The sequence below is a fragment of the Salvelinus namaycush genome, chromosome 33 (assembly GCF_016432855.1).
Source record: "Salvelinus namaycush isolate Seneca chromosome 33, SaNama_1.0, whole genome shotgun sequence".
Lineage (NCBI taxonomy): Eukaryota > Metazoa > Chordata > Actinopteri > Salmoniformes > Salmonidae > Salvelinus > Salvelinus namaycush.
In genome coordinates, this window is record NC_052339.1 from 30,831,004 (window position 1) to 30,903,092 (window position 72,089).

At 45.9% G+C, this 72,089-nt stretch overlaps 2 protein-coding genes across 2 annotated transcripts; both read left to right on the forward strand.

The window, feature by feature from the left end:
- Positions 1-17,234: 17,234 nt before the first annotated feature.
- On the forward strand, positions 17,235-18,419 carry LOC120027909 (keratin, type I cytoskeletal 9-like). Its single transcript, XM_038973003.1, has one exon. The coding sequence runs from the start codon at positions 17,235-17,237 to the stop codon at positions 18,417-18,419; it is 1,185 nt and encodes a 394-aa protein (XP_038828931.1).
- Positions 18,420-18,432: 13 nt separating this feature from the next.
- LOC120027910 (basic salivary proline-rich protein 3-like) lies at positions 18,433-45,001 on the forward strand. Its single transcript, XM_038973004.1, has 5 exons — positions 18,433-18,519; positions 43,896-44,018; positions 44,130-44,207; positions 44,300-44,418; positions 44,554-45,001. Exons 1-5 carry the CDS (start codon positions 18,433-18,435, stop codon positions 44,999-45,001), a joined length of 855 nt encoding a protein of 284 aa, XP_038828932.1.
- Positions 45,002-72,089: the final 27,088 nt, after the last annotated feature.

Below are 72,089 nucleotides of genomic sequence, written 5' to 3' on the forward strand. Positions count from 1 at the left end.
TCCCTGTCTTAGGTCAGTTAGGATCACCACTTTATTTTAAGAATGTGAAATGTCAGAATAATAGTAGAGAGAATGATTTATTTCATCACATTCCCAGTGGGTCAGAAGTTTACATACACTCAATTAGTATTTGGTAGCATTGCCTTTAAATTGTTTAACTTGGGTCAAACGTTTCGGGTAGCCTTCCACAAGCTTCCCACAATAAGTTTGGTGAATTTTGTCCCATTCCTCCTGACAGAGCAGGGTTAACGGAGTCAGGTTTGAACACCTCCTTGCTCACACACGCTTTTTCAGTTCTGCCCACACATTTTCTATAGGATTGAGGTCAGGGCTTTGTGATGGCCACTCCAATACCTTGACTTTGTTGTCCTTAAGCCATTTTGCCACAACTTTGGAAGCATGCTTGGGGTCAATGTCCATTTGGAAGACCCATTTGCGACCAAGCTTTAACTTCCTGACCGATGTCTTGAGATGTTGCATCAATATTTTGACATAATTTTCCTCCCTCGTGATGCCATCTATTTTGTGAAGTGCACCAGTCCCTCCTGCAGCTAAGCACCCCCACAACATGATGCTGCCACCCCCGTGCTTCACGGTTGGGATGGTGTTCTTCGGCTTGCAAGCTTCCCCCTTTTTCCTCCAAACATAACGATGGTCATTATGGCCAAACAGTTCTATTTTTGTTTCATCAGAACAGAGGACATTTCTTCAAAAAGTACGATCTTTGTCCCCACGTGCAGTTGAAAATCGTAGTCTGGCTTTTTTTATGGCGGTTTTGGAGCAGTGGTTTCTTCCTTGCTGAGCGGCATTTCAGGTTATGTCGATATTGAACTTGTTTTACTGTGGATATAGATACTTTGTACCTGTTTCCTCCAGCATCTTCACAAGGTCCTTTGCTGTTGTTCTGGGATTGATTTGCACTTTTTGCACCAAAGTACGTTCATCTCTACGAGACAGAACATGTCTCCTTCCTGAGCGTTATGACGGCTGCGTGGTCCCATGGTGTTTATACTTGCGTACTATTGTTTGTACAGATGAACATGGTACCTTCAGGCATTTGGAAATTGTTCCCAAGGATGAACCAGACTTGTCGTGGTCTTGGCAGATTTCTTTTTATTTTCCCATGATGTCAAGCAAAGAGGCACTGAGTTTGAAGGTAGGCCTTGAAATACATCCACAGGTACACCTCCAATTGACTGAAATTATGTCAGAAGCTTCTAAAGCCATGACATCATTTTTCTGGAATTTTCCAAGCTATTTAAAGGCACAGTCAACTTACTGTATGTAAACTTCTGACCCACTGGAATTGTGATACAGTGAATTATAAGTGAAATAATCTGTCTGTAAACAATTGTTGGAAAAATTACTTGTGTCATGCACAAAGTCGATGTCCTAACCGACTTGCCAAAACAACAAGAAATGTGTGGAGTGGTTGAAAAACAAGTTTTAAAGACTCCAACCTAGGTGTATGTAAACTTCCGACTTCAACTGTATATTGCTGCTTTTTCAGTTTCCAAAGCATCAATAAACAGTAGTTTGAAGTAGTTTAACAAAAAGTGTTCAACAGATGGTAACTAGTCTTTAAAATATATCTAGCAATTATATACCTAGTCGTTATTTTCAGGAAACTAAGCTACTACATTCCACTTAACTAGCTAGCTAAGGTGAACTAAACTCAGACTGATAAGGGGAAATAAAGTTAGTTAGCTTACCTGCCAGAAATTTCTATCAAACGAACGAGTTAATGGCATTTTCTCAATTTCATCAATGAGATGGATAGCTAACAAATATATTTGTTTTCCCATCTAAAAGCTGCCTGGTACAACTGGTCAGGATGAATGATACAGCAAGCTAAATGTATCTGCAATGTAAATGCCAATGGCTAGCCAGTTCATCTGAAATGTAGACTTACCGGTGACCAACACTGTGCACTTCGCCTAAGAACAGTCCTTTCAAACGTTTTCTGAACACGGTTGTTTGAATAACTTTTCTCCATTCATCACTTGATATATTAAACATCTGCCAGTTGGCAAGCATGCTAAAATGTCTCCTTTGCCAGTCAACATTTTTAAGCAAAATTGCATTGACTTAGATGGTGGGAATAGACACTGCTAGGATTCGAGATACACTACATGACCAAAAGTATGTGGACACCTGCTTGTCAAACATCTCATTCCAAAATACCATGGACATTACTATGGAGTTGGTCCCTCCTTTTGTTGCTATAACAGCCTCCACTCTTCTGGGAAGGCTTTCCAATAGATGTTGGAACATTGCTGCGAGGCTATCTGGGGGCTTCCATTCAGCCACAAGAGCATTAGGGAGGTCGGGCACTGATGTTGGGCGATTAGGCCTAACTCGCAGTCAGTGTTCGAATTCGATGGGGTTGAGGTCAGGGCTCTGTGCAGGTCAGTCAAGTTCTTCCACACCGATCTCGACAAACCATTTATGTATGGACCTCTCTTGGTGCACGGGGGAATTGTCATGAAACAGGAAAGGGCATTCCCCAAACTGTTGCCACAAAGTTGGAAGCACAGAATCGTCTAGAATGTCATTGTATGCTGTAGTGTTAAGATTTCCCTTTACTGGAACTAAGGGACCTAGCCCGAACCATTACAAACAGCCCCAGACCATAACTCCGCTTTACACTTGGCACTATGCATTCGGGCAGGTAGCGTTCTCCTGGCATCCGCAAAACCTAGATTAGTCCGTCGGACTGCTAGATGGTGAAGCGTGATTCATTACAGAGAACACGTGTCCACTGCTCCAGAGTCCAATGAAGGAGAGCTTTACACCACTCCAGTCGACGCTTGGCATTGCGCATAGTGGACTTAGGCTTGTGTGCAGCTGCTCGGCCATGGACACCCATTTCATGAAGCTCTCGACAAACAGTTCTTGTGCCGACGTTGCTTACAGACTTCAACACTTGGTGGTCCCGTTCTGTGAGCTTGTGTGGCCTACCACTTCGCTGCTAAGCCGATGTTGCTCCTAGACAATTCAACTTCACAATAACAGCACTTGACCGGGGCAGCTCTAGCATGGCAGAAATTTGATAATCTGACTTTTTGGAAAGGTGGCATCCTATGACGGTGCCACGGTGAAAGTTACTGAGCACTTCAGTACGGGCCATTCTACTGCCAATGTTTGTCTATGGAGATTGCATGGCTGTGTGCTCAATTTTATCCACCTGTCAGAAACGGGTGTGGCTGAAATAGCCAAATCCACTAATTTGAAGGGTTGTCCACATATTTTTGTTTGTAGTTAACATGGAAGGAGCGAGGATGTTTTCAACACAGCTACACTACATTGTGTCGTGGTAATTTCCTGTATTACTAAATGAGGAGAGTTTACAAACCACACACAAGTCAGAGTTATATTTTAAAGTCCATCTTTAATCAAATGAGCTTCACCATAGCCCTTTGACTCTCAAATCAATCCAGTGTCTATAAATGAATTCTGAGAGTGCTTACAAAATATTTCTAGTATCTTTTATAGCCAAGATACACCCCTCTCAACATGACGAACCACAGATCTTAGGAACTTCACAAAGGGCCTTTTACTTGAGAGAGGAGTATCCCATACCCATATAGCATTAGCTATAAATTATCGTTCAGTTTGGTCTCTTAGACGAGGTTCTACTTCTCGTTCTTGGTACTTCATAGTACCAAAACATTACCTAATCCAATGGCATATATCAATTTTCAAATCTAGATACTCCCATCTCAAATACACCCCCTCCCTGGACAAGCTCACTGAGGGGAGTGACTTGTGCACAGACATTGTGGAGTCCTTCACATGGTTTAAAAGATACATTCACATATGAAACAATGTTCAAACCTGTTCACATATGAAGACAATGTTCCATTCTGATATTCTGCATATTACCAGACCTGTAAAAGACAAGACTGACTTCTCCCCTCTCTGGGCCCCAAGTGACTTTTCCCTAGCAGAGAAAGGAAAATGCAACTGCCGACAGTATAATCCAAAAAGAGACATTCTAATGACAAGTATCTCACATAAGCATATTATGTAAATAAAACATCTTATTTATCTATGTTACCCAACTAATTCTGATTCAGCTACGACAATGGCCAAAAGTATGTAAACATGGAAGGAGCGAGGATGTTTTCAACACAGCTTCACTACATGGCCAAAAGTATGTAAACATGGAAGGAGCTTTGCACGAGTGTCCACAACTCAGTAGTTCACACGGATCATAAACACTGGTGAAATGAATGGAACGGAGGGATTTGTCCCCGAGTTTCCTTTTGCGAGGAAGGAGACTTCACTTCCTTCACCCAACGGAAATCACAAATGTTAATGTCAAATACCCCCCAAAAGTTAAACGGGAAGTGACAACTTTTGTGAGAATTTTACTTCTGAGTAACCAAGATCAACCCACTTCAATTCTACATATTTTTGTTTGTATAGTTCAGTCCTTGAGCTGTTCTTGTCTATAGATGTCATTCTGTATTTATGTTTCATGTGTTGCGTGGAGCAACACATGAAACATAGCAACAGCTAATGGGGATCCTAATAAAACACAAACAAATACTAAATATTCTTGGGATACTATGCTCGACTAAAATGTTGTTTGAAAAGCTGGAGTCAGCATTGCTCAAGATAACGTCAGATATGTGCAGCACCCCAGAGCACAATGTCTGGCTTCTTGAATCGTGTACATTTGATATCACTTGGAAGCAATCAATGAGACTGACAAGTTTCACCAAGACTAATTCCTGTTTCGCTGTGTATGCGCCACAGATTAATCAATGCATTAGAAATCAAATCAACAATAATGAATTAATAATGGAACCCTGTAGGCATCAATACATTGTTGAGGCGAGGGCACCTTGCTGTAGAATGATGGGAAATAATTGGACTGGGATTACAGCATGAGATCAGTCGAAAAGTTTAGTGGAAAATAATCTAGAAAGCCACATTATCTTGTAAGAAGGGACGAGATGGTGAAAATAATTGAAACTTGGGCCGAGTGAAAAAATAATACATGAAATGCAGAATATAATTGCATTAGCTGCAGGGCAGAATATAAATCGCCTTAGACTATAATTTGATAAATCACTAATTAAGTTACTGCCCAACTTTTGGGAGCCCGGGTCCTTTCGTCTGAGATGCTGTAGAGTTTGTTGAAGCTATTATAATGGAGCTCTCTTTCTTTCTTCTTACGTCAGATAGACAAGACAAATATCACAGAACTGACTGGTGTAGCAGTCTTGACTGTTCCTTTACACAGAGACGTTGCCTACTTCATAGTGAAGGAAGGACACATAAGAGGACGTGAGAACGATGCCCAGTGATATGCAAATGTACCACGGATTACTGGCTGATATAACTCACACTCAGTTTAGGAAAACCGCCTCATGTAAGGATGAGTTCAAACCAGTCGAAACCGGAATACTTCCCGTACGCCCCGCTTGCAATGTAACCACAGTCTCGGATCCCTCATTTATTTGTCCATCAAATATGGCCCCTTAGTGTCCTTCCACAGTGGGGTGCATCAAGCCCTGTCTTGTCATGTACCATTTTCCCAGTGCCAGGTTTGCTAAAGATGACCACTGGTGTGCAATCAGATACCTTTTCTTAGCTGGCTCTGATCAAGCGGTGCCTTGGACAATGGGCTGTCAAGTCCCCTGATCAGACAACTGGTTCTGAGGAAAATGTCCTTAGGCATGATAACTGCTGTACATTTGTCATCCATCAAACCCATTTTAATAGAGATTGGTATCTGTTTATGTGATGTATAAGTCGGCGAGATATTTCCTTGGGCTGTGATAACAAGCCTTCAGGGCACCACAAGGTGCAACATCCAGACTTGAAGACTGAGTTCACTGTTTACACAAACGTGACAAGCATTTTTTTATGATAAACTTTGAAGGACGCACACACAGTGCTCCAGACAAACATTTTTCCAATGATGGCACTGGTGCCACTTACTTTTTAATTTGGCGGCACCAGTCCATCTGTTGGTGGCACCAGTCCATCTGTTGGTGGCACCAGTCCATCTGTTGGTGGCACCAGTCCATCTGTTGGTGGCACCAGTCCATATGTTGGTGGCACCAGTCCATCTGTTGGTGGCACCAGTCCATCTGTTGGTGGCACCAGTCCATCTGTTGGTGGCACCAGTCCATATGTTGGTGGCACCAGTCCATCTGTTGGCGGCACCAGTCCATCTGTTGGCGGCACCAGTCCATCTGTTGGCGGCACCAGTCCATCTGTTGGCGGCACCAGTCCATCTGTTGGCGGCACCAGTCCATCTGTTGGCGGCACCAGTCCATCTGTTGGCGGCACCATTCCATCTGTTGGCGGCACCAGTCCATCTGTTGGCGGCACCATTCCATCTGTTGGTGGCACCAGTCCATCTGTTGGCGGCACCAGTCCATCTGTTGGCGGCACCATTCCATCTGTTGGCGGCACCAGTCCATCTGTTGGCGGCACCAGTCCATCTGTTGGCGGCACCAGACCATTTTTTGGTGCCACGCCACCCCACATTTTTTGTTTGTGCAGCGTCACACGATAGAGACAATGAGTATACCTAATAATCTTATAGTCATTATAAAGTAATTTACAATGCTTTATTTTGGGGCTCCCGAGTGGTGCGGTCTAAAGCCCTGCATCTCAGTGCTAGAGACGTCACTACAGACCCTGGTTTGATCCCGGGCTGTATCACAACTGGCCGTGATTGTGAATCCCATAGGGCAGGGCACAATTGGCCCAGCATCGTCTGGGTTAGATGAGGGATTGATATTTTGATATTCAACCTAATCCAGTGATTGTCATGAAGTTTGTGTTTACAATTAGGCTATTTGACAAAATAGGGCTCCAGATTTGTTTGTTCAATAGAGATACATTTGTACTAATATTATATATAGTATTATGATATTATATATTGTATTATGATATTATATATAGTATTATAATATTATATATAGTATTATAATATTATACATAGTATTATAATATTATACATAGTATTATAATATTATACATAGTATTATAATATTATATATAGTATTATAATATTATACATAGTATTATAATATTATATATAGTATTATAATATTATACATAGGCTTAATGATAGTATATGATATTGGTGCTTATTCACCACCTGAGGAACTGGAAACTCAAAATACATTAGCCAGATTTGTAACTCTAAATTTAACACCTAATTCCTAGTAGCCATGTATTAATCTATCTGTCTTCAGTAAATTTAATGTCACCCAGTTTGTAATGAGGTCCAGTGCACTCACAATGGCGATTCGCATTTTCGTGCCAATTTTTACGTATTTCAACGCCCTTTCAGTTATCTTGGTTGTAAAACAGTGTACTTTGAGTTAATATTGATCGTTGAGAAATATAAATTATACTTAGTCATCAGGCCTACATTTGGTTAGCAAACATTGTTGTTTCAATTCTAACTTGGAAAATTGTTAAACTCAGTAAGCACCCAACTAATTATTTTGATCAGTTGGAGAGTGTAACATCCAAACCTGTTGCCAGTGTTCCGATCCAAATGTGATGATTGCTTGAATTGGAGCTGGAGACTTTGCCTCCATATTCCAAAGTGGAGGAATTATATTCAACTTCATAATGACTAATCAAAAAAAATCGCAGATTTTAATTTGTCTGTTCAAATATTCAATTCATTGTTTCTTAGTGAATAATCAGTGCAGCAAGAAGCTACCATAAGAAGCTACCATAAAGCAGTTCCAGAATGGAGTCAACAGTGGTGCTCACCAGTGTTCACCACAGGTTTAGAGGCACTTACTCAATATCCAAAATCATTTTATTCCTCATCCATAATTAGACTCAGTCCCTAAAATTATCACTCACTGATCCGAAGCTGCCAAAGAACAAATGAAGGTTGGCTCTCTACCTGCAGTCCTAAGTCCTTTTCCCCGCCGCCTCCGCTGCTTCTGGACTGTCACAATAGATAATGGAGGTGTGTGGATGAGGAGCAGGGCCGGACTACCGCATTTTATTCAGTATTTTTATTCTAAACATTTTGTCATGTGGCTAAGAGAAAATGTTGCAGTTTCATAGCTAATTTCCTGCAATTCTACACTTTTTGCCATGGCGCAGATGTTTGTTGCTGTTCTATAGCTCATCTCTTGATTTTGTTCACATTTTTCCATGAGGTTGAGAGAAATGTGTGCAGTTTTATAGCAAATTTCCTGCTATTCGACCTATTTTGCTATCATATGCTATCTGGGGGCACCCCGACTGTCTGGATGTCGGAGAGCGTGAGCCAATGTAAGACCTGTAAACAGGTAAACATTCACAAGCCCGATGGGCCAGAAGGATTACCAGGATGTGTACTGTGAACATACGCTGACCAACTGGCAAGTGTCTTCACCGACATTTTTAACCTCTTCCCTGTCTGAGTCTGTAATACCAACATGTTTTAAGCAGACCACCATAGTGCCTGTGCCCAAGAACGCTAAGATAACCTGCCTAAATTACTACCGACCCGTAGCACTCACGTCTGTAGCCATGAAGTGCTTTGAAAGGCTGGTCATGGCTCACATCAACACCATTATACCAGAAACTTTAGACCCACTCCAATTTGCATACCGCTCCAACAGATCCACAGATGATGCAATCTCTATTGCACTCCACACTGCCATTTCCCACCTGGACAAAAGGAACGCCTATTTGAGAATGCTATTCATTGACTACAGCTCAGTGTTCAACACCATAGTGCCCTCAAATCTCATCCATAACCTAAGGACATTGGGACTAAACACCTCCCTCTGCAACTGGATCCTGGACTTCCTGAAGGGAAGCCACAGGTGTTAAGGGTAGGTAACAACACATCCGCCACGCTGACAGCCTATTGGGAGGAGGTCAGAGACCTGGCCGTGTGGTGCCAGGACAACAACCTCTCCCTCAACATGATCAAGACAAAGGAGATGATTGTGGGCTACAGGACAAAGAGGACCGAGCACGACCCCATTCTCATCGACGGGGCTGCAGTGGAGCAGGTTGAGAGCTTCAAGTTCCTTGGTGTCCACATCACCAACAAACTAACATGGTTTAAGCACACCAAGACAGTCGTGAAGAGGGCACGACAAAACCTATTCCCCCTCAGGAGACTGAACAGATTTGGCATGGGTCCTCAGATCCTTAAAAGGTTCTACATCTGCACCATCGAGAGCATCCTGACTGGTTGCATCACTGCCTGGTATGGCAACTGCTCGGCCTCTGACCGCAAGGCACTACAGAGGGTAATACGAACGGCCCAGTACATCACTGGGGCCAAGCGTCCTGCCATCCAGGACCTCTATATCAGGCGGTGTCAGAGGAAGGCCCTAAAAATTGTCAAAGACTCCATGTACCCTAGTCATAGACTGTCCTCTCTGCTACCGCACGGCAAGTGGTACCGGAGCGCCAAGTCTAGGTCCAAGAGGCTTCTAAATAGATTCTATACCCAAGCCATAAGACTCCTGAAAATCTAATCAAATGGCCACCCAGACTATTTGCATTGCCCCCCCTCTTTTATACCGCTGCTACTCTCTGTTGTTATCATCTATGCATAGTCACTTTAATAATTCTACCTACATATAGTTGAGGTACATATCACCTCAACTAACCGGTGCCCCCGGACATTGACTCTGTACCAGAACCCCCCTGTATATGGTCTCGCTATTGTTATTTTACTACTGCTCTTTAATTACTTGTTCATTTTATTTCTTATTCTTATCCGTATTTTTTTTAAACTGCATTGTTGGTTAGGAGCTCGTAAGTAAGCATTTCACTGTAAGGTGAAAATACACCTGTTGTATTCGGCGCATGTGACTAATACAATTTGATTTGATTTTCACTGGCTTCCATAGCCTTCAGGCAACAGACTCTACTGGTGATCCTGACATTCCATCTCCTCTCTCTGAGGCAGTAAAGTATCCCACCTCACCCGTTAACACTTTCCAATTAAACTCTTACAGTTGTTGACTCTGAGGTGACACATTAAAGTGAATTATGTGCTGGACGGGGGGTAGGTGCGCCGCAACTGTCGAGGGAGCCTCCGCTGCAACAAAAAAGTGAAGCGTCCCCCCCCCCCCCACTGTTGAGGTGTTGAAAGTGATTCATGGCCCTAAATGTCTCAAGGCCACGGGTTTCTAATAAAGGGCTGGTGTCTGGCGTTCTCTGTCTCTGTCACATTAAAAGTAAATAAGACTAATGGCAGAGCGAGACTCTGGAGGGGAGAGACCGCCAGTGGCTTGAGTGAGGAGAGTGAAGGGCCTCTGCTAACTACCTCCCACCTGAACACCCAATCTTTTATTTATCAGAGGGCCATAGTAGCCTATAGCCAGTAGGTTGGCACGAAATGACACCTGTCAGCCATAACAATATAAACTCAGCAAAAAAAGAAATGTCCTCTCACTGTCAACTGTGTTTATTTTCAGCAAACTTAACATGTGTAAATATTTGTATGAACATAAGATTCAACAACTGAGACATAAATTGAACAAGTTCCACAGACATGTGACTAACAGAAATTGAATAATGTGTCCCTGAACAAAGGGGGGGGTCAAAATCAAAAGTAAGAGTCAGTATCTGGTGTGGCCACCAGCAGCATTAAGTACTGCAGTGATTCTCGTCCTCATGGACTGCACCAGATTTGCCAGGTATGCTGTGAGATGTTACCCCACGCTTCCACCAAGGCACCTGCAAGTTCCCGGACATTTCTGGGGGGGAATGGCCCTAGCCCTCACCCTCGGATCCAACAGGTCCCAGATGTGCTCAATGGGATTGAGATCCGGGCTCTTCGCTGGCCATGGCAGAACACTGACATTCCTGTCTTGCAGGAAATCACGCACAGAACGAGCTGGGGGCTGGTGGCATTGTCATGCTGGAGGGTCATGTCAGGATGAGTCTGCAGGAAGGGTACCACATGAGGGAGGAGGATGTCTTCCCTGTAACTCACAGTGTTGAGATTGCCTGCAATGACAACAAGCACAGTCCGATGATGCTGTGACACACCGCCCCAGACCATAACGGACCCTCCACCTCCAAATCGATCCCGCTCCAGGGTACAGGCCTCGGTGTAATTCCTTCACCGATAAATGTGAATCCTAACATCACCCCTGGTGAGATAAAACCGTGATTCATCAGTGAAGAGCACTTTTTGCCAGTCCTGTCTGGTCCAGCGACGGTGGGTTTGTGCCCATAGGCAACATTGTTGCCGGTGATGTCTGGTGAGGACCTGCCTTACAACAGGCCTACAAGCCCTCAGTCCAGCCTCTCTCAGCCTATTGCGGACAGTCTGAGCACTGATGGAGGGATTGTGCATTCCTGGTGTAACTCGGATAGTTGTTGTTGCCATCCTGTACCTGCCCCGCAGGATTTGATGTTAGGATGTACCGATCCTGTGCAAGTGTTGTTACACGTGGTCTGCCACAGCGAGGACGATCAGCTGTCCGTCCTGTCTTCCTGTAGTGCTGTCTTAGGCGGCTCACAGTACGGACATTGTAATTTATTGCCCCGGCCACATCTGCAGTCCTCATGCCTCCTTGCATCATGCCTAAGGCACGTTCACGCAGATGAGCAGGGACCCTGGGCATCTTTCGTTTGGTGTTTTTCAGAGTCAGTAGAAAGGCCTCTTTAGTGTCCTAATTTTTCCATATCTGTGACCTTAATTGCCTACCGTCTGTAAGCTGTTAGTGTCTTAACGACCGTTCCACAGGTGCATGTTCATTAATTGTTTATTATTCATTAAATGGGAAACAGTGTTTAAAACCTTCACAATGAAGATCTGTGAAGTTATTTCGATGTTTACTAATTATCTTCGAAAGACAGGGTCCTGAAAAAGGGATGCTTCTTGATATGATTGGCACCACAACGCAAGATGGAAAAATAACTGTGTATGTTATATTCCATACAAATACTGTGCATTTATAGTGTCTCTATGCACAATAACTATAGAAATATAGCTTCAGACTATAGAAAAGTAATTCCTCTCTCCCACTCAGTCGCTCTCTCTCCTGCATTTCCCTGTCTCTCCCTCTCCCTCAGTCTCCCTCTGTCTCTCTATCCTCCCTCTCCCTTGTCCCGCTCCCTGTCTCTCATTCCTCTCCCTCTCTCCTGCCTCTCCTTCTCACCTATTCCTGTCTCGCTCTCCTCCATCTCCCTTTGTCACTCTCCTCCCTCTCCCTTTCTGTCTCTCTCTCCTCCCTCTCCAATTCACCTCTTCCTCTGTCTCTCTCTCCTCCCTCTCCCTCTGTTGCTTTCCTCCCTCTTCCCCGTCTCTCCTCCTCCCTCTCCCCCTCTGTCTCTCTCTCCTCTCTCTCCCTATCACCTCTCTCCTTGTCTTCCTCTCTCCTGCAGTCAACATGACCACTTCTCACCGCTCCCGAGAAGCAACATATGGTGCAGATGGTTTGCTGAATATAAAAAAAGGGGGAAGGGTCCCTAGTGAGAAGAGATTATTCAGGGGCAGTCAGGGACTGCTAAAATAGCCGCAGACCGTGCATCGTTGGGAAGGGCATGTAAGCAAGCATTTCACGGTTAAATCTATACCTGTTGTATTCGGCGCATGTGACGAATACAATTTGACTTGATTTGAGACTGTGGGTGAAAGAATGCATTAATATCCACTAAAGTGACAGGTTTCCAAACTTTACATGGCAGCAGTCAAACCTAGTGTTTCTTCAGCTCTAAAAACACAGGGAAACTTGCAAACCTGATAGACACTGAAAAAAGGATTGTTTACCTAGCAAATGGCATAGTTCTTACAGTCAATGATTAACTCTGAAGTTCAAACTAACAAGCTACACAATATTATCAGAACTTAAGCCCACCAACTGTTATTCTTTCACGGTTCGCTTAACATTTTATGAAATATTGTTTAATTTCTGTTATAGCCATGCATGTGTCCCCTCAAGAAATATTTCAGCCCTCTTTGCTCAAATTGAAGAGGGTGAGGGGGGTCTACATTGTGAGTGTCTGCAAAAGAATGCAATTGCCTCTTTTGCTGCATTTGAATGATCAGATGCTAAATGACAGAGCATTGGTTAAGACTGGTGGTGTTTCCATAACCCTTTAAGACTGGTGGTGTTTCCATAACCCTTTAAGACTGGCGGGCTCTGTTAAGTCTTTGCTGGGAGAAAACCACCAAAGGAAGACTTAAAAAGGGAAATATTTCCTCTGCATTGTACTCCCACAAAAAATGCTGCTTGCTTGCCTTGCAGTCAAGGGCTGTACATTCCCGTAGACATGATGTGACTACCCCTGTATGTCTTTAATATAAATACATTAACATTCAAGGTCTATCTTCAAAGCCTTACAAGTGACCAATAACAACTGAAATCTTGAATTAAGTTTTAGGACGGCAACTTAATTCCCTTCATTATCATTTATAGCCAACACATTCCGGGGAAAGATCCTTTGTCAAAGCACGATTGCACGATTGCAAAATATTACATTAGATTCATCTCTACGATCAGCAACAACCATCCAAGGTCAAGCTGTCATTTTATACAAGGGGCACCTGGTGTACTTGGCTCAGTTGCTTTCAAAAGGGATTTATTTTAGATGCAAACTAAAAGCCCAAATACACTGCCCCTGTTACGTTCTGACCTTAGTTCCTTTTTTATGTCTTTATTTTAGTTTGGTCAGGGCGTGAGTTGGGGTGGGCATTCTATGTTGTTTTTCTATGTTTTGTTCTGTTGTTAGATTTCTATGTGTTGGGCCTAGTATGGTTCTCAATCAGAGGCAGGTGTCAGTCGTTGTCTCTGATTGGGAGCCATATTTAGGTAGCCTGTTTTTCATTGTGTGTTGTGGGTGATTGTTTCCTGTTGTAGTGTTTGTTTCACATTTCAGGACTGTTTCGGTTTTCGGTATTATTCACTTTGTTATTTTGTATTTTTTCAGTGTTCAGTTTTAATAAATGAAAATGGACACTTACCACGCTGCGTATTGGTCCGATCCTTGCTACTCCTCAGACGAAGAGGACGAGAACCGTTACAGCCCCACTAGGAAAATATCCCTGCTCTTTGACCGAGAGTTCATACAGCCCCTCAGCCAGGCCAGTGTTGTCCTGCCTGTATAACAAGATCTTGGGGAATGTCTTTGACAGCCTTGGAGATGTATCTGTAACCATGTAGGGACTGTATCGTTGCTGAACAGCAAGGTGGCCCTGAGATTGGGATCTATGTAGCTTTCCTATCCGGAGTCAAGGAGATTAGATGGAAAAGGTCCAGGCCAGGGCAGCAATTACTCTTAAGGGGTTTTAAGAGTGTTGGGCCAGTAACCCAAAGGTCGCTGGTTTGAATCCCAAACCCGACTAGGTGGGGAAAAAAATGGTCCATGTGCCCTTGAGCAAGGCACTTATAACCCCTAATTGCTCCTGTAAGTGTCTCTGGATAAATCAAGTCAAGCTGAACAGTAGGAGTTGCAATGTATTTTTGCACAATACTCACTGGTGTAAATGACACGTATGAAGATCATTAAAATGTACACCCGAAGTGAAGTGCTGAGTTTTCAGTCGGAGTCAGATCACAAAGTCCCCCCATTGGTAATTACCACCAAGGGTTATGAAGGGAGAATGTCAAAGTGGTGCCACTAGGTAAATAGCAGCGCAGCCCTTTAAACAGATACAGACAGCTTGGTGCCAGTAGGCAACACAGCAGGTGTTGCTCCGAATACGTCCAACTGTTTCAGATTCAAATGAAAGACAAACATTACAGGCACCCCCTGTTGACTGATGCTGATCTGCCGAAGCTTTCCCACCTACGCATTACACAGGCAGACAGAGGACTCAGATACGATACCGCCAATGCAGACCTGTTTTAGGAAGATAACCATCCATTTCATCACAGTGCCAGGTGGCTTGAGATGTTGTATTTCATTTCAGCTTCGGTATACATATGTATTCCTTTTATTCCCGTCGTTTTGAGTTTCACCAATGAAGATCTATGAGATATATACAACAACAACAAAAAAAAGTCATTTTTCAAACACCTACATGGGTGTGACAAGCTTCTCCATGTAAACATTAATAATTTGCAAGTGCGTAAATACAGCAATATTGCAAGAGAGGACATGATATGTTATGAATATTAGTACAGCACCATAGATCTAAAACAGGCGATAGGAATTCCAGTTCTATCTGACATGCTAATAGGCCCACCATTTTAGTTCTGAAAAGCCATCTACTGCAGGAACACCAGCCATGGCGGTTCTTTGTGCAGCATCAACATGCCACACAAAAAAAAGACCAAATATGTGAGGGATGGTGGAATCACTTTTCATGTGAAAGTAATACTGTAGAGAAGCAATATGATACAATATATTTATTTAATCTAGCTAACTTTAAAAAAAAATATATATATATAAGAAAGAAAGCTAGTCGCTAGCTGGATAAATGATCCGAATTCTATTCATTTTAAATAAATGTTCTTAGTTAGCTAATTAAGTAAAATAACTTCTTAATTAATGAGATGGCCAACATTATCCTTAAAATAGTTATTGTCAATGAAATAATGTTATTATTGTATGTAAACAGCAGATGGCGATGTTGGACAGTGTTTGACTTCGCTACAAAGCTTGAAATGGGCTACCAGTAGACAGATGTAAAACAGTGTCATGTCTATGGTTGGAACTAGCTAGCCAGAGCCCACAATCCACAGAGCCCACCAGCTTAGTCTATGGTACTCTAAAGTAGCATAAAAACAAGTGCAAACTTTGCATTTTTGTGAACACTTCCTCTGCCTGTTTCGAGGGAGCCATTTTGCTTATTGTCATTTGAACTGATAAAAAATATGCAAAATGTAAAGTGTTGGTTCCATGTTTGATGAGCTGAAATAAAACATACCAGAAATGTTTCATACGCACAAAAATATTATTTCTCTCCAATTTTGTGCACAAATTTGTTTAAATCCCTGTTAGTGAGCATTTCTCTTTTGCTAAGATAATCCATCCACCTGACAGGTGTGGCATATCAAGAAGCGGAATAAACAGTATGATCATTACACAGATGCACCTTATGCTGGGTACAACAACTGGCCACTCCAAATATGCAGTTTGTCACACAACACAATGTCACAGATGTCTCAAATTTTGAGGGAGCGTACAATTGGCATGCTGCCTGCAGGAATGTCCACCAGAGCTGTTACCAGAGAATTTAATATCAATTTCTCTATCATAAGCCGCCTCCAACGTCGTTTAAGAGAATTTGGCAGTACGTCTAACCAGCCTGACAACCGCAGACCATGTGTAACCACGCCAGCCCAGGACCTCCACATTCGCCTTCTTCACCTGTTCACCTGCCTTCTTCATTGTCTGAGACCAGCCACCCGGACAGCCGATGAAACTGAGAAGTATTTTTATCTGTAATAAAGCCCTTTTGTGGGGAAAAACTCAATCTGATTGTCTGGGCCTGGCTCCCAAGTGGGTGGGCTTATGCCTACCCATGGCTGCACCCATAGATTAGGGCCTAATTTATTTATTTTAATTGACTGATTTCTTTATAGGAACCGTAACTCAGTAAAATTGTTGAAATTGTTACATGTTGAGTTTATATTTTTGTTCAATGTACAAACAGAGCTGATTGGGCAAACAACAGAGGGAACCATCTCCTTAGGATACCTACTCATCAAAATTCTCGGATGACTTCCCACTGGCCTGGGTACGTGCATACAGAATACTGCAGCGGGGAACAATTAACAACAGAACATAATCAGACTAATTAGGCCCACAAGGTCTCCAGGATGTTCAGCCTCTACTTCTCTATAGCAGAGTGGGTGGGAAGCTTTACTCCCTCTCTCTCCACTCAATAAGAGATAGTTCATCACAGGCTATTGATGAGGGAAGGATAAGCGACATGATCTTATGTGAAAAGTAAATGGTATTTGTGTTCAGTGTAGCCAGTGGGCGTTGCCCTGAGCTGTATGATCTAGATCTGGTTAAAGGGTGTAGTCTGTGGTAAAACAGACATACAGTGAACACTTAGTAGTCATCCCTCTTTTCCAGCAGATAATAGAGCTCAATCCAATTCATCCAAAGTGATGAGCAGGGAACATCAGCAGAAATTGTATTGATGTGGCAGTCAAAGTGTGAGAGCAAGAATGAAGTTTGGAGCTTCCGCGGACTGTAGTGTTGACTTGAAAATGAGAGCCTGGCAAAAGGGGGTGCTTCATGGAGCTGGCAGCAGGGGGTGCTTCATGGAGCTGGCAGCAGGGGGTGCTTCATGAGTTGGCAGCAGGGGGTGCTTCATGGAGTTGGCAGCAGGGGGTGCTTCATGGAGCTGGCAGCAGGGGGTGCTTCATGGAGTTGGCAGCAGGGGGTGCTTCATGGAGCTGGCAGCAGGGGGTGCTTCATGGAGCTGGCAGCAGGGGGTGCTTCATGGAGCTGGCAGCAGGGGTGCTTCATGGAGCTGGCAGCAGGGGGTGCTTCATGGAGCCGGCAGCAGGGGGTGCTTCATGGAGTTGGCAGCAGGGGGTGCTTCATGGAGCCGGCAGCAGGGGGTGCTTCATGGAGCCGGCAACAGGGGGTGCTTCATGGAGCCGGCAGCAAGTGGTCCTTCATGGAGCTGGCAGCAGGGGGGGCTTCATGGAGCTGGCAGCAGGGGGTGCTTCATGGAGCTGGCAACAGGGGGTGCTTCATGGAGCTGGCAGCAGGGGGTCCTTCATGGAGCTGGCAGCAGGGGGGGCTTCATGGAGCTGGCAGCAGGGGGGGGCTTCATGGAGCTGGCAGCAGGGGGTGCTTCATGGAGCTGGCAGCAGGGGGGGCTTCATGGAGCTGGCAGCAGGGGGGGGCTTCATGGAGCTGGCAGCAGGGGGTCCTTCATGGAGCTGGTAGCAGGTGGGGCTTCATGGAGCTGGCAACAGAGGGCGCTTCATGGAGCCGGCAGCAGGGGGTGCTTCATGGAGCCGGCAGCAGGGGGTGCTTCATGGAGCTGGCAGCAGGGGGTGCTTCATGGAGCCGGCAGCAGGGGGTGCTTCATGGAGCCGGCAGCAGGGGGTGCTTCATGGAGCCGGCAGCAGGGGGTGCTTCATGGAGCCGGCAGCAGGGGGTGCTTCATGGAGTTGGCAGCAGGGGGTGCTTCATGGAGCCGGCAGCAGGGGGTGCTTCATGAAGCCGGCAGCAGAGGGTGCTTCATGGAGCCGGCAGCAGGGGGTGCTTCATGGAGCCGGCAGCAGGGGGTGCTTCATGGAGCCGGCAGCAGGGGGTGCTTCATGGAGCCGGCAGCAGGGGGTGCTTCATGGAGCCGGCAGCAAGTGGTCCTTCATGGAGCTGGCAGCAGGGGGGGCTTCATGGAGCTGGCAGCAGGGGGTGCTTCATGGAGCTGGCAGCAGGGGGTCCTTCATGGAGCTGGCAGCAGGGGGGGCTTCATGGAGCTGGCAGCAGGGGGGGGCTTCATGGAGCTGGCAGCAGGGGGTCCTTCATGGAGCTGGTAGCAGGTGGGGCTTCATGGAGCTGGTAACAGAGGGCGCTTCATGGAGCTGGCAGCAGGGGGAGCTTCATGGAGCTGGCAACAGAGGGCGCTTCATGGAGCTGGTAGCAGGGGGGGCTTCATGGAGCTGGCAACAGAGGGCGCTTCATGGAGCTGGTAGAAGGGGGGCTTCATGGAGCTGGTAGCAGAGGGGGCTTCATGGAGCTGGTAAAAGGGGGGGGGCTTCATGGAGCTTGCTTGAATAGCAGGGTGAGTCATTTATACTGTACTCCAGAACTTTCAGAAACTGGGGATTGAATGTTTGCACCAATTGACCTTATATTTAGCCCATCCTGGGTGCTTTAAAACATGGTATGACCTTTACCTAGTCAGTTGACCGCAATGTATTTTCCAACAGAAAAGGCATGCCCTCTACAGGAAGTACAGAGCCTATAGAAAGTCTACACCTGTTCAACTTTTTTCAGATTTTGGTGCGTTACAAAGGCAGTTAACCCACTGTTCCTAGGCCGTCGTTGTAAATAGGATTTTGTTCTTAACTGACTGGCCTAGTTAAATAAAAATAATTGACGAATTATGTACCAAAAAATGAAAAACATTCTACCGTGGTTAGTATGTATATGGGTGTTTTGAATGAATCATCACCTTAGAAAGCGCTGTCCATTTCATTGTGTTAGGCTTTGAAACAACATCCTCAATTACCATGTTTTACACTCAGTTCCAACCTGTTGTTGAACTTCTCTCTTCATACTGATCATCACAGTGAGTTTTAAATGCGTGATACTGTTTCGATGATGTGTTTGGTGTGATTTTCGATTGCAAGGTGTTTAGAGGGACTGAGTACCAGGCCGTTAGGATTTGATGGTCTTCGCGCGTTGGGTAATACCAACACATGTCCAGAGTGCATAAGATTTAGTGAATCATGGTCACGTGGCATTTTGACTGCTGACTCATGACTGCTGATGCAGTGGTAATAAGGTCACCACAACAGCCCCAGGGCTGACCATCCATTAGATCAAAATGGTCGTTTTAACCATGTTTTGAAGATATACCGAGTTTGTTTACATTGTTTGGACAACGGAGTAAAAAAAAGCTTGGGTTCTCATTGGGTATTACAGTTGAACTAAGCACCCGAGGCAGTTGTATTATACAGTGTAATTTATTTAAAAGTCCATGGGTTTCCTACCACCGATTCCAGGATTTCCCCTTTAACGATTGCAATGATATGTAGCTGAAATTAAAAGAGACCTAAGCCATTAGCGAAGCAGATAAGCAGAGACAAGGGGTTGTTTGGGCCACATTGATTTGATGTAACAAATGGGCCGGTCAATATGCATACACTAATGAGGAAGGGCCTTAAAGATTTATAAAGACTTTATACGTCTTGGCAGAGGGGAACGGCTGGCTTTAATGAAACTGTCAAGGGCACTGAGACCCTGATGAGATTTCCCAACGCAATATTAACGGCAGTCCTCAACCGGCGCTCATGCCAAATATAATTACACTAGCATTGCCTAGACCTGAGTCCCCACTGGACCGACTCATTCCCTTTCCTTTCCTCTGCACTGCGGTGCATTGGGTGCATATACACCAACCAGTCACTCTATTCTTTAATTCTCAAATGTCTGTTCTGAAGTGCAGTTTTCAATGGATGGAACGTGGGGAAATACCATCAAATACCATCAGGGGAACATGGCTAACAAAGGAGATGTTTCGGGGGGGGGGGGGGGGGGGGGGGGGTAGCAGTCGGTGAGGGAGCTGGACGTGTGATGATGAAACTAATTGAACCCCCCCCCCCGCCCCCCTCGCTTCATCTGGAAGATGGAGACTAACCAAATACCGCATTAAACTCAGCAGTGTGTATTGGTCCAAGAGACCAGTGAATCAAACAAAAAGCGGGGCCAAGTTGCACGAAGCTCCCAGAGTCTTCTCCTTCATGGGCTTCCTTTCACAGTCTCTTTACCCAATGCCCTTAATCAGTGGATCCATCACAATGCTCACATTTCACAGAGACAATGGCCACGGCCAACAGTCTCTTCTAAAAGCCTCAGACGCTAGTTAAAGCAAACACAGACCTCTAATGATTGGCTACGACAGGTCCCCTTTGAGCTAGCTTTTTAAGATCCATACATGTCCACAAAATGCCGGCAGGTCTTGTATTGATTCCCATACATTATGCATACTGTACATAACAATGAGTCAGATAAAAACAAGTTCTTCTGTGCACGGAAACTAGCTACAGAAATAGCTTTAAACTTACAACTGAAGTTGTAGGTTTATCAGAGCAGTAGGCATTGGCTTTGTGAAAGACATTTCAGTCATTTCAGTTCACGGCTCACGGCATTTTCCATTATATTTTTCATTTGACTTTAGCATGACCAGATCAATTAGCTGAAAGAATAGGATGCCCTTACACAAGGGAGGGGAAAATATCCACTCAATGTCAAACATCTGGAATAGATAATGCATATAGTAAATGCCAAACGTGCGCTTTGTAGTGAGAATAGAGCAAAACAAATAAAGGAGAAGAAAAACGTGAAACTTCTTTTGATACAAACTTGTTGAAGTTATTTTCTCGTCTGCCAGGAATATGTAAATGTGGCTTATTTGTGATTTTTCTCCTTGCTGGGTTATTATAACATTATTATTATTATTATTATTATAACATTATAACAAAGCTAACCTTCCCATCTGTTCTGTTTTCAACCAGTCCCTAATAACTTTTCTCTACAATACATTTAAACCAACTTCTCTGTCCATTTCTATTCATTTTCGGGAAGCCAGTTTCAGTTTTTTTATAGGGCACAAGTGTGTGTATCTGGCATCTGCCAAATCTAATTCATCTGTGTCTCAATTTACTGTACAGTTAAGTACTATCATCAATTAAAGTTAATACATTATAAGTTAAGGGAAAACAAAAATGTGCATATTTGAGTATTGCTATGTGACAGGGAAAAAAATGACATTTTCCTCAAACAAGTTGATGTTTTAGATGGTACGAATCAAAGCCTCACATTCAACTTGGTAGAAAGAGTAAACATACATCTATCCGGTGTATCCAGTGGGATATTACTACTTAATAACCTGTTCGATAGTCTGTTGCTAGTCTATTAATGTGCTTATTGCAGCATATGGTCTGTCCCTACCAGCCTGGGAGTTGATATTCTATTTTACTGAATCCAGTAAGGGATTCTAGGTCTGCAGATTTCTGGAGACGTCCTTTGTCAAAGCCAAACCTGATAAGAAAACCCTGTATGTGTGTTTCTACCCCGAGCTGCCTCGTTGCTTTGCATATGAATGTTTACCCCAATAAGCCTGTGAGTGTAGCTGCATTCTGTTTATGAGATTAAACGAAGCTGCCTGTGTTGTCAAATCAAATCAATCATTTTGGTCACATACACATGGTTAGCAGATGTTAATGCGAGTGTAAATGCTTGTGTTTCTAATTCGGACAGTGCAATAATATCTAACAAATTCACAACGACTACCTTTTACACACAAATGTAAAGGGTTGATTAAGAATATGTACATATAAATATATGGATGAGCGATGGATACAATTTAAACATATGAGATGAGTAATGTAGGATATGTAAACATTATTAAAGTGGCCTTTTTTAAAGTGACTTGTGATACCTTTATTAAATCCATTTTTTAAAGTGGCCAGAGATTTGAGTCTGTATGTTGGCAGCCGCCTCTCTATGTTATTGATGGCTGTTTAACAGTCTGATGGCCTTGAGATAGAAGCTGTTTTTCAGTCTCTCTGTCCCAGCTTTGATGCACATGGTGAAAAGCCAAATTTCTTCAGCCTCCTGAGGTTGAAGAGGCACTGTGGCACCTTCTTCACCACGCTGTCTGTGTGGGTGGACCATTTCAGTTTGTCCATGATGTGTACGCCAAGGAACTTAAAACTTTCCACCTTCTCCACTACTGTCCCATCGATGTGGATAGGGGGCTGCTCCCTCTGCTGTTTCCTGAAGTCCACGATCATCTCCTTTGTTTTGTTGATGTTGAGTGAGAGTTTATTTTCCTGACACCACACTCCGAGGGCCCTCACCTCCTCCCTGTAGTCTGTCTCGTTGTTGTTGGTAATCAGGCCTACCACTGTAGTGTTGTCTGCAAACTTGATGATTGAGTTGGAGACGTGCATGGCCACGCAGTCATGGGTGAACAGAGGGTACAGGAGAGGACTGAGAACGCACCCTTGTGTGGCCCCAGTGTTGAGGATCAGCAGAGTGGAGATGTTGTTTCCTACCTTCACCACCTGGGGGCGGCCCGTCAAGTTCTAGGACACAGTTGCACAGGGCGGGGTCAAGACCCAGGGTCTCTAGCTTAATGATGAGTTTGGAGGGTACTATGATGTTGAATGCTGAGCTGTAGTCAATGAACAGCATTCTTACATAGGTATTCCTCTTGTCCAGATGGGATGGGGCAGTGTGCAATGTGATGGCCATTGCATCGTCTGTGAACCTATTGGAGCGGTAAGAAAATTGGAGTGGGTCTAGGGTGGCAGGTAGGGTGGAGATGATATGGTCCTTGACTAGTCTCTCAAAGCACTTCATGATAACAGAAGTGAGTGCTACGGGGCGGTAGTCATTTAGTTCAGTTACCTTAGCATTCTTGGGAACAGGAACAATGTTGGCCATCTTGAAGCATGTGGGGACAGCAGACAGGGATTGATTGAATATGTCCATAAACACACCAGCCAGCTGGTCTGCGCATGCTCTGAGGACGCTGCTTGGGATGGCGTCTGGGTCGGCTGCCTTTTGAGGGTGAACACGTTTAAAGGTTTTACTCACGTCGGCCACAGAGAAGGAGACCCCACAGTCTTTGGTAGCGGGCCGTGTCAGTGGCACTGTATTGTCCTCAAAGTGTGCAAATAAGTTGTTGAATTTGTCTGGGAGCAAGACGTCGATGTCCACGACGCGGCTGTTTTTCTTTTTGTAATCCGTGATTGACTGTAGACCCTGCCACATATGTCTCGTGTTTGAGCCATTGAATTGCGACTCTACTTTGTCTCTATACTTACGCTTTGCTTGTTTAATTGCCTTGAAGAGGGAATAACTACACTGTTTGTATTCAGCCATGTTTCCAGTCGCCTTGACATGATTAAATGCGGTGGTTCGTGCTTTCAGTTTTGCGGGAATGCTGGCATCAATCCATGGTTTCTGGTTAGGGAAGGTTTTAATAGTCACAGTGGGTACAATATCTCCAATGCACTTCCTAATAAACTCACTCACCGAGGCAGCGTATACGTCAATGTTATTGTCTGAGGCCACCCGGAACATATCCCAGTCCACGTGATCGAAGCAATATTTAAGCATGGAATGCGATTGGTCAGACCAGCATACAGTAACCAGGTGATTAATGAAGCTGTCTATGGTTCTGTGTTGAACCAGGTAAGTAATGGAGCTGGCAATGCTCTGTGTTGAACCAGGAGATTAATGAAGCTGGCTGTGGCTCTGTGTTCGAACCAGGAGATTAATGAAGATGACTATGGTTCTGTGTTGAACCAGGATATTATTGAAGCTGGCTGTGGCTCTGTGTTGAATCAGCAGATTAATGAAGCTGGCTGTGGCTCTGTGTTGAACCAGGAGATTAATGAAGCTGGCTATGGTTCTGTGTTGAATCAGCAGATTAATTAAGCTGGTTATGGTTCTGTGTTGAACCAGGAGATTAATGAAGCTGGCTATGGCTCTGTGTTAAACCACTAGATTACTGAAGCTGGCCATGGCTCTGTGTTGAACCAGGATATTATTGAAGCTGGCCATGGCTCTGTGTTGAACCAGGATATTATTGAAGCTGGCTGTGGCTCTGTGTTGAACCAGGAGATGAATGAAGCTGGCTATGGTTCTGTGTTGAACCAGGAGATTAATGAAGCTGGCTATTACTATGTGTTGAACTAGGTGAGTAATGGTCGCACCTACCATCCATACCAGACCATCCATACCAGACCTGTCTATATAAGGTCCCACAGTTGACAGTGCATGTCAGAGCAAAAACCAAGTCATGAGGTCGAAGGAATTGTCCATATAGCTCAGAGACAGGATTGTGTCGAGGCACAGATCTGGGGAAGGGTACCACAAAAATGTCTGCAGCATTGACAGCACCCAAAAACACAGTGGCCTCCATCATTCTTAAATGGAAGAAGTTTGGAAACAACAAGACTCTTCCTAGAGCTGGCCGCCCAGCCAAACTGAGCAATAGGGGGAGAAGGGCCTTTGTCAGGGAGTTGACCAAGAACCTAACAGTCACTCTGACAGAGATCCAGGGTTTCTCTGTGGAGAAGGGAGAAACTTCCGGAAGGACAACCATCTCTGCAGCACTCCACCGATCAGGCCTTTATGGTAGAGTAGCCAGACAGAAGCCACTCCTCAGTAAAAGGCACATGATAGCCCGCTTGGAGTTTGCCAAAAGGCACCTAAAGGACTCTCAGACCATGAGAAACAAGATTCTCCGTTCTGATGAAACCAAGATTGAACTCTTTGGCCTGAATGCCAAGCATCACGTCTGGAGGAAACCTGGCACTATCCTTATGGTGAAGCATGGTGGTGGCATCATCATTCAGCGGCAGGGACTGGGAGACTAGTCAGGATTGAGGGAAAGATGAACGGAGCAAAGTACAGAGATATCCTTGATGAAAACCTCAGGACTTAAGACTGGACAACGACCCTAAGCACACAGCCAAGACAACACAGGAGGTGCTTTGGGACAAGTCTCTGAATGTCCTTGAGCAGCCCAGCCAGAGCCTGGACTTTTACCCGATCGAACATCTCTGGAGAGACCTGAAAATAGCTGTGCAGCGACGCTTCCCATCCAACCTGACAGAGCTTGAGAGGATCTGCAGAGAAGAATGGGTGAAACTCCCCAAATACAGGTGTGCCAGGCTTGTAGCGTCATACCCAAGCAGACTCAAAGCTGTCCTCGCTGCCAAATGTGCTTCAACAAAGTACTGAGTAATGGTTCTGAATACTTATGATAATGTGATATTTCCAATTCCAACATTTCTAAACTTCTTTTTGCTTTGTCATTATGGGGCATTGTGTGTAGATTGATTAAAAACAATTTCATACATTTTACAATAAGGCTGTAACGTAACAAAATCTTTAAAAAGTCAAGGGGTCTGAATACTTTACGAATGCACTGTAAGGTTTGAAATATAGGCCTACGTTAAGGATTTAAGACTAAACAGGAGGTGCTCTGAGACCTACAGCTCGATGGTTGTTAAAACAAGTCTTCTAATGATAATGACATGACTTATTATTATAATGATGATCATAATAATAACAAGATCAAGGAAATGGAGGGTTATTATTGTTATTATTATTATTATTATTAGTATAAATTCTGACAATTTGGAACAGTGTAAAGAAAACTAAATAAATAAATTATAATTATAATAATACCACAGATACTAGTCTAACGGATAAAGTGTAAAGCTTTTATTAGAGCATAGCAAATACTAAAAACAGATCTGTTTCAGAACCGCTTAATTAACTAACGTAGGAGAAAGCACATGTGTAATAAAATATTTTTGTTGCACCGTTGTTCTTACATAATATTACCATATACAATTTCAGTAGCACATCTTAGACTGATAAACGGTGCCATCCCCATGGCCACCACAGTGTATCAGTCCACTCAGACAGGCACGAATCAGACAGGTCTCTTGTACAGCAGCATCCCACTGCTGGCTTGGCTTTGAAGCTAAGCAGGGTTAGTCCTGGTCAATTCCTGGTTGGGAGACCAGCTGCTGCTGGAAGTAGTGTTGGAGTGCCAGTAGGATGCACTTTTTGTTCTGAAAAAAATATTGCAATGCTCAGTGCAGTGATTGGGGACATTGCCCTGTGTATAGTGCTGTCTTTCAGATGGGACATTAAATGGGTGTCCTAACTCTCTGTGGCCACTAAAGATCCCATGGTACTTATTGTAAGAGTAGGGGTGTTAACCCTGGTGTCCTAGCTAAATTCCCAATCTGGTCCTCACACCATCATGGTCACCTAATCATCCCCAGCTTCCAATTGGCTCATTAATCCTCTCCTGTAACTATTCCCCAGGTCAATGCTGTAAATGAGAATGTGTTCTCAATCAACTTACCTGGTAAAATAAAGGATAAATATACCATGATTTATTATTTGCTACTGATTGACCAGTTGACTCAAATGGGGTCAGCCTCAGATGTAAGCTAATCAGCACCTATGACACTCATGTCATGTTTTTAGAACCTGTCCCACCCAACCATGAATCAGTTTACCAGGAATCAGTTCACCAGGAATCAGTTTACCATGAATCAGTTTACCAGGAATCAGTTTACCAGGAATCAGTTGACCAGGAATCAGTTTACCAGGAATCAGTTTACCAGGAATCAGTTGACCAGGAATCAGTTTACCAGGAATCAGTTCACCAGGAATCAGTTCACCAGGAATCAGTTTACCAGGAATCAGTTTACCAGGAATCAGCACTGCTCAAGCCAGTTTTTAAACACTTTTGAATCAAGCACCTTTAAAACAAAACTATGTTCTATTTTCCAGATGAAAGAAAGATGTTATTGGATTCATTAATCCGTCTCCAATTAAATAATAACAGGTATGTCCAATATTGACTAATGGAAATAATGAAGGGGTGCTAGTTGATGCATGCAAATGACATAAATGGCGAAGTTGCCGAGCAGGGGATTGTGCCTCCCCAGAGAGCGTCATCAATCCTCAGCAGAGCTCCAGCAACAATGACGCAAGACGCCGCCACTCAAGCCAATAGTAGGGGTGCTGAGGTGCTGCAGCACCCACTGAATATATATATTTTTTAAACACAAAAGCGGGCCTTTACTAGTCTAGTTTACTAGTTTACTGTATTAGCGGACCTATATATCTGTAGCGAAGGTACTTTCTTTATCTGCGCCCCCCCCCTCCCCCCCACACACACAGATGGCAATGCTCTTAGAGGGGGACTGCCAAGGTTAATGATACTGAAGAATTAGCTAGATTGATGCGTAATTACAATGATTGATAGAATCAAAGAGTAAGATTGTCTAAAGTCCATTAGACGCAGCTCATCTCCGACACTTGTTGTCGACGCTGTGATGTGACGTGTGGTAGGCCGGATCTGACTCTTTCTCCTCTAGTTTTCATATCCACTACATTCTATCAATTGCTATTTATGTTTGGATTACATGGCAAATTAATCTCAAAGAATATCCCAGATGGATAGACTTAATTAAGGGAGGTAATAGTGTAAACTGGGAAGATTTATTCTCGTCAGGATATGTGTTTATCTCAGGCAACAAGAGGAAAGTAAAATGGCACCTTCACTGAAAATAAATGGGCAGGATTATATTAATATGTACAGTAGGTGCATGATGTACACAACATCAACCAATGTCAATGTAGATTTAAATATCACTCTAGATTCCCTAAACCTTCTTCCCTAAACTGGCTGCAATCTTGTATGTTACGAACAATTTCTCTGATCTAACTACCCAGTGAGACAGCGGTTTTATGTTTGCCCAAAATATTGACATATTAATGGAATTATTAACTGGAGAAATTAGGACATCTCATTCCTGCATCCCATGAACAATGTTTCATTTCTTTTTAAAAACATGTTTAAATTATGTTTTTACATAATTTACACACATTAACAAGGGAATGGCAGCCGAGTGGAGTAGATACGCTAAACTGATCTTGGTGGTCTCAAGAATAATGTAATTAGTAATTGTAAATACATTGTTTTAAAATAAGGACTTAAAACCTCTTGACACTAGGGGGGCGCCATTTCGACTTTGTAAAAATTCGTTCCCAAATTAAACTGCCTCGTACTCAATTCTTGCTCGTACAATATGCATATTATTATTACTATTGGATAGAAAACACTCTCTAGTTTCTAAAACCGTTTGAATTATTTCTCTGAGTGAAACAGAACTCATTCTGCAGCACATTTCCTGTCAGGGAGTGAGATTTCAGAAATCGAGGTCCCTGTTCTGAGGTCAGTTTATAAGTCCCCATGTAAGCCATCGGGCTACATGCACTGCATACGCCTTCCTCTAGATGTCAGTAAGCGGGGAGAATTTGAATGGAGTGGATTGCGCAATCTGGGGCCCTATATAAGACCGTGGAACGGAAGTACCGTTCTTTTCAACGGGGCGCCTGGCGCAGCAGGGACATCACTATGGCCTCCTGCAAAGCTTTCGTTTTAGCAGTTCTATATCTCCGGTCATGTTTTTATTCGTTATAGTTGTTAAAGACATCATAAGGTAGTTAATTTAAACCGACTTATAGCAGTTTATATCAGTTTATTGCGATTTTCCTGGATTTCTTTGTGATGCGCTTTCACGAGTTGGACACCTCTCCAGTGGGTGGCTATCGTTAGCTGCTATTTCCACATTAGAAGAGGACATCTTTCAACCAAAAGACGATTGTTCTGGAGAAAGGACACCTTGCCCAAGATTCTGATGGAAGCTCGGCAAATAGTAAGCAATCTTTATGTTGTTAATTCGTATTTATGTTGACAAATGTCAAATAATAATTCCGCCATGAATTTCGGTGCGGTCTCGCTTTAGCGCACGCTGTATGCTGAAGTAACGTTAATTTTAAAAATGTAACACAGCGGTTGCATTAAGAACTAATTTGTCTTTCATTTGCTGTCCAACTTGTATTTTTTAGTCAAGTTTATGAATAGTTTTCGATTAGAATAGGTGCCTCTCCAAGATGGCGCCGGACAGATTGCTTGAAGTTTTGGCCACTAATCACATTGTATAACCACGATTTGTGCCGCTAAATATGCACATTTTCGAACAAACTCTATATGCATTGTGTAATATGATGTTATAGGACTGTCATCTGAAGAATTCTGAGAAGGTTAGTGAAAAAATTAATATATTTTGGTGGTTTATACGTTATCGCTATTTTTGGCTTGAATCAATGCTGTTGTGATGTTTGCTATTGTGGTAAGCTAATATAACGCTATATTGTGTTTTCGCTGTAAAACACTTAGAAAATCTGAAATATTGGCTGGATTCACAAGATCTGTGTCTTTCATTTGCTGTACGCTGTGTATTTTTAAGAAATGTTTTATGATGAGTAATTAGGTAATACACGATGGTCTCTGTAGTTATTCTAGTCGCTTTGGTGAGAGTTGTGATGGTGGCTGCAATGGTAAACTATGATTTATACATGAAATATGCACATTTTTCTAACAAAACATATGCTATACAGTAAATATGTTATCAAACTGTCATCTGATGAAGTTGTTTCTTGGTTAGTGGCTATTTATATCTTTATTTGGTCGAATTTGTGATAGCTACTGATGCAGTAAAAAAATGGTGGAGTAAGAAAAGTGGTGTCTTTTGCTAACGTGGTTAGCTAATAGATTTACATATTGTGTCTTCCCTGTAAAACATTTTAAAAATCAGAAATGATGGCTGGATTCACAAGATGTGTATCTTTCATCTGGTGTCTTGGACTTGTGATTTAATGATATTTAGATGCTAGTATTTACTTGTGACGCTATGCTAGGCTATGCTAGTCAGCTTTTTTACTGATGGGGGTGCTCCCGGATCCGGGTTTGGGAGGAATTAGAGGTTAAACAGACTGCTAAAGCAGTTTCTCTTCTTAGATACCATTCCTTCAAGACATCATCGTCTTCTTTTGACATGGCTGTTCGTTCTGTCTCTCCTCTTTCTCGCTCACCGGGGAGTCACAATAGGCTACCTCATATTAGCAATATTGCCTCATATTAGCAATATTGCCATCGCTCCTCTGTCTGTCTGTCTGTCTCTCTTTCGATCTCTCCGTAACCCCTTTCCTCCCAGCATCCTTCCCCATATATATAGCTCTTTCCATAGGTGCCTCCAGGGCCAGTGTTGTGCCAAAAATCTGCCCCCTGCCAGAATGCTCCCCCTCCCCCTTCTAATTTCCTTAATTTTGTGGCTAGAGTCAAATATTTTCTATAGAACAAACTTCATGTCAGGATAGGCAACCAAAATGAATAATTAATGTATGTGTGTTATATTAAACATAGAGGATGGAGTAAAATGTAGGCAAGCAATAAACATTTCCGAACAACTATGGCTGAATTATTATCCTTACACTTTCAAAAATACTAGTCGAATAAGACATTGGAGAGATGACGCATTTTGGCAAAGAGATTTATTTATAGACTAATAGAAAAATCAGTAGCGGATTTAGGTACGGGTGGCATGGGGCGCCCCCGGGTGTGGGCGCTGAAGGGGGGGGGGGGTTCGCCCAGGGCGCCATACAAGCTAGAACCGCCACATACACTTGAAACAAATAGCCAAACTGAAAACCGCAGACATAAAATGCTTTCTGCTACTAAGATCAGTGAAATGTAGGCTAGACTGACAACAGAGTGAAGAGCAGAAATCTCAACTAGATTTCTGCAAGCAAGTCGCAGCAATGAAGAACGCGAAGGGGGAGAGAATTCTGTCAGGGGTGAGATTTTCGGCACAACACCGGCGCCAGAACGAATCTATGGGAGGGGCATTTGATTTCCATAGGTGGTCACGTTTGTTTTTCACGGGACCTCATAAGTGGATATACTGTATGTATAAAAAAAAATCTAATAATTAAGTGGTCAATAAATTGTGTTGGTGGAGGGCCTTTGTTACAACTATGAACCAGAAAGAATCGGTGTTGGAACCCGGTATAAGCTTATTTTTCTAAGACAAAATAAAAAGAAATACCCCAACCACCTACCAGCAAGATCCATGGTCAAATGACAAAAAAACATCAGTAGCCTAAACATCTTTACAACCACCAAGTGTGCTTGATAGTGAAAATCATCACAAAAGCAATAATGGCATAATGAATATAAGTGTTGATATGACAGCAGTCAAAACGCCCATTAAACAGTTGGAGCATGTCCATGTCACATAGCCTGAACAACAACAGCTCTTTCGTGTGTTGCTGATTTTAGTTTCTTGCTTGAGGTGTAGGGCCTGCTCCCTCAGTGGTGACAGGTTCTGCTGATAATAGTGAGTATCATTTTTCACCGGCTTGTTCTACTCCAAAGGTGACGTCATCTCACCTGTAATCGTCATCTCTCCTGTGTCACGGTTCGATTTGGTGGTGGCGTGGGCACCTGCTCAGAGCGCACAGTTCTATCCATTTTTTGCACTTATGCACTTAGGCGATGTGTAACGTCCGTTCTCCTCCTCGTCTGAGGAGGAGCAAGGATCGGACCAATATGCAGCGAGGTATGAAGACATAATGATTTATTAAAAGAAAGACGAACACGAAAAAACTCTTAACAAACTACAAAACAATAAACGACGTAAACAGACCTGAACATGAGAACTTACAGACAACGAAGAACGCACGAACAGGAACAAACGAACGAAACTAAACGAGACAGTACCGTGTGGTGCAACAAACACAGACACAGCAACAATCACCCACAAACAAACAGTGAGAACAGCCTACCTTAATATGGTTCTCAATCAGAGGAAACGTAAAACACCTGCCCCTAATTGAGAACCATATCAGGCTAATACATTGAACCCAACATAGAAACACATAACATAGAATGCCCACCCCAACTCACGCCCTGACCATACTAAACAAATACAAAAACAAGGGAAAACAGGTCAGGAACGTGACAGAACCCCCCCCCTCAAGGTGCGAACTCCGGGCGCACCACCTAAAAATCTAGGGGAGGGTCTGGGTGGGCATCTGTCCACGGTGGCGGCTCTGGCTCTGGACGTGGTCCCCACCCCACCATAGTTAATCCCCTCTTCCGTGGCCTCCTCCTAACGGCCACCCTCCATATTAACCCCACTGGATTAAGGGGCAGCACCGGACTGAGGGGCAGCACCGGACTGAGGGGCAGCACCGGACTGAGGGGCAGCACCGGACTGAGGGGCAGCTCCGGACTGAGGGGCAGCTCCGGACTGAGGGGCAGCTCCGGACTGAGGGGCAGCTCCGGTCTGGCTGACGGCTCTGGCTGGTCATGGCTGGCTGACGGCTCTGGCTGGTCATGGCTGGCTGACGGCTCTGGCTGGTCATGGCTGGCTGACGGCTCTGGCTGGTCATGGCTGGCTGACGGCTCTGGCTGGTCATGGCTGGCGGGCGGCTCTGGCTGGTCATGGCTGGCGGGCGGCTCTGGCTGGTCATGGCTGGCGGGCGCCTCTGGCTGCTCCTGTCTGGCGGGCGGCTCTGGTTGCTCCTGTCTGGCGGGCGGCTCTGGCTGCTCCTGTCTGGCGGGCGGCTCTGGCTGCTCCTGTCTGGCGGGCGGCTCTGGCTGCTCCTGTCTGGCGGACGGCTCTGGCGGCTCCTGTCTGGCGGACGGCTCTGGCGGCTCCTGTCTGGCGGACGGCTCTGGCGACTCCTGACTGACGGACGGCTCTAGCGGCTCAGGACAGACGGGGAGTTCAGGCGGCTCTGGACAGACGGGCAGCACAGGCGGCGCTTGGCAGACGGACAGCTCAGACGGTGTTGGGCAGGCGGGCAGTGCAGGCGACGCTGGGCAGACGGACAGCGCAGACGGCTCTGGGCAGGCAGGCAGCTCAGATAGCGCTGGGCAGACGGCAGACTCTGGCCGGCTGAGGCGCACAGTAGGCCTGGTGCGTGGTACCGGAACTGGAGGTACCGGGCTAAGGACACGCACCTCAAGGCTAGTGCGGGGAGCAGCAACAGGGCGCACAGGGCTCTGGAGACGCACAGGAGGCTTGGTGCGTGGTGTAGGCACTGGTGGTAATGGGCTGGAGACACGCACCACAGGGCTAGTGCGTGGAGGAGGAACAGGGCTCTGGAGACGCACAGGAAGCCTGGTGCGTGGTGTTGGCACTGGTGGTACTGGGCTGGGGCGGGGAGGTGGCGCCGGATATACCGGACCGTGCAGGCGTACTGGCTCCCTTGAGCACCGAGCCTGCCCAACCTTACCTGGTTGAATGCTCCCCGTAGCCCGACCAGTGCGGGGAGGTGGAATAACCCGCACTGGGCTGTGTTGGCGAACCGGGGACACCATGCGTAAGGCTGGTGCCATGTATGCCGGCCCGAGGAGACGCACTGGAGACCAGACACGTTGAGCCGGCTTCATGGCACCTGGTTCAATGCTCAATCTAGCCCGGCCAGTGCGGGGAGGTGGAATAACCCGCACCGGGCTAAGCACACGTACAGGAGACACCGTGCGCTTACCGCATAACACGGTGTCTGCCCCACTTTCGCTCTCCACGGTAAGCTCGGGGAGTTGGCGCAGGTTTCCTACCTGACTTCGCCACACTCCCTTGTAGCCCCCCCCCCAAGAAATTTTTGGGCTTGACTCACAGGCTTCCAGCCTCGCTTCCGTGCTGCCTCCTCATACCACCGCCTCTCGGCTTTAGCTGCCTCCAGCTCTTGACGAGGGCGGCGATATTCTCCAGGTTGTGCCCAGGGTCCCTTACCGTCAAGAATTTCCTCCCATGTCCAGAAATCCTGCGATCGCTGCTCCTGCTTTTTCCCACGCTGCTTGGTCCTTGGTTGGTGGGTGATTCTGTAACGTTCGTTCTCCTCCTCGTCTGAGGAGGAGCAAGGATCGGACCAATATGCAGCGAGGTATGAAGACATAATGATTTATTAAAAGAAAGACGAACACGAAAAAACTCTTAACAAACTACAAAACAATAAACGACGTAAACAGACCTGAACATGAGAACTTACAGACAACGAAGAACGCACGAACAGGAACAAACGAACGAAACTAAACGAGACAGTACCGTGTGGTGCAACAAACACAGACACAGCAACAATCACCCACAAACAAACAGTGAGAACAGCCTACCTTAATATGGTTCTCAATCAGAGGAAACGTAAAACACCTGCCCCTAATTGAGAACCATATCAGGCTAATACATTGAACCCAACATAGAAACACATAACATAGAATGCCCACCCCAACTCACGCCCTGACCATACTAAACAAATACAAAAACAAGGGAAAACAGGTCAGGAACGTGACACGATGTAGGTTCAGGATCAGAAGAAGACTCATCAGATATGTCATCATGATTCATTTCTTCTCAACCCATCGGAGTCGTTTTGATTCAGATTTTATAGCAACGCTAACAAGTGCATCCGTTCGTCTTGGTCTGTTTGTCATTGTTGTGTACTCCAGGTAGGCCATAGTAGACTGACTGAGTGCATACATAGATATTATAATTAGAATGGTTCAATACAATACATGGCATGTCCTGTTCTTCATTCACAATTGTTGATTCCCCTCGCTGACAAACTCATCCATTCTCCCCCATCTCTTCCCCTCACTCACAACTCATCCATTCTCCCCCATCTCTTCCCCTTGCTCACAAACTCATCCATTCTCCCCCATCTCTTCCCCTTGCTCACAAACTCATCCATTCTCCCCCATCTCTTCCCCTCGCTCACAAACTCATCCATTCTCCCCCATCTCTTCCCCTCGCTCACAAACTCATCTATTCTCCCCCATCTCTTCCCCTCGCTCACAAACTCATTCATTCTCCCCCATCTCTTCCCCTCGCTCACAAACTCATCCATTCTCCCCCATCTCTTCCCCTCGCTCACAAACTCATCTATTCTCCCCCATCTCTTCCCCTCGCTCACAAACTCATCCATTCTCCCCCATCTCTTCCCCTCGCTCACAAACTCATCCATTCTCCCCCATCTCTTCCCCTCGCTCACAAACTCATCCATTTTCCCCCATCTCTTCCCCTCGCTCACAAACTCATCCATTCTCCCCCATCTCTTCCCCTCGCTCACAAACTCATCCATTCTCCCCCATCTCTTCCCCTCGCTCAAAAACTCATCCATTCTCCCCCATCTCTTCCCCTCGCTCACAAACTCATCTATTCTCCCCCATCTCTTCCCCTCGCTCACAAACTCATTCATTCTCCCCCATCTCTTCCCCTCGCTCACAAACTCATCCATTCTCCCCCATCTCTTCCCCTCGCTAACAAACTCATCTATTCTCCCCCATCTCTTCCCCTCGTTCACAAACTCATCCATTCTCCCCCATCTCTTCCCCTCGCTCACAACTCATCCATCCTCCCCCATCTCTTCCCCTCGCTCACAAACTCATCCATTCTCCCCCATCTCTTCCCCTCGCTCACAAACTCATCCATTCTCCCCCATTTCTTCCCCTCGCTCACAAATTCATCCATTCTCCCCCATTTCTTCCCCTAGCTCACAAATTCATCCATTCTCCCCCATCTCTTCCCCTCGCTCACAAACTCATCCATTCTCCCCCATTTCTTCCCCTCGCTCACAAATTCATCCATTCTCCCCCATTTCTTCCCCTCGCTCACAAACTCATCCATTCTCCCCCATCTCTTCCCCTCGCTCACAAACTCATCCATTCTCCCCCATCTCTTCCCCTCGCTCACAAACTCATCCATTCTCCCCCATCTCTTCCCCTCGCTCACAAACTCATCCATTCTCCCCCATCTCTTCCCCTCGCTCACAAACTCATCCATTCTCCCCCATCTCTTCCCCTCGCTCAAAAACTCATCCATTCTCCCCCATCTCTTCCCCTCGCTAATAAACTCATCTATTCTCCCCCATCTCTTCCCCTCACTCACAAACTCATCCATTCTCCCCCATTTCTTCCCCTCGCTCACAAATTCATCCATTCTTCCTCATCTCTTCCCCTCGCTCACAAATTCATCCATTCTCCCCCATCTCTTCCCCTCGCTCACAAACTCATCCATTCTCCCCCATTTCTTCCCCTCGCTCACAAATTCATCCATTCTCCCCCATTTCTTCCCCTCGCTCACAAACTCATCCATTCTCCCCCATCTCTTCCCCTCGCTCACAAACTCATCCATTCTCCCCCATCTCTTCCCCTCGCTCACAAACTCATCCATTCTCCCCCATCTCTTCCCCTCGCTCACAAACTCATCCATTCTCCCCCATCTCTTCCCCTCGCTCACAAACTCATCCATTCTCCCCCATCTCTTCCCCTCGCTCACAAACTCATCCATTCTCCCCCATCTCTTCCCCTCGCTCACAAATTCATCCATTCTCCCCCATCTCTTCCCCTCGCTCACAAACTCATCTATTCTCCCCCATCTCTTCCCCTCGCTCAAAAACTCATCCATTCTCCCCCATCTCTTCCCCTCGCTAACAAACTCATCTATTCTCCCCCATCTCTTCCCCTCGCTCACAAACTCATCCATTCTCCCCCATCTCTTCCCCTCGCTCACAAATTCATCCATTCTCCCCCATCTCTTCCCCTCGCTCACAAATTCATCCATTCTCCCCCATCTCTTCCCCTCGCTCACAAACTCATCCATTCTCCCCCATTTCTTCCCCTCGCTCACAAACTCATCCATTCTCCCCCATTTCTTCCCCTCGCTCACAAATTCATCCATTCTTCCTCATCTCTTCCCCTCGCTCACAAATTCATCCATTCTCCCCCATCTCTTCCCCTCGCTCACAAACTCATCCATTCTCCCCCATTTCTTCCCCTCACTCACAAATTCATCCATTCCTCCCCATTTCTTCCCCTCGCTCACAAACTCATCCATTCTCCCCCATTCCTTCCCCTCGCTCACAAATTCATCCATTCTCCCCCATCTCTTCCCCTCGCTCACAAACTCATCTATTCTCCCCCATCTCTTCCCCTCACTCACAACTCATCCATTCTCCCCCATCGCTTCCCCTCGCTCACCAACTCATCCATTCTCCCCCATCGCTTCCCCTCGCTCACCAACTCATCCATTCTCCCCCATCGCTTCCCCTCGCTCACAAATTCATCCATTCTCCCCCATCTCTTCCCCTCACTCACAACTCATCCATTCTCCCCCATCTCTTCCCCTCGCTCACAAACTCATCCATTCTCCCCCATCTCTTCCCCTCGCTCACAAACTCATCCATTCTCCCTCATCATACTTTAGTCTACTTCATTTATTTCTTCTGTTATTATATGTGTGATATTAGTTTCAGTATAGTTTACGTTTACTTTCGAGGCAATTATCGGGGTGATTTTTCAACTGGGCACAACATATATCGGGAGAATGAGGGGAGCAGGCGCTACTGTCGAGGGGCAACGAGAAAAACCATATAAAAAATGTCCATGCCCTCCTAAAACTGTCTTTAACACCAGTTCTGTTTGTGATAGAAAGGTTCTAGCAATGACAGTGTGTATTGTTGACTTATATTTGAAAGTAATGGACGGAGGGTGGGGCATGACTTAAATACATGTTAGTAATTTAATTTAGACAGAGAGATGCTGTTTCACTTGCTCGGATGCTTTATCTGACAATGATGGGTCTTTTCTGTCTGTGCCCATTTCGGTCAAATAAATGACCAACATTTAAATATTTTATTTGGACGGGCAAGGAGGTACACGCTAAAAAGAAAAGGAGTGTTCTGTAGGGGTTCTTCAAATTGAAACTGTGGGGGAACCCCTATAAGTTCATCAAAGAACCCTTTAAAAGGATTCTTCATAGAACCTCTTTTAATGGATCCTCGAATAACCTTTTGGGGTTCTTTTGGGGTTAAGTGTGTGCACCTGTTGTCCTTTCAAGTTCAAATCCAAATGTTTCAGTTGGGCAGTTAGGTTCCTGCAAGAACCCCCACCAACTAAGGAGGCTCCTCGGTGAACCCCACCTCCAGTGGATCAGTGGACAGATCTTGACGTTCTTTAACAGGTAGAGTTGCAAAATTCTGGGAACTTTTCAATAAATTCTTTGGTTTTCCCGAAATCCCAGTTGGAAGATCCACAATCCTCCAACAAATATTTCTGGAAAACCAAGGACTTTATTGAAAACTTCCCAGAATTTTGCAACTCTACCTGTTAAAGAACGTCAAGATCTGTCAAGTCAGTAAGCAGAGTACATTTAAGACAGAACCCTAGAGAGTAAACTCTGCCCAGGCCAGCACTCAACAAAAGGTTACTTTCCACTTAAGTCGAAGAGAAGTTCAACGTTTTATAGGGTCTTGTTCCGAGACATATTTTTCTGCCCTGTATTTTATGTGTTGTATTTTCAGGAACATCTCCATACGTGCAACTATCACTTGAAGGTTTCACAGAGTACAATTTATTGTCTCATCTGTTATTTACAAGGCAAGTCCCACACAGACTCATAAAACCACACTGCAGTCTATGGGTCAAAGCAGCCATTTGGGTAAAGTAGAATAGAGGTTGAGAAAATGTCAAGTTTTCTGCCAAAGACCACCTTTCCTCTCCATTTGTTCTCAAGTAATAAAAACAAAGTTTATACTGTGCTTGTTGAATTGACCACCATGCATTCTGCATATACAGCTACGACTACTGTACTGTATGTATTGTGCATAGAGGTAGTAAACAAAATTCTCATCTACCTACGTAGGCCTATGTCAGATCAATAATTAGTGCAAGTCAGTAAAAACTGAGCTTTGTTTTACCACCTATGACGGTGTATCTTGTGTTTTACATTATATACTTTGTGTTGTTGATATTTTACCCCAGTTTTCTCCACAATGTTTGATATTGTCTCATCGCTGCAACTCTCCAACGGACTTGGGAGGTGAAGGTCGAGTCATGCTTCCTCCGAAACATGACCGGCCAAACCTCGCTCCTTATTAACACCCGCCCGCTTAACCCGGAAGCCAGTCGCATCAATGTTGCAGAGGAAACACTGTTCAAGTAACGACCGAAGTCAGCCTGGAGGCACCCGACCCGCCACAAGGAGTTGCTAGAGCTCGATGAGCCAAGTTAACCCCCCCCCCCCCCTCCCCTTGGGATCAAACCCGGGTCTGTAGTGCCAATACAGCGCCACTCGGGAGGCCGTCACATTATTCTGTAGCAGAACAGAAAAGGTGAGATGAGGCATGGGCCCATGTTATAAGGTCTCTGATGGTTGCTGTATACGTGTTCTACTCCATCTGCTCTGATAATGAATCTTAAAACAGACTTGACAGTGAGCTGTACCTCTCTGCCCCACCAGGGCCATATTCCAATGATTTAGATACTGTCTATGCTGCCTCCTATTGTAGTGGAATTAAATCATCATAAACTGCAATCAATATTCTTCAAGCAGTGAAATGTCCCGACGTGATAAATTATACACTTTGATGCATCATTTTACCTCAGATTGGTATTATCATTTGCAAATGAGTTGTCCATATTCATAACGTTTTCTCATATAGATTGATTATTGCTGGGATACAATTGTTTCCTCGGGATAAACGGACCATCATAACAGCAGAAGTTTTTAAAAAATCACTGAAATAGAGTATATTTCTGCCTCTAGGGCTCTTGTTACGAAATACATCAACTGAGGCATTACATAGCTGGGAGACGTGAATGAAAACGAACGAATATTCATTAAATTTTTTCTCCTCTTCAGTATTATTATGCGCCCCCATAGGATGAAACCAGGGTTAGGAGTTCACTCTTTGATTTATCTCAAGTGGGCAGACCGGAGACCGAGGCGGGCGGCGGCCGCGGTGCAGGAGGGAAATTACCTAATGAGAATGCCCCTCTGCGTCGGGTGTGAATGATGGCTACCGTGATTGGCCGGGATGTCAGCGAGGGGGGCAGGTGGGCGGGGTTGGCGGGTGGTGACTAGACGTGCGTTCATCCGTTCTGTGGTCAGGCAGGCGGGCCCGACTGATGGGCTTTTGTCCTACTGGTGGCCCTCTACCCCTCATTAACCAGAGGGCTGACGGGCTGACGCCGAGACAGACTCCCGCCATCGTCACTCGAATCATGTCTGATGGGACGAGGTCTATTAGCTTGGCAGATGATCGTATCGACGTTTCCACTGACAAGATGTAGGAGCCCGCTATCTTGCTGCCTACATGGAACATTGGATCGGCCAGCACTTTATTACCATTAGACCAACTGGCTACACTAAGGGCTTTTTAATCACCTCTCTCTCTTCTGTCCTCACAAAGGAAAATGCAGATCACAAAACCTGGGAACCATGTGCTTTTGCTCATTTGCTGATTAGGTTTGTAAATGTACCACTCAAGTAGTTCAACGTGGTCTTAAACGTTTTATATTTGACACGTCGACTGCAAGTTCATATGCACATAGGCCTACGTTAGTATTTTACATCACGGGCAGTGAATGTTTCAATTCCAATAGAACCAACGCACCTTCTCAATTACAACCGGGTGTTATAGGACACTAGATTGTGACAATGTCACGAACTGACAAACCCCAGTTGATTAGAAAGAGTAAGAACTATGACTCTATTAAGAGAAGGAACTGGAACCACCAGACAATAGCATCCTCCTCCCACCCAGCCAGCGTTGCCTAGGTGATTACATATTTCAACCTGCGGTTTAAAAGATGACATACTGGAAAAACGCACTGACCTCGTACACTGAGTTACCTGTGACATCCCCCAAAGTGTCACTTAAAATATGGCACAATTAAAAGAATCATGAGGAGCAGCTCAGCTTGGTGACCGTTTCTATTTATTGTTTTGACTGAACAGATAACATGAAGCTACTGCAAGGGTTCTCCTTCACCACCTTCAGGTCCTCTCCTCTCAGATATACTGTAATTACCTAGTGTAAGACTCCTCCTTCACCACCTTCAGGTCCTCTCCTCTCAGATATACTGTAATTACCTAGTGTAAGACTCCTCCTTCACCACCTTCAGGTCCTCTCCTCTCAGATATACTGTAATTACCTAGTGTAAGACTCCTCCTTCACCACCTTCAGGTCCTCTCCTCTCAGATATACTGTAATTACCTAGTGTAAGACTCCTCCTTCACCACCTTCAGGTCCTCTCCTCTCAGATATACTGTAATTACCTAGTGTAAGACTCCTCCTTCACCACCTTCAGGTCCTCTCCTCTCAGATATACTGTAATTACCTAGTGTAAGACTCCTCCTTCACCACCTTCAGGTCCTCTCCTCTCAGATATACTGTAATTACCTAGTGTAAGACTCCTCCTTCACCACCTTCAGGTCCTCTCCTCTCAGATATACTGTAATTACCTAGTGTAAGACTCCTCCTTCACCACCTTCATGGTCCTCTCCTCTCAGATATACTGTAATTACCTAGTGTAAGACTCCTCCTTCACCACCTTCATGGTCCTCTCCTCTCAGATATACTGTAATTACCTAGTGTAAGACTCCTCCTTCACCACCTTCAGGTCCTCTCCTCTCAGATATACTGTAATTACCTAGTGTACGACTCCTCCTTCACCACCTTCATGGTCCTCTCCTCTCAGATATACTGTAATTACCTAGTGTAAGACTCCTCCTTCACCACCTTCAGGTCCTCTCCTCTCAGATATACTGTAATTACCTAGTGTAAGACTCCTCCTTCACCACCTTCAGGTCCTCTCCTCTCAGATACACTGTAATTACCTAGTGTAAGACTCCTCCTTCACCACCTTCATGGTTCTCTCCTCTCAGATATACTGTAATTACCTAGTGTAAGACTCCTCCTTCACCACCTTCATGGGCCTCTCCTCTCAGATATACTGTAATTACCTAGTGGAAGACTCCTCCTTCACCACCTTCATGGTCCTCTCCTCTCAGATATACTGTAATTACCTAGTGTAAGACTCCTCCTTCACCACCTTCAGGTCCTCTCCTCTCAGATATACTGTAATTACCTAGTGTAAGACTCCTCCTTCACCACCTTCAGGTCCTCTCCTCTCAGATACACTGTAATTACCTAGTGTAAGACTCCTCCTTCACCACCTTCATGGTTCTCTCCTCTCAGATATACTGTAATTACCTAGTGTAAGACTCCTCCTTCACCACCTTCATGGGCCTCTCCTCTCAGATATACTGTAATTACCTAGTGGAAGACTCCTCCATCACCACCTTCATGGTCCTCTCCTCTCAGATATACTGTAATTACCTAGTGTAAGACTCCTCCTTCACCACCTTCAGGTCCTCTCCTCTCAGATATACTGTAATTACCTAGTGTAAGACTCCTCCTTCACCACCTTCAGGTCCTCTCCTCTCAGATATACTGTAATTACCTAGTGTAAGACTCCTCCTTCACCACCTTCAGGTCCTCTCCTCTCAGATACACTGTAATTACCTAGTGTAAGACTCCTCCTTCACCACCTTCAGGTCCTCTCCTCTCAGATACACTGTAATTACCTAGTGTAAGACTCCTCCTTCACCACCTTCAGGTCCTCTCCTCTCAGATATACTGTAATTACCTGGTGTAAGACTCCTCCTTCACCACCTTCAGGTCTTCTCCTCTCAGATATACTGTAATTACCTAGTGTAAGACTCCTCCTTCACCACCTTCAGGTCCTCTCCTCTCAGATATACTGTAATTACCTAGTGTAAGACTCCTCCTTCACCACCTTCATGGTCCTCTCCTCTCAGATATACTGTAATTACCTAGTGTAAGACTCCTCCTTCACCACCTTCATGGTCCTCTCCTCTCAGATATACTGTAATTACCTAGTGTAAGACTCCTCCTTCACCACCTTCATGGTCCTCTCCTCTCAGATATACTGTAATTACCTGGTGTAAGACTCCTTCTTCACCACCTTCAGGTCCTCTCCTCTCTGATATACTGTAATTACCTAGTGTAAGACTCCTCCTTCACCACCTTCATGGGCCTCTCCTCTCAGATATACTGTAATTACCTAGTGTAAGACTCCTCCTTCACCACCTTCAGGTCCTCTCCTCTCAGATATACTGTAATTACCTAGTGTAAGACTCCTCCTTCACCACCTTCATGGTCCTCTCCTCTCAGATATACTGTAATTACCTAGTGTAAGACTCCTCCTTCACCACCTTCATGTTCCTCTCCTCTCAGATATACTGTAATTACCTAGTGTAAGACTCCTCCTTCACCACCTTCATGGGCCTCTCCTCTCAGATATACTGTAATTACCTAGTGTAAGACTCCTCCTTCACCACCTTCAGGTCCTCTCCTCTCAGATATACTGTAATTACCTAGTGTAAGACTCTTCCTTCACCACCTTCATGGTCCTCTCCTCTCAGATATACTGTAATTACCTAGTGTAAGACTCCTCCTTCACCACCTTCATGGTCCTCTCCTCTCAGATATACTGTAATTACCTAGTGTAAGACTCCTCCTTCACCACCTTCATGGGCCTCTCCTCTCAGATATACTGTAATTACCTAGTGTAAGACTCCTTCTTCACCACCTTCAGGTCCTCTCCTCTCAGATATACTGTAATTACCTAGTGTAAGACTCCTCCTTCACCACCTTCATGGGCCTCTCCTCTCAGATATACTGTAATTACCTAGTGTAAGACTCCTCCTTATGATATGAGTTACAGCGCTAGGGAACAATGGGGATATGAGTTACAGCAGTAGGGAACAATGGGGATATGAGTTACAGCAGTAGGGAACAATGGGGATATGAGTTACATCGCTAGGGAACAATGGGGATATGAGTTACAGCACTAAGGAACGATATTTATGTCCAGGAGAAGAGTGGGAAGAGGTAGAGAGAGAGGGCTAGTCATTTATCAGGTGGAGTCTCAGTCCCTGGGCAGAGCTTTTTAAGGACATGGAGCATCTGTCAGCATCATAAACCTCCTGTGGTGGTCTCCGGCACCGGCCCATCAACAGATCACACCCCCCCCGGCCCGCCAACAAATCCACGCCCCGGCTTGTCAACAGATCACGCCCCCCCGGCCCGCCAACAAATCCACGCCCCGGCTCGTCAACGCCGGAGAATCTGCACACTTCAGTGTTTGCAACTGAAATGATTTACAGCTTGTTCTGGCCGGTGTGGTCTGAAGACAGAGCCCCCTCCATGGTGTGGTCTGAAGACAGAGCCCCCCTCCACGGTGTGGTCTGAAGGCAGAGCCCCCTCCACGGTGTGGTCTGAAGGCAGAGCCCCCTCCACGGTGTGGTCTGAAGACAGAGCCCCCCTCCATGGTGTGGTCTGGAGACAGAGCCCCCTCCACAGTGTGATATGAAGACAGAGCACCCTCCACAGTGTGGTCTGAAGACAGAGCTCCACTCCACAGTGTGGTCTGAAGGCAGAGCCCCCTCCACGGTGTGATATGAAGACAGAGCCCCCTCCACGGTGTGGTCTGAAGACAGAGCCCCCTCCACGGTGTGATATGAAAACAGAGCCCCCTCCACGGTGTGGTCTGAAGACAGAGCCCCCCTCCACAGTGTGGTCTGAAGGCAGAGCCCCCTCAACAGTGTGGTCTGAAGACAGAGCCCCCTCCACAGTATGGTCTGAAGACAGAGCCCCCCTCCACGGTGTGGTCTGAAGACAGAGCCCCCCTCCACAGTATGGTCTGAAGGCAGAGCCCCCTCCACGGTGTGGTCTGAAGGCAGAGCCCCCTCCACAGTGTGGTCTGAAGACAGAGCCCCCTCCACAGTGTGGTCTGAAGACAGAGCCCCCTCCACGGTGTGGTCTGAAGGCAGTGCCCCCTCCACGGTTCTGTCTGAAGACAGAGCCCCCTCCACAGTGTGATATGAAGACAGAGCCCCCTCCACAGTGTGGTCTGAAGACAGAGCCCCCTCCACAGTGTGGTCTGAAGGCAGTGCCCCCTCCATGGTTCTGTCTGAAGACAGAGCCCCCTCCACAGTGTGATATGAAGACAGAGCCCCCTCCACGGTGTGATCTGAAGACAGAGCCCCCTCCACAGTGTGGTCTGAAGACAGAGCCACCTCAACAGTGTGATATGAAGACAGAGCCCCTCCACGGTGTGGTCTGAAGACAGAGCCACCTCAACAGTGTGGTCTGAAGACAGAGCCCCTCCACGGTGTGGTCTGATGACAGAGCCCCTCCACGGTGTGGTCTGAAGACAGAGCCCCTCCACGGTGTGGTCTGAAGACAGAGCCCCTCCACGGTGTGGTCTGAAGACAGAGCCACCTCAACAGTGCGATCTGAAGACAGAGCCCCCCTCCACAGTGTGATATGAAGACAGAGCCCCCTCCACGGTGTGATCTGAAGACAGAGCCCCCTCCACGGTGTGATCTGAAGACAGAGCCCCCTCCACAGTGTGGTCTGAAGACAGAGCCACCTCCACAGTGTGGTCTGAAGACAGAGCCCCCTCCACAGTGTGATATGAAGACAGAGCCCCCTCCACAGTGTGGTCTGAAGACAGAGCCCCCTCCACAGTGTGATATGAAGACAGAGCCCCCTCCACGGTGTGATCTGAAGACAGAACCCCTCCACGGTGTGGTCTGAAGACAGAGCCCCTCCACGGTGTGGTCTGATGACAGAGCCCCTCCACGGTGTGGTCTGAAGACAGAGCCCCCCTCCACAGTGTGGTCTGAAGACAGAGCCCCTCCACGGTGTGGTCTGAAGACAGAGCCCCTCCACGGTGTGGTCTGAAGACAGAGCCCCCTCCACAGTGTGATATGAAGACAGAGCCCCTCCACGGTGTGGTCTGAAGACAGAGCCCCTCCACGGTGTGGTCTGATGACAGAGCCCCTCCACGGTGTGGTCTGAAGACAGAGCCCCTCCACGGTGTGGTCTGAAGACAGAGCCACTCCACAGTGTGATCTGAAGACAGAGCCACTCCACAGTGTGATCTGAAGACAGAGCCCCCTCCACGGTGTGATATGAAGACAGAGCCCCCCTCCACGGTGTGGTCTGAAGACAGAGCCCCCTCCACGGTGTGATATGAAGACAGAGCCCCCCTCCACGGTGTGGTCTGAAGACAGAGCCCCCTCCACGGTGTGGTCTGAAGACAGAGCCACCTCAACAGTGTGATATGAAGACAGAGCCCCCTCAACAGTGTGATATGAAGACAGAGCCCCCCTCCACGGTGTGGTCTGAAGACAGAGCCCCCTCCACGGTGTGGTCTGAAGACAGAGCCACCTCAACAGTGTGATCTGATGACAGAGCCCCTCCACGGTGTGGTCTGAAGACAGAGCCCCCTCCACGGTGTGGTCTGAAGACAGAGCCACCTCAACAGTGTGATCTGAAGACAAAACCCCCTCCACAGTGTGGTCTGAAGACAGAGCCCCCTCCACAGTGTGATATGAAGACAGAGCCACCTCAACAGTGTGATATGAAGACAGAGCCCCCTCCACGGTGTGATCTGAAGACAGAGCCCCCCTCCACAGTATGGTCTGAAGACAGAGCCCCCCTCCACAGTGTGGTCTGAAGACAGAGCCCCTCCACGGTGTGGTCTGAAGACAGAGCCCCCCTCCACAGTGTGGTCTGAAGACAGAGCCCCCTCCACAGTGTGATATGAAGACAGAGCCCCCTCCACAGTGTGATATGAAGACAGAGCCACCTCAACAGTGTGATATGAAGACAGAGCCCCCTCCACGGTGTGATCTGAAGACAGAGCCACCTCAACAGTGTGATATGAAGACAGAGCCCCCTCCACGGTGTGATCTGAAGACAGAGCCCCCCTCCACAGTATGGTCTGAAGACAGAGCCCCCCTCCACAGTGTGGTCTGAAGACAGAGCCCCTCCACGGTGTGGTCTGAAGACAGAGCCCCTCCACGGTGTGGTCTGAAGACAGAGCCCCCTCAACAGTGTGGTCTGAAGACAGAGCCCCCCTCCACAGTGTGGTCTGAAGACAGAGCCCCTCAACAGTGTGGTCTGAAGACAGAGCCCCCCTCCACAGTGTGGTCTGAAGACAGAGCCCCTCAACAGTGTGGTCTGAAGACAGAGCCCCCTCCACGGTGTGGTCTGAAGACAGAGCCCCCCTCCACGGTGTGGTCTGAAGACAGAGCCCCCTCCACGGTGTGGTCTGAAGACAGAGCCCCTCAACAGTGTGGTCTGAAGACAGAGCCCCCTCCACAGTATGGTCTGAAGACAGAGCCCCTCCACGGTGTGGTCTGAAGACAGAGCCCCTCCACGGTGTGGTCTGAAGACAGAGCCCCCTCCACGGTGTGGTCTGAAGACAGAGCCCCCTCCACAGTGTGGTCTGATGACAGAGCCCCTCCACGGTGTGGTCTGAAGACAGAGCCCCCTCCACGGTGTGGTCTGATGACAGAGCCCCTCCACGGTGTGGTCTGAAGACAGAGCCCCCTCCACGGTGTGGTCTGAAGACAGAGCCACCTCAACAGTGTGATATGAAGACAGAGCCCCTCCACGGTGTGGTCTGAAGACAGAGCCCCCTCCACGGTGTGGTCTGAAGACAGAGCCCCTCCACAGTGTGGTCTGAAGACAGAGCCCCTCCACGGTGTGATATGAAGACAGAGCCCCCTCCACGGTGTGGTCTGAAGACAGAGCCCCCTCCACGGTGTGGTCTGAAGACAGAGCCCCTCCACGGTGTGGTCTGAAGACAGAGCCCCTCCACGGTGTGGTCTGAAGACAGAGCCACCTCAACAGTGTGATATGAAGACAGAGCCCCTCCACGGTGTGATATGAAGACAGAGCCCCTCCACGGTGTGGTCTGATGACAGATTCCCTCCACGGTGTGGTCTGAAGACAGAGCCCCTCCACGGTGTGGTCTGATGACAGAGCCCCTCCACGGTGTGGTCTGAAGACAGAGCCACCTCAACAGTGTGATATGAAGACAGAGCCCCTCCACGGTGTGATATGAAGACAGAGCCCCTCCACGGTGTGGTCTGAAGACAGAGCCCCCGCCACGGTGTGGTCTGAAGACAGAGCCACCTCAACAGTGTGATATGAAGACAGAGCCCCTCCACGGTGTGGTCTGATGACAGAGCCCCTCCACGGTGTGGTCTGATGACAGATTCCCTCCACGGTGTGGTCTGAAGACAGAGCCCCCTCCACGGTGTGGTCTGAAGACAGAGCCCCTCCACGGTGTGGTTTGATGACAGATTCCCTCCACGGTGTGGTCTGAAGACAGAGCCACCTCAACAGTGTGATCTGATGACAGAGCCCCTCCACGGTGTGGTCTGAAGACAGAGCCCCCTCCACGGTGTGGTCTGAAGACAGAGCCACCTCAACAGTGTGATCTGAAGACAGAGCCCCCTCCACGGTGTGGTTTGAGTCCCCTACCCCCAGTGTCTCTAATGATGATCAAACAGGTTGTGGCGGTGGGTACAGGCCCCCTGCCCATGTGATTTCCATGCCAAACAAATTATTCTAACACGGGAGTGTGAAATGATTAATTCAGGTAGAGACGTGCTCACTCACCCTGAGCTGAGAGAGGAGGGAGAGGATATGAGGGGGGAGATGTTTCCATTGTGGTAGTATGTGTGTGTTTCTGCGTGTATGCGGTGTGTATGTGCGTGCGTGCGTACGTGCGTGCGTGCGTTCGTGCGTGTGTGTGTGTGTGTGTGTGTGTGTGTGTGTGTGTGTGTGTACATGTGTGTGTGTACATGTGTGTGTGTAACAGTAACATATGAGCCGGTGGCAGCACTGAGGACCCGCGTGTGAGGGAGAGATAGAGAGATAGAGAGAGGGGGAGGTAGAAAGACATGGCACATGAGTGATGGATATGTGTGTGCATAAAACGTGCTTGACTTTATGCGTGCGTGACTTGTGTGTCTGCAGCTGTAAAGCAGTGACCCACAGCTCTTTGATATACTCCTGATGTCACGTCGACAGAACACATTTCATTGCTCGTCTCCACTGATGTGTCAGATGAGAAATACAGATGTAGGATCTTAATTTGCTACAGCAGAAAAATTGTCTGAAGAAAAAGGAAATTATAATTATTATGTGGATTATAATTAAACTGACATTTTTTTAGGGGTTGATAGATTTTCGGACAGGAAAATTACAAACTTCAGAAGCCTTTTTAAACCTTAAATACACTACAAGTTAAAAAGTTAACCTACAACAAGGTAATCAAATGAAGATCCTACATCTGTATGGTCCTCTACAATTCCTCTCAGTCACCGTGCCAAGGTGCATCACAGTAAGTGGACATGAACCAAAAGACACTTGCCTTCGGTACAACATCTGTAGGGTCAACATCCACTGTTAACGGTCATTGTCTTTAACACAATTAGGATACAGTAGCTCAACTTTGTCACAACACCAACTATTCCTTAGCTTTTCCTGTGACATCAGACTCCATATAAGACTACAGGATCTCGCTATGTCCGATAGAAATACAATTATAACACTTACCGTTATTTATATTCTGTGTGTGTGTGTGTGTGTGTGTGTGTGTGTGTGTGTGTGTGTGTGTGTGTGTGTGTGTGTGTGTGTGTGTGTGTGTGTGTGTGTGTGTGTGTGTGTGTGTGTGTGTGTGTGTGTGTGTGTGTGTGTGTGTGTGTGTGTGTGTGTGTGTGTGTGTGTGTGTGTCTGTTTCTCGTATTACCCATGGTGACTGGGGTTGAGAGCTGAGATGAATGGGTGTAGGTGACAGTCGGGTTCCTGATGTGGGTGACTTGGACAAAACACACAAAGCCCAGCTGCCGGCTCAAGCTGCCGCGATTGGCCACCAAGGCTCATTTACTCACCCCAATCCACACTGTGTTCATTAGCCTTTCACACTGCACAGTCTTTCCCGTCCGACGCCGACACAGCCTAGGCCTAAGGGAATCACGTCTTTATGAATTCAAGAGCTTAACAAACATCGTCTTTTTTTATTCTGGTTCCTTGTTGTAGTGGAATAGGCAAAGCTATGCTGAGACTCTCAGAGATGAGATGCCATACGAACCCATCAGAAGAGATCTGATGTAATCACAGGAAACTAATCTAATGACAATGTCTCATCTCTTACTAGAACCCCTCGAGACGTCATGGTATTTGAGGCCCTGGACTCATAGATCTAAGGAGACGTCGCAAAATAAGACTCTCAACGAGCACCAACAGTCAATTAGAAGTCACTGTTATGATCCAAACTGATTATCTACTGTAACATGATCATGTTATATTAATATTATTACCATCCACTACTGCGACCTGTATGCTCTCGTCGGCTGGCCCTCGCTACATATTCTTCGCCAGACCCACTGGCTCCAGGTCATCTATAAGTCTTTGCTAGGTAAAGCTCCGCCTTATCTCAGCTCACTGGTCACCATAACAACACCCACCCATAGCACGCGCTCCAGCAGGTATATCTCACTGGTCATTCCCAAAGCCAACACCTGCTTTGGTCGCCTTTCCTTACAGTTCTCTGCTGCTAATGACTGGAACGAATTGCAAAAATCACTGAAGTTGGAGACTTAAATCTCCCTCACTAACTTTAAGCATCAGCTATCTGAGCAGCTTACCGATCGCTGCAGCTGTACACAGCCCATCTGTAAATAGCCCACCCAATCTACCTACTTCATACCCATATTGTTTTTATTTACTTTTTTGCTCTTTTGCACACCAGTATCTCTACTTGCACATCATCATCTGCACATCTATCACTCCAGTGTTAATTTGCTCAATTGTAATTTCTTCGCTACTATGGCCTATTTATTGCCTTACCTCACGCCATTTGCACACACTGTATATAGACTTTTTCTTTCGTGTTATTGACTGTATGTTTGTTTATTCCATGTGTAACTCTGTTGTTGTCTGTGTCACACTGCTTTGCTTTATCTTGGCCAGGTCGCAGTTGTAAATGAGAACTTGTTCTCAACTGGCCTACCTGGTTCAATAAAAAAAAATTTTTTTTTTGTATGAACCAATTGCGGCAACTATGCCATTTTGTTCATTTGAAACCTAGCGAGAGCCCAGATTGACCTTAAATTCATTGAGTGAATGACATAAACATTGAAGAGGTTGGGTAGGTTACAGCAACACCTGTTCTGTCAACCATGAGTGACCCATTACAAAACTGAGACAGAATAACAACCTATCACAGAGGATTGAACCAACCTATCACAGAGGATTGAACCAACCTATCACAGAGGATTGAACCAACCTATCACAGAGGATTGAACCAACCTATCACAGAGGATTGAACCAACCTATCACAGAGGATTGAACCAACCTATCACAGAGGATTGAACCAACCTATCACAGAGGATTGAACCAACCTATCACAGAGGCTGGAACCAACCTGTCACAGAGGCTTGAACCAACCTATCACAGAGGATTGAACCAACCTATCACAGAGGATTGAACCAACCTATCACAGAGGATTGAACCAACCTATCACAGAGGGTTGAACCAACCTATCACAGAGGATTGAACCAACCTATCACAGAGGATTGAACCAACCTATCACAGAGGGTTGAACCAACCTATCACAGAAGATGCCTGAGAAGGCTATGAATAGCTCGTTTTTCATCTTCAGCTTTAAAAAAAAAGATCTTTATATTATTTGCCTAACTAAATCAAATCAAAGTTCATTAGTCACGTACACAGATTTGCAGATGTTATCGCAGGTACAGCGTAATGCTTGTTTCTCTATCTCCAACAGAATAGTAATACCTAGCAATACAAAACAATACACATAATAACAAATATATATATCAAAACAAGCAATGTCAGAGTCCGGAATATAAATATATATATATGTATATAATTGACAGAGTAGTCTGTTCTTTTTTCCATAAATAGACACATTATTTAATCAAACAGTTAGCTTAAAGCATCAGACAAGCTCAGTGCATATAGGTGGTTTGATTAAAACACATAGGACACAAAACACATAAAACACATATGCACATAGGATAATCAAAGCACCTTTATACACTGAGCTTGTCTGATGCTTTAAGCAAACTGTTTGATTAAATAATTAAGACACACAAATGACTAGAGGGAGCCCGACCGCAATTGATTTTATTGTGCCGCCTGGCTCAGACTTGCTGTGCTGTGTTAAAGAAATTGACGACGTGTGACTGTGTGACTAGCAGCCTCCGTGCTGCTGCGACCACCACAGAACATCAACAGTGTTGCTGAGATGCAACATAATTATCAGCCATTTCTGACTGAAAAGTTATGTAACTGACAGCGAATTGGAAGAAGAGGATGAGATTGACCCTCAGCCAACCCCAGGATCAGCCCGTCAGCAACCAGTTCATCAGCAGCCTGCAAGAGGAGAAATATTATTTCCAGGATTATCCTCTTTGATAACCGAGACACCAGACCAGCTCGGGGGCAGAGAGACAAGCTAGCTACAATCAGGTCAGTGTGGGACAAGCGGGTGGACCGTCATCACCTGTTTTACAAACCTGGGCCCAATGTTACTGTTGATGAGCAGCTTATGCCATTTAGGGTCCGCTGCCCCTTCAGGCAGTACATACCGTCTAAACCCGCAAAATATGGAATAAGATCTGGGCTGCCTGTGATGCTGCTTCATCATATGCGTGGAACTTGCAAGTGTATATGGGGAAGCCAGATGGAGGAGCTCCTGAGAAGAACCAAGGGATGCAGGTTGTCCTGGACGTGACACAGGGACTCCGTGGCCACAACATCACATGCAATAACTTTTTTACTTATCACAAGCTGGGACAGGAGCTCCTCAAGAGGAAGCTGGCGATGGTTAAACGGTACAGAAAAACAAGCCAGAGATCCCACCTCAGCTGTTGAATACACAGAACAGGCCTATCAAAGTTTGTGTTCATGGCCGACACGAAACATAAAGAAACAGAAATCCTAATGGATTACAATTCCACAATAGGAGGGGTGGACAATTTAGACAAGCTGGTGACTGGCTACAGCTGCAAAAGAAGAACCCTACGCTGGCCACTTGTGATATTCTTCAACATATTGGACATCTCGGTGTACAACGCGTTTGTCATCTGGATGACGTTGAACCCAGATTGGAACAGAGGGAAGCTCCAGAGGAAACATCTCTTTCTCGAGGACCTGGGTAAGACCTCAAATATAGAGAAGGCAACATATCCCAAAGACCCCAGCTTCTGCAGCATCGTGAGGAGGATTCAAGAGGAGGATGCTGGTGCCCCATCCGCCCGACCCACAGAACCAACAACTCCAATACCGGAAGTAAGTGAGGCATGCTGTAACTATATATGTGAGTGAGTGAGATGTTAGTAAAATTCCTGAACTTTTTTCATCATTCTAGAATGCAGCCGGTAGCAACAAGAAGAAGCGCTGCTATGTGTGTGGACACAGGAAGGGCAGGAAGACACAGTACACATGCATCAAGTGCAAGAAATACATTTGCAACACACACACAGTAAAACTCTGTCCCTCATGTGGTATGTAGACCGGGCTTAATTTGTGTTCAATGGGGCACATTTATCATTTCCATCAAATACTGTATGTAACATTTGTCCTTCCAATTTGTTCATTTCAAAATAATAAACATGAATAGTGATGAAAACCTTGTTTCATTTATATTTGTTCAAGATAAACATGATTTATTCCACTCATGTCTTGATTATAATAGATTTTTTTTTACAAAAATCACATGAATAAAAAAAAACTAACAGAGGCAAATGGCAAATGTTAACCATGTGTGCTGTCTATATTGCTTGTAATTGATCTGTCAACATCGAAGTACTAAGTATGAAGTATTTTTATGTAAATTGATATGGCTGTGTTGTTTTAAAAACCCAATAATGCTGTGAGTCCATCAGACCTGCGAACATTGGGTGAATAACAAAAACATGAACACCACACAAGGATTAAAGCACAGCAAAGACTAAAAACAGCCGAATTATTGAAACTGTAGTTGCGTGAGGCTTGGTGCTCACGGAATCTGTAGGCTTGTAATGCCCGGGGTGTAGTGGAGGAAAGAGTCACACGCAGGAGACAGAGAGTTCAGAGTAGCGTTCTAATTTAATACCACAAACAGGTGAACACGACGCCACTCTAAAAATGAATGCTCCACCACATAAACGAGAACACGAAATACCATGAGACAACGTACACGAACCGTGACACACAAGCATGTACAACCTGTACAACAAACAATCCCGCACACCCAGCAGGCCGGGCTGCTGGGTAATAAAGCCCCACAAATCACCCTAACCACAAACAGGTGTCCCTAATCACCAAAAGGGAGGGGGAGGCAAAGTCAGTAGCAGCTAGTAGGCCGGTGACGACGACCGCCGAGCACCACCCGAACAGGAAGGGGAGCCACCTTCGGTGGGAGTTGTTACAGTACCCCCCCCCTGACGCGCGGCTCCCGCAGCGCGCCGACACCGGCCTCGAGGACGACCCGGAGGGCGAGGCGCAGGGCAATCCGGATGGAGGCGATGGAAATCCCTCAACATCGATGGATCCAGAATGTCCCCCACCGGGACCCAGCACCGCTCCTCCGGACCGTACCCCTCCCAGTCCACGAGGTACTGCAGGCCCCTCACCCGGCGTCTTGAGTCCAGAATGGCTCGTATCCTATACGCCGGGGACCCCTCGATGTCGAGAGGGGGAGGAGGGACCTCCGGTACCTCACCGTCCTGCAGGGGACCAGCTACCACCGGCCTGAGGAGAGACACATGAAACGAGGGGTTAATACGATAATAGGAAGGGAGTTGTAATCGATAACACACCTCGTTTATTCTCCTCAGGACTTTGAAGGGCCCTACACACTGTGGACCCAGCTTCCGGCAGGGCAAGCGGAGGGGCAGGTTTCGGGTCGAGAGCCAGACCCTGTCCCCCGGCACAAACACGGGGGCCTCACTGCGGTGGCGGTCAGCACTCCTCTTCTGCCGTCCACTAGCTTGTTGAAGTGATTCCTGGACGGCCCTCCATGTCTCCTTGGAGCGCTGCACCCATTCCTCCACTGCAGGAGCCTCGGTCTGGCTCGGATGCCATGGTGCCAGGACCGGCTGGTACCCCAATACACACTGAAAGGGGGACATGTTAGTAGAGGAGTGGCGTAGAGAGTTCTGGGCCATTTCGGCCCAAGGGATATATCTCGCCCACTCCCCTGGCCGGTCCTGGCAATACGACCGCAGAAACCTACCCACCTCCTGGTTCACTCTCTCCACCTGCCCATTACTCTCAGGGTGATAACCGGAGGTAAGGCTGACCGAGACCCCCAAACGCTCCATAAACGCCCTCCATACTCTGGACATGAACTGGGGGCCCCGATCAGAAACGATGTCCTCCGGCACCCCATAGTGCCGGAAGACGTGGGTGAATAATGCCTCCGCAGTCTGCAGGGCTGTAGGGATACCGGGCAACGGGAGGAGACGGCAGGACTTAGAAAACCGATCCACAATCACCAGCACCGTAGTATTCCCTTGAGACGGGGGAAGGTCGGTCAGGAAATCTACAGATAGATGTGACCAAGGCCGTTGTGGAACGGGAAGGGGTTGTAACTTCCCTCTAGGAAGGTGCCTAGGAGCCTTACTCTGAGCGCATACCGAACAGGAGGAGACATAAAACCCAACATCCTTAGCCAAAGTAGGCCACCAATACCTCCCCGAAGGCTCCCCACTGTCCTCTTCACCCCAGGGTGACCCGAGGAGGGTAGGACGTGAGCCCACCGAATCAATTTGTCCCGAACACCAAGCGGCACGTACTTCCGCCCCGCCGGACACTGAGGAGGAGCGGGTTCCGCCCTTAATGCCCGCTCGATGTCCGAGTCCACTTCCCACACCACTGGTGCTATAAGCCTTGAGGCGGGAAGGATGTGAGTAGGTTCGGTGGGCCGATCCTCCGTGTCAAAACAACGGGATAGTGCATCCGCCTTTATGTTTTGGGAGCCCGGTCTGTATGACAGAGTAAACTGGAATCGGGTGAAGAACATGGCCCACCTTGCCTGACGTGGGTTCAGTCTCCTAGCTGCCCGAATATACTTCAGATTCTGGTGGTCGGTCCAGATGAGAAAAGGGTGCTTAGCCCCCTCAAGCCAGTGTCTCCACACCTTCAGAACACTGACCACCGCTAACAACTCCCGGTCCCCCACATCATAGTTACGCTCCGCTGGGCTGAGCTTTTTAGAGAAAAAAGCGCAGGGGTGGAGTTTTGGTGGCGTACCCGAGCGCTGTGATAGCACGGCACCTACCCCAGCCTCGGACGCGTCCACCTCCACTATGAATGCTAGAGAGGGATCCGGATGCGCCAACACGGGCGCATCCGTGAACAGCGCCTTCAACCTGTTGAAAGCTCCGTTCGCTTTTGCTGACCACTGCAAACGCACCGGACCCCCCTTCAGCAGTGAGGTAATGGGAGCTGCTACCTGGCCAAAACCCCGGATAAACCTCCGGTAGTAGTTGGCAAAACCCAAAAACCGCTGCACCTCTTTTACCGTGGTCGGAGTCGGTCAATTACGCACGGCCTTAATGCGTTCATCCTCCATCACCACCCCCGAGGTGGAAATGCGATAACCCAGAAAGGAGACGGCTTGTTTGGAGAACACACACTTCTCAGCCTTGACATATAGGTCATGCTCCAGCAGTCTACCAAGCACTTTGCGTACTAGAGACACATGCGCGGCGTGAGTGGCTGAGTAGATCAGAATGTCATCGATATAAACAACCACTCCCTGCCCGTGCAGGTCCCTGAGAATATCATCTACAAAGGATTGGAAAACGGCGGGAGCATTCTTTAACCCATATGGCATGACGCAGTACTCATAATGGCCCGATGTGGTACTAAATGCGGTTTTCCACTCGTCTCCCTTCCGAATACGCACCAGACTGTACCCGCTCCTGAGATCCAGTTTTGTGAAAAACTGCGCTCCGTGAAATGATTCCATTGCCGTAGCAATTAGAGGTAGTGGGTAACTAAACCCCACTGTGACGGCATTTAGACCTCTATAATCAATACACGGACGCAAACCTCCCTCCTTTTTCTTCACAAAAAAGAAACTCGAGGAGACGGGTGAGATGGAGGACCGAATGTACCCCTGTCCCAGAGACTCAGTGACATATGTCTCCATAGCCACCGTTTCCTCTTGGGACAAAGGGTACACATGACTCTTGGGAAGCGCAGCGTCCACCTGGAGATCTATCGCACAATCCCTACCCGGTCGATAAGGTGGTAATTTAGTCGCTTTCTTTTTACTAAAAGCGATTGCCAAATCGGAATACTCGGGGGGAATGCGAACTGTGGACACCTGGTCTGAACTCTCCACCGACGTGGCACCGATGGAAACTTCCAGACACCTTCCAGAACACTCCTCTGACCACCCCTGGAGAACCCCCTGTTTCCACGAAATAGTAGGATTGTGACTAGCCAGCCAGGGAATCCCCAGTACCACTGGAAACGCAGGCGAATCGAAAATGAAAAAACTTAGACGTTCCTTATGATCCCCCTGCGTCACCATGTCCAGTGGAACCGTGGCCTCCCGGACCAAACCTGACCCTAATGGCCGGCTATCTAGGGAGTGCACGGGAAAAGGAGAATCTATCGGCACAAGCGGAACACCTAGCTTGATGGCGAGTCCGCGATCCATAAAGTTCCCAGCTGCACCTGAATCGACTAGTGCCTTATGCTGGGAAGAGGGAAAAAACTTAAGGAAAAAAATTAAGACAAACATATGACAAACAGGGGGTTCTGGGTGAGTCTGGTGCTTACTCACCTGAGGTGACCGAGAAATGTTCCGCCTGCCATCTCGACCCCCAGATGGACCCCCCCAGCACCGATCGGCCGTGTGTCCTCTCCGACCACAGCTGGTGCAGGGGGAGCCTCCTCCTCCGGTACCCCTCGGCACGGCTCCTCCCAACTCCATGGGAATGGGTGCAGGGGTGCTGGGTGGTGGAACGCACAGGACCCTCTCCGAACGGCGGCGGGAAGCCAGCAGATTGTCCAGCCGGATGGACATATCAATAAGCTCATCCAGGGAGAGAGCTTCGTCCCGGCACGCTAGCTCCCTGCGGACATCCTCCCGGAGACTACATCTGTAATGATCTATAAGGGCCCTGTCGTTCCACCCAGACCCCGCGGCCAAGGTCCGAAACTCCAACGCGTAATCCTGGGCGCTCCTCTTCTCCTGCCTGAGATGAACCAGTAGTGCTCCTTTGCTGAACCTGGGCCATTCCAGACAGCGTTAGCCCACTCCAGAGCACGACCCGTTAGGCAGGAGATGAGGACACTCACTTTCTCCGCTCCCGAGGGAGTGGGTCTCACGGTTGCCAGGTACAGTTCTATTTGTAATAAGAACCCCTGACATCCCACTGCCGCTCCATCATACTCCCTCGGGAGCGCAAGACGGAGAGCGCTGGAGCCGGAGGATGGTGAGAGAGGAGAGGAGGAATCCTGAGCTGGAGAGACTGCAGGTGGAGAGAGGAGACCACTCCTCTCCCATCGGTCCATTCTCTCCATCATTTGATCCATGGCGGAACCGATGCGATGGAGGACGGTAGTGTGGTGGAGAACCCGTTCCTCCATAGATGGGAGGGGGTTGGCCGCTGCTCCTGCTGACTCCATACTTGAGACGGGTGCGGGATTCTGTAATGCCCGGGGTGTAGTGGAGGAAAGAGTCACACGCAGGAGACAGAGAGTTCAGAGTAGCGTTCTAATTTAATACCACAAACAGGTGAACACGACGCCACTCTAAAAATGAATGCTCCACCACATAAACGAGAACACGAAATACCATGAGACAACGTACACGAACCGTGACACACAAGCATGTACAACCTGTACAACAAACAATCCCGCACACCCAGCAGGCCGGGCTGCTGGGTAATAAAGCCCCACAAATCACCCTAACCACAAACAGGTGTCCCTAATCACCAAAAGGGAGGGGGAGGAAAAGTCAGTAGCAGCTAGTAGGCCGGTGACGACGACCGCCAAGCACCACCCGAACAGGAAGGGGAGCCACCTTCGGTGGGAGTCGTTACAAGGCTATTTAAAACAACACTCAAACAGGCAACAACAGCAGGATCGGTTTTATTTCTGTAGAGACACATGTCGAACATCTCATTCCAAAATCATGGGCATTAATATGGAGTTGGTCCCTCCACCCTTTGTTGCTACAACAACCTCCACTCTTCTGGGAAGGCTTTCCACTAGATGTTGGAACATTGCTGCAGGGACATGAGTGAGGTTGGACACTGATGTTGGGCAATTAGGCCTGGCTCGCAGTCGACATTTCAATTAATCCAAAAGGTGTTCGATTGGGTTGCGGTCAGGGCTCTGCGCAGGCCAGTCAAGTTCTTCCACACCTATCTCGACAAACCATTTCTGTATGGACCTCTCTTTGTGCACAGAGATATTGTCATGCTAAAACAGGGAAGGGCCTTCCCCAAACTGTTGCCACAAAGTTGGAAGCACAGAATCGTCTAGAATGTCATTGTATGCTGGAGCGTTAAAATTTCCCTTCACTGAAACTAAGGGGCCTAGCCCGAATCATGGAAAACAGCCCCAGACCATTATTCCTTCTCCACCAAACTTTACAGTTGGCACTATGCAGTCGGGCAGGTAGCGTTCTCCTGGCATCCGCCAAACCCAGATTCCTCTGTCGGACTGCCAGATGGTGAAACGTGATCACTCATCACTCCAGAGAACGCGTTTCCACTGCCCTAGAGTCCAATGGCGGCAAGCTTTACACCACTCCAGCCGACGCTTGGCATTGCGCATGGTGATCTTAGGCTTGTGTACGGCTGCTCAGCCATGGACACCCATTTTCACGACTAACAGTTCTTGTGCTGACGTTGCCTGCAGAGGCAGTTTGGAACTCGGTAGTGAGTGTTGCACCAAGGACAGAGGATTTTTATGCTCTACGCCAGGGGTGTCAAACTCATTCCACGGAGGGCCTAGTGTCTGCAGGTTTTTGGTTTTTCCTTTCAATAAAGCCCTAGACAACCAGGTGTGGGGAGTTCCTAACTAATTAGTGATGTTAATTCATCAATCAAGTACAAGGGAGGAGCGAAAACCCGCAGACACTCGGCCCCCCGTGGAATGAGTTTGACACCTGTGCTCTACGCGCTTCAGCACTCGGTGATCCCGTTCTGTGAGCTTGTGTGGCCTACCACTTCACGGGTGAGCTGTTGTTCATACTAGACATTTCCACTTCGCAATAACAGCACTTACATTTGACCGGGGCAGCTCTAGCAGGGCAGAAATTTGACGAACTGACTTGTTGGAAAGGTGACATCCTATGACGTTGCCATGCTGAGAGTCACTGAGCTCTTCAGTACGGGCCATTCCACTGCCAATGTTTGTCTATGGAGATTGTATGGCTGTGTGCTCGATTTTATATACATGTCAGCAAAGTGTGTGGCTGAAATAGCTGAATGCACCAATTTGAAGGTGTCCACATATTTTATACATTTGTTATGAAATAATATTATTTTTATTTGTGTTGCACAATTGGTCTTACAGAATATAACCATATACAATTTCAGTAGCAGGTCTTAGCACCATGCACAGTTTCCCAAAACAGATACACCAAAAGCCTAGGCACTACTTTTCTTATATACGTTGCACATGACTGCCATATAGGCTGCGTGATTCTCTTCAGAGGTCATGTGTGACAACTCAAATGTAACACTCTGCCTTGTGGCGGCGGGGTAGAGTGCTGTGACGACGGTAGAAGTAGCAGGTGTGGAGGAGTGCTGGAGTGCGAGAACGCAACACATCAACGTGTGGCGAGTAGAATGCACCAATGGCTGCCGAGGAGGAACAGAACACAGGCTTTGCAGTAGTCGATACACAAAAGGCTTCAGCTCTTGTCCTTTGTCATAGAAACTGAGTTCTACTACTGTTCACAGGGACTGCTGGGGCTTGGGTAGACGACAAGTCCCACGCTACTAACTCTGAAGAGGAGGAAGAGCCCTTCATTAGTCGGTATGGTGGTCATCCTTAGTGTCTAGCCAACAGCTCGCAGATACAGTGCGGGAAGGCTATTCAACATAATGAGATGATTATGGATAAGCGAGATTGTTTTTATTTGTTAAACGGCAGCCAAGCATCAATGATCATGTCACCAGAATCAAACCCTTGATATCTATTGGAAAGGAGCATCAAGATACTTCAATATAAATATACTTCAATAGTAAATATACTTCAATAATTTACTTCAATATATTGTTTATTGTAGCAACATTTGGTATTAAGGTGTTTCTACTGTAATTTCTTGCATAATACATTTTGATTTTACCTACACAAAAAGATCCCACCATGTCGAAAGAACAAAATTGTATGTCGACATTTATGAAATTGTACCAACATGTCCTGTTTCCATCAGGCTGGTCGTGACTTTCTTTATGAGCAGATAATTAATCCACATGAAATGGTTGGATGGAAAACTGGCTTCTGTAGGTGAGGAAATAAAATAAGTCCACACACAAAACTATTTGTGGAAAAGCAGGATAGAGCCACAAAAGGGAATCATTTATGGGATGACACTGAAGATGAGAAGACGAAGACGAGAAGACGAAGACGAGAAGACGAAGACGAGAAGACGAAGACGAGCTTCGGATTTTGGGGTCATGGGCTTACATTGGCTATTCAGCTACACTTTGTCCCGAAGGTATTTGTGAACATACCATACTCTTTCGTCTTGACTCTCTCAAAGACAGAGAAAGATATGAAAAGTAGTTCACTTCACTGTTATTATTTTCAGAGTTGCTATACTGCCGAGTGGGAACACTCAAGTTCAGGCAGCAGGCATTTAAATGTAAAGTCATTGAGACCGAATAGAGGGTGAAGTCTTTCATCCTTTGATCATCGGTGGAAGTATTTTGTCAGGGAATATTCTGTTCCTCAGTCTTCAGTTTGATTCGTCTTCTTTAGAAGAGTAGGTTGGTGATATGTGATGTTCAATTTATGCAGGGAGAATGATGCAATGGAGTTGGTTGAGATGAAGCCAATATAACTAGTGCCGGCAACCCTCTAGGTAAACATGGAACTCTGTTCTGGTCCCGAATGAGTGGATAAAATCTCTCCCAGCTTTTATTGCGAAACATTTGTCATTACATACAACGAGAAAGCCGAGAGAGAGCCGAGAGACTTCCATGAGGAGAGAGAGAGAGAGACTGTAGCCAACAGTTTGCATATTTCTTAAAAACAAATGTCAACCCAGAAATGCCCATACTGCCCCCTGGTGGTCACTATTGGTAGCACCATGGGACGGTGGACATGCCCAGAGCACAGAGAGAGACAGCTGCTCTAGTTAACTGACAGTGTTTCGGGAAGCAGCCAGTCAGTTTCCCCCAGGCCCGAGCCATCCTGCCGTGGGTGTCCACGGTGACACGGTCTACTTCGGTGACCCTCCTTACTCCCCTCCTCCCCCGTAAACTCCCCCACTTTGATGTCATGTGCAATTGAAAGATATAGATTGCAGGGAAGCGTTTCTTATTTTTTCGCAGCCAATTAGTGAAGTTTATCAGCCTGGCGGAGAAGAGGGGAGTAAGTGAGAGAAGTAGGGGAGGAAGAGGGAGATAGAGAGAGAAAGTACGAGAGCAGAAAGAGGGAGATAGATAGAGAGCTTATTGAGAAGCTATCTGGTGAAAATAACGGCAGGCAACATCAGAGGATCGGAATCATTATGATTTATCCATTTCCACCATGGGCTCTTCCTGTCTGCTGCTCTTGAGTTGAGTGTCCAGGGATGTAATTTCTTTGAGGTTCCTCTTGAAAACCAAAGAAGATGTAGTAAAGTGAGGCTCAAGTGCTAATCATCATACCCCACCATCATACAGCGTATCAGACTAACCTCACCACATTACTATCTAATCATCATACCCCACCATCATACAGCGTATCAGACTAACCTCACCACATTACTATCTAATCATCATACCCCACCATCATACAGCGTATCAGACTAACCTCACCACATTACTATCTACTCATCATACCCCACCATCATACAGCGTATCAGACTAACCACACCACATTACTATCTACTCATCATACCCCACCATCATACAGCGTATCAGACTATCTAATCATCATACCCCACCATCATACAGCATATCAGACTATTTAATCATCATACCCCACCATCATACAGCGTATCAGACTATCTAATCATCATACCCCACCATCATACAGCGTATCAGACTATCTAATCATCATACCCCACCATCATACAGCGTATCAGACTAACCACACCACATTACTATCTAATCATCATACCCCACCATCATACAGCGTATCAGACTAACCTCACCACATTACTATCTACTCATCATACCCCACCATCATACAGCGTATCAGACTAACCTCACCACATTACTACCTACTCATCATACCCCACCATCATACAGCGTATCAGACTAACCACACCACATTACTATCTACTCATCATACCCCACCATCATACAGCGTATCAGACTATCTAATCATCATACCCCACCATCATACAGCGTATCAGACTATCTAATCATCATACCCCACCATCATACAGCGTATCAGACTAACCTCACGACATTACTATCTAATCATCATACCCCACCATCATACAGCGTATCAGACTATCTAATCATCATACGCCACCATCATACAGCGTATCAGACTAACCTCACCACATTACTATCTAATCATCATACCCCACCATCATACAGCGTATCAGACTATCTACTCATCATACCCCACCATCATACAGCGTATCAGACTAACCTCACCACATTACTATCTAATCATCATACCCCACCATCATACAGCGTATCAGACTAACCACACCACATTACTATCTAATCATCATACCCCACCATCATACAGCGTATCAGACTAACCTCACCACATTACTATCTACTCATCATACCCCACCATCATACAGCGTATCAGACTCTTTAATCATCATACCCCACCATCATACAGCGTATCAGACTAACCTCACCACATTACTATCTAATCATCATACCCCACCATCATACAGCGTATCAGACTATCTAATCATCATACCCCACCATCATACAGCGTATCAGACTATTTAATCATCATACCCCACCATCATACAGCGTATGAGACTATTTAATCATCATACCCCACCATCATACAGCGTATCAGACTAACCACACCACATTACTATCTACTCATCATACCCCACCATCATACAGCGTATCAGACTATTTAATCATCATACCCCACCATCATACAGCGTATCAGACTAACCTCACCACATTACTATCTACTCATCATACCCCACCATCATACAGCGTATCAGACTAACCACACCACATTACTATCTAATCATCATACCCCACCATCATACAGCGTATCAGACTAACCTCACCACATTACTATCTACTCATCATACCCCACCCTCATACAGCGTATCAGACTATTTAATCATCATACCCCACCATCATACAGCGTATCAGACTATCTAATCATCATACCCCACCATCATACAGCGTATCAGACTATTTAATCATCATACCCCACCATCATACAGCATATCAGACTATTTAATCATCATACCCCACCATCATACAGCGTATCAGACTAACCACACCACATTACTATCTAATCATCATACCCCACCATCATACAGCGTATCAGACTAACCTCACCACATTACTATCTACTCATCATACCCCACCATCATACAGCGTATCAGACTAACCTCACCACATTACTATCTACTCATCATACCCCACCATCATACAGCGTATCAGACTAACCTCACCACATTACTATCTAATCATCATACCCCACCATCATACAGCGTATCAGACTAACCACACCACATTACTATCTAATCATCATACCCCACCATCATACAGCGTATCAGACTAACCACACCACATTACTATCTAATCATCATACCCCACCATCATACAGCGTATCAGACTAACCTCACCACATTACTATCTAATCATCATACCCCACCATCATACAGCGTATCAGACTAACCTCACCACATTACTATCTAATCATCATACCCCACCATCATACAGCGTATCAGACTAACCACACCACATTACTATCTAATCATCATACCCCACCATCATACAGCATATCAGACTATTTAATCATCATACCCCACCATCATACAGCGTATCAGACTAACCACACCACATTACTATCTAATCATCATACCCCACCATCATACAGCGTATCAGACCAGCCTCACCACATTACTATCTAATCATCATACCCCACCATCATACAGCGTATCAGACTAACCTCACCACATTACTATCTAATCATCATACCCCACCATCATACAGCGTATCAGACTAACCTCACCACATTACTATCTACTCATCATACCCCACCATCATACAGCGTATCAGACTAACCACACCACATTACTATCTACTCATCATACCCCACCATCATACAGCGTATCAGACTATTTAATCATCATACCCCACCATCATACAGCGTATCAGACTAACCTCACCACATTACTATCTAATCATCATACCCCACCATCATACAGCGTATCAGACTAACCTCACCACATTACTATCTAATCATCATACCCCACCATCATACAGCGTATCAGACTTTGAGTCACACATCATGAAGTTGCCATCAGATCAAGGCCATTTACCTGCGTGCCACCAGTGCGAGATGAAACCTCTCATTTCCCCATTCTGTCTCATCTCTGTGTTCATTGCTGCTGAGAGAGACGCTAGCGTGAGGGGAATATTTAATCCTCCGGATGGCTCAATAAAGAACAAATAAGAGCCTGCATTGCAGCTTTAACTTTCATTTGGCCCCACTTCAGAATAAGTGGCCATTGCTCTTGGACCACTTGATGTGTAATTATAACACTTTACTATTTTGGAAAGAGTACATCACAGTTGGGGTAGAAACATTAGCTATCATTTTAGAGAGTCACAACATATCTTATGCCAGAAGAAAGTTGTAATTTCTGTTCAGTTTAGTCAAGGAATTACAGTGAGAGAATTAATTGAGACTGACAACAAACGAACTCCCATTCAGACGGAAATGTGTCCCCTTTTTGTTCTCTCATCCAAAATGGATGGACACTGAAAGGTCCGGAACATACGGTTCTTTATAAACCAACCAAAATACAAACAATTTCCCTTCAATCACTACATTGGTGGCAGCATTAGGATCCCTGCATGTCTCCCTGTCCGATGTTGGAGATGTTCCCCTGTTCACATTGGGATTTATACACAGGTTGATAGAGAGGGAGAATAGTGTAGCGCCGCCCTGCCTGCAGCTGTACCAAAGTGTTGGTCCTGCTACATCTTTCGCCCGCCTCAATCTTTTCAGATCGATATATACGCCTGGGTCAACGACAAGTCCGGTATTTGATGTGAATACACAGTGTAATGATGACTGTTACCACCAGATGTCAGTTTAGACCAGGTCTATTTTTCACTGGGCAGTAGCTTCCCAAAATATACTTCCATTGGAATTTCATTCAAATCACTACCAAGGCATATAATATGCATTCTAATATCCAGAATCCTTGCTTATTTAGACAGATTAAAACCCTAGGCAGGTCATTATAATGGAATCAAATCTCCTTAGTGGAATGTTAAACGTCTTTCTGAGAAATATTATTATTATGTCGATGAGAACCTAGAGTACACTGTAAGGAAAGGGCGATACCTAGTCAGTTGTACAACTGAATGCATTAAACTGAAATGTGCCTTCCACATTTAACCCAACCCCTGAATCAGAGAGGTGCGGGGGGGCTGCCATAATCCCCCAGGGAACAGTTGGGTAGAACAACAGATTTTTACAGCTGAAGTTGACAGGGTCTGTTGTTAACCCCAAGTCTGTTGTTAACCCTAAAGTCTCTCTCTCTCTGGTCTGTCAGAGAACTATGAATTAATCATCAGGAACATCATCAGTGGTCCACAGTTTAGATAAAACACAAACATTACACAGATTATTTATTCACAGGCGTTGTGTCGTGCCTAAGAACAGCCCATAGCCGTGGTATATTGGCTACATACCACACCCCCTCGGACCTTATTGCTAAAATATACTATAGTATTTTTTCATGTACTGTAGTATACTTTAGTATTTACAGTTAATTTTAGTATAAATACTGCCTTAAAACAAATTTGTATATACACTATAATAATTCATGTGGTGTTTTTGTGGATTGTAGTATACTGTAGTATTTATGTTAGTGTTTTTGTGGATTGTAGTATACTGTAGTATTTATTTGAGTGTTTTCTATAGATTGTAGTATACTGTAGTCATTATTTGAGTGTTTTTGCTGATTGTAGTATACTGTAGTATTTACTGTAGTATTTATTCAGACATTACTGTAGCATTTACTATTGTGTTTTTGTTTTATTATCTTTGACATAGAAGTGAAGGCTTTCTTCTTGAGGAATACTACTGGAGAATAAGGTAGGTAGGACTTGGGTCTCAACAGATAGTTAAAAGATTACGCTTTTTTTCTACTATGTGTAGGGAACACGTTATATGGTCTATATTTGACATATAGGTTTCTGACTTATCTGTGGCACAAATGATGATATGGGGAGTGGAATGGGCAGGGCATATGCAAATTAAATACTGTAGTATTTACTGTAGTAAAAAAACAAGTAGTGTTTTTGAGGACATTACTGCAGTATATACTACAGTGTTTTTTTCCACGGATAATACTGTATTGTTTGCTATAGTATTCTACAGTATACTACACAATTCTACAGTAAGTACTACACATAATCAAGGGCTACTATAGTGTGTAGTATAGTATACTACAGTTTAATACATAATTCCATAGAAATACTGTAGTATTCTATAGTAAACTGTAATATTTTATCATGTGGTTATTTGTGGGATTCATCCAAGCCTCTTGCAATACAGTGGCACTGTCTCTCCAACACGAAGCTAATGCCTACCAGCCTAAAGTACGACTCAATGCCCCAAACTAGATCCCTTTTGGCTGACGCATCAAACTCGCTCTGCTAGCTTATGCCATGAGCATCTGTGTGTGAGTAAGACTGTATCCGCTTTTACCTCTTCTGGAGCCTGTTGTTGTGTGTGTGTACCCACATAAAAAATACTACAGTTTAGAACACCACAATACTGTACTAAACTGTAGTATATTGTATACTACTATACTACACACTGTAGTATCCCTCTATCATGTCTAGTACTTACTGTAGTATAGAATTTTGTAGTGCACTGCATAATACTACAGTATTATCCACACAACATAATACAGTTGAAAATACTGCAGAAATCTCAGTCAAAACACTACTGTAACGATTCTCTAGCTCTTCCTCCTCCTCGGACGAGGAGAGGAGAGAGGGATCAGAAGACCAATGTGCAGCGAGGTATGATGACATATTATTTATTACAAGGAACAGACGAAGACGGAAAACTCTTGAACAACAATACAAAACAACAAACGAAGTAGACAGACCTGGACTACGAACTTACACGTAACGAAGAACGAACGAACCAGTACTGACTACAAACAAAACGAACGAACGAACGATACAGTCCCGTATGGTGCAACAAACACTGACACAGGAAACAACCACCCCCAACAAACAATGTGAAAACACCTACCTTAATATGGCTCTCAATCAGAGGAAATGAAAACCACCTGCCTCTAATTGAGAACCATATCAGGTCACCCTTTAACAAACATAGAAACACATAACATAGACTACCCACCCAAACTCACGCCCTGACCGTCAAACACATACAAAATAACAGAAAACCGGTCAGGAACGTGACAACTACAGTCCACAAAAACAGTAAAATATTTAACTATAGTATATACTACAATATTACATTTGCATATACCCTGCCCATTCCGCTACCTCATATCCAAATGTGTGCCACTCATAAATGAGTATGTGAGAAAACTACAATAAATGGCAAGTAGAGACCATATTGTGTTTGTCCCTAAGGCAGGGTTGTGATTTTTGTTGCGTTTTTCTCGCCAAATTGGGTTACTTTGAAAATGACGTCATGGGTAAAAATGTATTGGTGGCTGTTTTTCTGGGCTACTTCTAAATAGCACCGCGGTCGCCATGGCATTTCTCTTAAAATATAAATATATATTTCACTGTAACCTGCTGCTGCTGCTGACTATCAGGCAGTGAGCAGGCTGTTACTGAGTGAGTGAGTGAATGGTGGGGAGGGCCAGTGTGTGCGTTGAGAGCACTGGTTGAGAAAGTGCTGCAGCAGAGGCAGCTGAGTCAAGGAGACCGTGTATGTAATGCCCGGGGTGTAGTGGAGGAAGGAGTCAGACGCAGGAGACAGAGAGTTCAGAGTAGCGTAACTTTAATCACCACAGAGTGGCAGCTAGTAGGCCGGTGACGACGACCACCAAGCGCCACCCGAACAGGAAGGGGAGCCACCTTCGGTAGGAGTCGTGACAGTGTAGCACGCTCGCACATCGTGACAACTTTTTACCAGTTGTAGGTAGGCTATTTAGATTGGTCATTATGGCGACACCCTTTTTCCATAAAACATATTAACGTGATATAACTGATATAATGGTGACAAAGCATTGGAAAAGGACTTTAGGCGTACTAGAGCTCTTTAGATAAATTCGCTCAGAGGTCGTTTAAAGTAAACTGCATTCAAATGTTGACTTTTCTTATGGACCGTATCAAGCGAAGGGTTTTACTCATGCTCAGTTCTAATGCCCCGTGTACACTAGAACGCAGTGCCGCGCTGTGAAACACTGCTTCCCGTTCAATGGAAGGAAAGTGGTGAGAAGCGGAGAGGGCGGGACTGTTGGGCGGCACGAACGTGGAGTGGGAGGCGGTGAAAAAGTTCTACATTTTCCAACTTTTTTCAAATCACCAGCGGTGACTGCTGGGCTTTGACCAATTATATCAAGTGGTTCCCATGACGAATTTGACACTATGAGACGCAAGGCTGGAGACTTTCTTCAGCAAAGATGGCTGACAAAAACACTAGGATGGAAGCAAATGTAAGTAATTATAAGGGCACAACGAATCATGCAAAACATTTACTGTTGAGAGGAATATGTTAGTAAATGTAGAGACAAACAATTATGCATACTTTTTTTGTCATAAAGTTAATTCTAACGGAAATCGCTATTTAGCAAGCTAGCTGACTAGCTAACATTAGACAGCTAGCTGGCTAGCTTTATGGGTGTTGTGACATGAGTATGAAATTGTAATTCTGGTTGTTTAATGTTTTAGGGACTCCTGAAACATACAGCAAACCAGGCTGTCGTCTTGTGAAGCAGTGGATGTAAAGAATCTAGCTAGCTAAAGCATTTACTGCAAATTGAATGTACAATTTTGGAAGCTTGCCTTGCTGATATTTGCCATACAATGCAGCTGAAGTAACGTAACTATTTTCTTGCTTATTGTGCAGTAGAGGATAAACATACCTGTATGCCTATGGATGTGTAGCTAGCTATGTAGCCAATCTGTGTATGGACCATAAAACGTTTGGTATACATATTAGTTCAGAACGTAGCTATGAACCTCAGCTATCATAGCCAGCTGTGTCGACTTCAAAACCGTCTGAATGACATTAATGAAGCCTATGGATTGAGTAGAATATAATATAACTTTGTGCCAATGATGCAAGTCGTATATACAGTACATGTAGTTATTACCATGCATGACATCCCCACATTGTAGCCTGTACATCTAATATATTCACTGATCATGTACTCTACATTTGGCAAACAAAGGTGCGGTTCAGGTAGGAATGTCAGGATATGTGTATTATTTCATCAAATTAGATACTTCATTTCAACCAGTAGAGAATGTGAAACGCTTTATTGAGAGAAGTTCATTATCCAATTGTTATAAATACATAGTACATGCATTATAAATACTATAATTGTATGATAATATTATAAATACAAGTTCAATTTGTACTTCAATGCACATCTGGTGTGCATTATCAAAAAAGGTGGCGAGAGAGGTGTAAAAGACAGAAAGGGAAAGAGGTAAGAACAGGGGAGCAGGGAAGACAACATATGATTCATGAATCACAGTGCTACCCAAATATTCTCTCACTTCATCACAATGACATAATTGTGCCTGTGCATTGTTCCCACCCCCCTCTTTTACGTCGCTGCTACTCTCTGTCATTATCTATGCATAGTCACTTTAATAACTCTACCTACATGTACATATTACCTCAATTACCTCGACTAACCGGTGCCCCCTCACATTGACTCTGTACTGGTACCCTCTGTATATAGTCTCACTATTGTTATTTTACTGCTGTTCTTTAACTACTTGTTACTTTAATTTATTTTCTTATTTATATTTTTAAACTGCATTGTTGGTTAGGGGCTTGTAAGTAAGCATTTCACTGTAAGGTCTACCTGTTGTATTCGGCGCATGTAAGGTCTACCTGTTGTATTCGGCGCATGTGAATAAAGTAGAGGCCGACAACACAAACCTCAGCTGCATACCTGATACTAGTGACTCCTGTTTCAAGCTCAAGAAATGCAACCCGTTTGACAGGACATGATAGTTGTCATACAAATCATTAAAATCCAGACGGAAAATATTTACACAAGAAGCCACCTAATATCACACAGTCAACCTCTTCAGTCATTTAGTAAGTTTCACCATTCTGCGAATTCTCACCGTCTACTTCAATACAATTTGATTTGATGTGTAGTGGTGTCTCCTAACCAGCCTTGGGCTCCCAGCCGGCCCGAAGGTTATCTTAAGAACGGGTGAGGTGGCGATGACGGGACTCGCGGTTGGCATCCTCTCTCACATCAAAACATACCTGCAGACGAGAGCCAGATGGAGAGAGATAGAGCATGTTTAAGCCTTGTGTTTTTTTTATTCTCACACTGTCAGTCATCATAATCATCAGGAGGTGAAATGCAAAGCTGACCTTGGATCATTAACTCTGGGACTACTACATCTCTATCTGTATTTCAATCTAAAGCATCTCTTTAATAATACTTCCTGTTGACCCGACCAAGTGACCTCTCACCTCTGATCATGCTGTGCCCTCTATGTAGCCAGTTCAGATGCGGGAGGGGTTCACCGACACAGCTGATATAACCTAGAGGATTTAGGGAGAAGGGGAGAGAGGGATGAAGTGAAGGACAGAGACTGTTATTGAGAAAATTAGGTAGTTGAAGAGACACTGTTCAACAGGAATCTGTGTGTGTGGCCTCACCTGGTGTCCACACTAAGTGGCTACAGAGTACGTTATGCTGAAAAACATGCACAGACACACAAGGACAAGCAATATAGTGTAGTTATAGAAATAATGAAGTGTCTTACTATTCACCA

Bases quoted from the DNA above. Each gene is read 5' to 3' on its own strand.
- LOC120027909 (XM_038973003.1), top strand. From the start codon at position 17,235: ATGGAGTTGGCAGCAGGGGGTGCTTCATGGAGCTGGCAGCAGGGGGTG.
- LOC120027910 (XM_038973004.1), top strand. From the start codon at position 18,433: ATGGAGCTGGTAACAGAGGGCGCTTCATGGAGCTGGCAGCAGGGGGAG. The intron at 44,019-44,129 runs GTTTGCAACTGA...TGTGGTCTGAAG, and splicing joins GAGAATCTGCACACTTCAGT to GCAGAGCCCCCTCCACGGTG. The intron at 44,419-44,553 runs GTGTGGTCTGAA...TGTGGTCTGAAG, and splicing joins AAAACAGAGCCCCCTCCACG to ACAGAGCCCCCCTCCACAGT.